Source organism: Zalophus californianus, chromosome X (assembly GCF_009762305.2).
Source record: "Zalophus californianus isolate mZalCal1 chromosome X, mZalCal1.pri.v2, whole genome shotgun sequence".
NCBI lineage: Eukaryota > Metazoa > Chordata > Mammalia > Carnivora > Otariidae > Zalophus > Zalophus californianus.
This window is the reverse complement of record NC_045612.1, coordinates 16,724,998-16,795,853: the sequence shown is the minus strand read 5'-3', so window position 1 is coordinate 16,795,853 and position 70,856 is coordinate 16,724,998. Positions and strand designations below refer to the sequence as shown.

The 70,856-nt window shown below is 47.8% G+C and overlaps 2 protein-coding genes and 1 long non-coding RNA gene across 3 annotated transcripts; 2 read left to right on the top strand and 1 right to left on the bottom strand.

The window, feature by feature from the left end:
- Positions 1-24,231: 24,231 nt before the first annotated feature.
- On the top strand, positions 24,232-25,541 carry LOC118356583. Its single transcript, XR_004819856.1, has 3 exons — positions 24,232-24,368; positions 24,490-24,645; positions 24,908-25,541. It is a non-coding gene; the product is annotated as an uncharacterized LOC118356583 (long non-coding RNA).
- Positions 25,542-29,067: 3,526 nt separating this feature from the next.
- SMIM10L2B (small integral membrane protein 10 like 2B) lies at positions 29,068-32,812 on the bottom strand. The gene is made up of 2 exons (XM_035725849.1): positions 32,010-32,812; positions 29,068-31,047 (listed from the first exon to the last, which is right to left on the bottom strand). Exon 1 carries the CDS (start codon positions 32,638-32,640, stop codon positions 32,404-32,406), a length of 237 nt encoding a protein of 78 aa, XP_035581742.1. The 5' UTR covers positions 32,641-32,812; the 3' UTR covers positions 29,068-31,047; positions 32,010-32,403.
- Positions 32,813-38,169: 5,357 nt separating this feature from the next.
- CT55 (cancer/testis antigen 55) lies at positions 38,170-54,188 on the top strand. Its single transcript, XM_035725758.1, has 5 exons — positions 38,170-38,346; positions 41,216-41,397; positions 45,673-45,817; positions 52,941-53,053; positions 53,812-54,188. The coding sequence occupies exons 1-5, from the start codon at positions 38,253-38,255 to the stop codon at positions 54,001-54,003; spliced, it is 726 nt and encodes a 241-aa protein (XP_035581651.1). The 5' UTR covers positions 38,170-38,252; the 3' UTR covers positions 54,004-54,188.
- The last annotated feature ends 16,668 nt before the right edge of the window (positions 54,189-70,856 follow it).

The window sequence follows — 70,856 nt, the reverse complement described above, 5'->3', positions numbered from 1 at the left end:
GCAACCAAATCCAAAGCAAAGCCCCAGTTTTTAAGACCCTCACCCAGATAACCTTACACAAGCCAAAATGCGTCAGTAAGTTTCTTCTAACATCTTCCTACTGAGATGCCCCATGGTTCTCTATGGTTTGTGTTCTCCCTTGCTGCAATGAGTAACAAACCCAAATTGTTCAATTACAGGTGTGTTCCTCGTGGTCTTTGGCTGAAGTATTAACTTCAAAAATATATAAAGAACTGCCACCAATCACTGAGAAGATAAACCAATTTAAAGAACAGGTGAAATTTTTGAGTGGACATTTCATAAGAAAGGGTAGTAAAGTGGCCCATAAACATAGAGGTACTCGAGGGGCGCTTGGCTGGCTCAGTCAGTACGGCGAGCGACTCTGATCTTAGGGTTGTGAATTTGAGCCCCATGTTGGGTGTAGAGATTACTTAAAAAAAAAATCTTAAAAAAAAAGAGGTACTTGGGATGCCTGGGTGGCTCAGTCGGTTAAGCGTCTGCCCTCGGCTCAGGTCATGATCCCGGGGTCCTGGGATCGAGTCCCTCATGGGGCTCGTTGCTCAGCGGGGAGCCTGCTTCTCCCTCTCCGTCTGCCTGCAGCTCCCCCTGCTTGTGCTCTCTCTCTCTCTCTGACAAACAAGATCTTCAAAAAAAGAGGTACTCAATATTATTAGTAATAACAGAAATGCCAATTAACAATTCAATGAGATATCACCATAGAACCATCAGCCTACGCTTTGATAAATAACGAAAACTTGAAATACACAGCATAGATGAATCTCACAGACACATAGGATACATGCTATATGATTTCATTTATAAGGAATTTGAAAAGAGGTACAACTTATCGATGGTGATAGAAGTCAGAAGAGTGTTGCCCTTGAGTAGCACTGCCTGAAAGGGGGCATGAGAACTCATTTTTGAATGTTGGAAATATTCTATACGTTGATCTGCGCAGTGGTTACACTGATGTGTACAAATGTAAAAATTCATCTAGCTGTACATTTAAGATTTTTATCCTTTGCTGGATATAATTTATATCTCAGTTTTCTTAAATTAATTAAATTATTTTTTATATCTCAGTTTTTAAATTCTTTTTATTTATTTATTTTTTAAATATTTTATTTATTTATGTGACAGAGAGAGAGAGAGAGCACAAGCAGGGGGAGCGGCAGGCAGAGGGAGTAGCAGGCTCCCCACTGATCAATGACCCTGATGTGGGACTCGATCCCAGGACTGACCTGAGCCAAAGGCAGACACTTCACAGACTGGGCCATCCAGGCGTCCTATCTCAGTTTTTTTTTAAATACAAGAAAAGGAATGCACATTTAGATAAATAGAAAAGCTACAGAACATTAAATACAAAGAGGATAGCTTCAAAACAACCAACTAAGAAACACAAAATTAGGCCGATAGCTGATTTATGAACAGTAAAAATGGAAGCTGGAAGACCACAGAATAATATTGTTTTCATCAATTCTATGACTCAAATTTTTCACATTTTGACCTCTCCAATAGCTGGGTGTTTCTTACACTAAATTGTAGTCTTATAAGTTGTTGTTGGCCAGGTGGCCATTGTGAGAGACTCATCGCCTGCTCGTGTACAAACCTCAAAAGCACCCATATCAGAACTTGCAGAACTGATGCCCATGAAGGAAGGAAAAAAGTCTCAGAAAACAAAGCTGAAATAGTCAGCTAAGAACCACTGCATCACTACCAGTCTTGGGCACGCAGGGGAATACTGTGTGGAAAAACAAAGACCTGGGTGATTCTGTAAATGAGAGACTCAAAAATGATTTTTAGGGGCACCTGGGTGGTGCAGTCAGTTAAGCTTCCAACTCTTGATTTCGGTGCAGGTCACGATCTCAGGGTCGTGGGCTCTGCATTGGGTGTGGAGCCTGCTTGAGATTCTCCTTCTCCAGCTCCCTCCACCCCTCCTCCCCCACCCGCCCCGTGCTCGCTCTCTGTCTCTCTCAACATAAATAAATAAATCTTTAAAAAATAGGTTTTAAAAGAGGTAAATATGTGGCTAAATATACACAAACAATAGTACAAATATTTAATTTTAAGATTAAAAACAATAGATGGGGGTGCCTGGCTCACTCAGTTGGTAGGGCATACCACTTTTGATCTTGGGGTCGTGAGATCGAGCCCCATATTGGGGGTAGAGGTGACTTTTATTTTTTTTTTAAGATTTCACTTATTTATTTGAGATAGAGAGAGAGTGCGCGAGCATGAGTGGGGGGAGCAGAGGGAGAGAGAAGCAGGGTCCCCGCTGAGCAGGAAGCCTGATGCAGGGCTTGATCCCGGGACTCTGGGATCATGACCTGAGCTGAAGACACACACTTAACCAACTGAGCCACCCAGGCGCCCCAAGAAATGTTTTGGAAAACAACTTGGCAGTGCCTTTAGACTGGATTCCCTGTAAGCTGACTTTGACCAAGAATTCATGTAAAAGTGATACATCAAGAAGTGGTCCAAAAAAATACACTGATGGGGAGTAAGGGAAGAAAGCCAAGCAATATCTTGGTATCAGTCAAAGTCCCACAGAGGGTCGCTTGACAAAAGCCAACAGGGGAACTCTACAATGTAGGTCACACCTCAGACTTGTCCCGATCAGGGACTTGAGCGCTAAGGTTTTTATAACTACACATCTGTCGGTCATTAGCTAAAGGCTGCTCTTTGGAGAATTGAAATTACTAGCTCCTGACTCTTCACGCTTGCAGACAAAGGGGATGCTGGTAGCCAGTGGGTAGACAAAGGGGATGCTGGTAGCCCGTGGGCAGACAAAGAGCTACAGATACTGGCTATTGGGCAGAAAAGCACAAGAGTTGCTGCTGTGCAGGAACATGGTTGAGAGTTCCAAGGGGGGAGAAAGACATAACATTAATAGCATCTACTTCAATGGGCATTAGTTTTAATGCTCGTAATACCATGAAAAATAATATGACAGCTAGAGCCAGGCTCTCCAGCTCTTCTTAGAGTTATTGTACTAAGTACTTAAATGTACCTGCTTGAAATACCTGGAGTATATTCTTTTATTCGCAAATGCCTGTTTCTCCTTCGGTCTGCGCTAGTCTAAAGAGTAGACAGAAACACAGACTTCATCTGAAGTTGATGATGAAATAAAGTCATGTGCACGAGGCCCATCTAACATTTCTTTATACATAGTAGGCGCTTAATACACGCAAGTCTTCATTACTTATAAGTATTAGATATGAACATGGTTTCTTGTAGGCAGAGTGGATGGGGCTGGCCCTGATGTTATGTTACACAGCAAATTCTTTGCTCCTCATCTTTATGGCCTTGATCACACAAATGGTGTGGATGGGAATTCATTAAATAGTGGGCTTAGGGGCACCTGGGTGGCTCGGTCATTAAGCATCCACCTTCGGCTCAGGTCATGATCCCAGGGTCCTGGGATCGAGCCCCACATCGGGCTCCCTGCTCAGTGGGAAGCCTGCTTCTCCTTCTCCCACTCCCCCTGCTTGCGTTCCCTCTCTCGCTGTGTCTCTCTCTGTCAAATAAATAAATAAATAAAATCTTAAAAAAAAAATAGTGGGCTTAAATGGCCCATAGTGTTCTGAGGTTCCACGGTTGCCCAAGAGCGTCCTCCTCAATGCACCCAGTAGTCTAATAACCTGCTAAAACTGGACATACACAGAAGATCTGTTACACTCATTTGGGAGACGACTTGGTGGCTGAGGTGAGATGGACCCTGGATCCAACCAGGGTGATGCACCCATCCAAGTAATGATAGTACAGGAAAGAGCTGAGAAGGATAGCAACAGTCAAGGTGTTACCTATCCAATTTTGGCTCCAAGATAGGCCGTCTGTGTGATTCTGTGAAGATAGAACAAACTGGAGTAGAGGATTATAGATAATCCTTCAATTAGAAAGTCAATTTGAATGTTCCTATCCCTTAACTTTTTTTTTTTTAAGATTTTTATTTATTTAAGAGAGAGAGTGAGAGAGAACAAGCACAAGCAGGGGGAGCGGCAGGCAGAGGGAGTGGAAGGAGCAGACTCCCCACTGAGCAGGGAGCCCTACGCGGGGCTTGATCCCAGGACCCCGGGATCATGACCTGAGCCGAAGGCAGACACTTAACCAACTGAGTCACCTAGGCGCCCCTCATATCCCTTAACCTTAACCTTATATTCTCTACAGAACCAGTTCAGAATCACTTTAGACTAAATCCCGGTTTAGGATTTCTTGGTGAATGTGAATGTGGGCTCCGAATTTGTGGGTGGTTACATATGAAGTTTTGTTTGATCCTTTTATCTTCTCTCAATATCTTACGGGCAGGTGTTCTTTCTTTTCATTCAGCATTGTACTTGGCACCTGTGCTAACTCGCTACTTGAACGTCCTTGTGTTAAAGAATCTGCACTGGATCGGCCCACGGAAGAACCAAGCGGCACCCGGAGACCTTGGAGGATAGGAGGTTTATTTAACATGCGCAGTGGGCTCAGAGGAGAGTGGTCTCCAAAGGTCTGAGCCCCGAGCCCAAAGGGGTAATTTATACACTTCTACTTCGGCATAATGGGCACTCTTGGCGCGTGCGCAAAGCAGGGCAGGGAGAAGGACCCGGATTGGTGTGCGCGGGAAGCAGAGCAGGGAGAAGAACCCGGAAGAGCCCCGGGACAGGGGCTGGGACTCTCTTTCCGGCTCGGTCGGCTATCTTAGGACACAGATTATCCTTATTACTTGTATTTCTCTTTTGGGCAGATGGGAACACCTCAGTGTTTGTAGACCTCCCTGGATTTTCAAAAGGTCTAAATTTAACTTCACCATTGTCTTCATCCCTAAAATGTCATTTAACATCCAATATCTGAAAGTGGATTGATAGGCTTTCACATTATAAGTTAAATATTGCTCCTTATAGAGACCTAAAAATGACAAAAATTCCTAGCTGAATCATTCCTGTACTTTCTAGTGTCTCCACCGGCCCCATCACAGGGGGGACGAGAGTGGGGTTGGAAAGTGGAAGGCTAAGGGTTCCAATGGTCTTGATTATGGTAGAGGAGAGGATAAGAGAGGGAGAAAGTAACTATTTTCTAAAAGCCTCATCTTGGGGCACATCAGGCTCCCTGCTTGGTGGGGAGTCCGCTTCTCCCTCTGCTGCTCCCCTGCTCGTGCTCTCTCTCACACTCTCATTCGCACACACACTCTCTCAAATAAGTAAATAAAATATTTTTAAAAAATAAAAAATAAAAGCCTCATCTTTTTGGTGACAGAGGCGAAGCAGGACAAAAGAGCATTTTGCTGTGGGAAAGACTATCTATTGTTGGGATACGGCATCTTACTTGAAAATTAAAAATTTAATAACGACAGAGGCAAAGACACATTCCTTCACCTTACTAGTGAGAACATAATTTGAAAATAATCTTTCTGGAGTGAGATTTTTGACAGGTCAAAATGGTTAATATGTTATATGGACTTTGATCTATATATTAATTTTAGGAATCTATCCTAATGATCTTACCAAGACCGTGTTTGCTTCAAGTGTAAGTAAATAGGCAGGATTCTACTTAGATTGCAAGATAGGTTTTACTGCAGTCTTTACCTGAAGGTCTAAATTAAGAGGCTTACTGTATCTGTAGGTCCAAAGGGGTGCTGAAAGTCTAAATGTTCCCCCTTTGGTCATCTGACAACAGGCTCTCAGCTGCCGTCAGACATAGAGAAGCACCAACAGCAGGAAGAGAAAAAGAGGTTCCAGAATCAGCTGGGCCCTGGTGGCAGAGCGTCTGCAATCCCAGGGCTAAGGAGGGCAGGTGACTGGAATTGGAGTTGGTGACTCGGGGCGGGAGAAAAGGGGACCCACTGAACGGATTTGGTGACTGTCTATGAGGGACCAGAGTGCAGGCATGAGGAGAACTTGGGATGAGTGGGGGATGGTGGGGTAACCAGCAAGGGGACCAAAAGATGTAAAAGGAAGGTAAGGAGCTTTGGGTCCAGGTCAGCACCACTGAATCCAGCCAAAGTGGCTTCTCTTAACCACACTCTTCATCACCATGTTCCCCCGCACACAAACAGAAACGCCAAGTCCAGGTCCTTGTAGTACGGACTTGGTGATTAACTGTAGTAAGATCAAGAGGTATTGATGCCCTCGTTAGGTTTTGACTGTTTAGTAGACTTTTTTTTCCCCTTACTGTTCAGTTGTGACCATTTCCTTAGGTCATTCAATAGTTTGAGATCATAACAGGCATTCATTTTACTTTATTTCATTGAGTGCGTTTTGATTGATCTCGGTCCTTTTCACACCTGGTCCCACGAGATGGGGCACTTCCTTTTAGACTTATTGCTGCTCAGGACAGCTTGATGAAGTACCTAGGTAGTCACAGTACCTTCATGATGGAAGATAAAGCAGTGTCTCAACCCCTGAAGAAGCAAGCAGGGTACCAGACCCCTGCAAATGCTCCTGGAGGGAGCTTCAGTGTGCTGCAGATTTCTGGAACTCTTTCAGCCTGCCCCTTAGGCTCCAAGTCTCTGGTGGACAGATAGATTGGGGGTACTCACAAAGGGTCCATTTGGGATTCCCTTCCTACTGTCTCTGCCCTAGGGCTGCCTCTGGACACGGGGGTACACTCAGCACTCTGGGGTTAAGGGAGGAGAGCCATTTCACGACTATATTCTACTATGATTCCCCTGAGACCGAGACTCAGGACACTGAACCACCCAAAGTCCACTTTGTTTCCGTTTTAAATTTTCGTGGATTTCACCATCATGAAATTTGTGTAATGTTGCCTTAATTACAGGTTTCAAGTCACTATTGGCCTCAACCACCAATAATAAATAAATAAAAGGTTAATTGCATTTCTCTCTTGTCCCTCTTCCGTTTTGTCAGTCTTTATATCGCTTCCTCCTAAGGTAAGGCTTCTTAGTGGGTATTGAGTCAAGTGCTAGAAGGAGGTTGGGGACACAGAATGACAGCTGCAAGGCAGAGGGGTTAGATCGCAAAGTAAAGAGAAAGAACCACCTTCCTTCCTTACAAATGCCATACCTTTGTCCCTTTATGGACTCTTGCTAAAGTGTACATGATGGATTCTTGTGAACTAAGACCCTCTCCGAGACATTTTCAGCACGAAAGATGACTGGGGATGATAAAACTCGAGTAAATGAAGGAATGATCCCTAACAGAACCACACTGGCAGGAGGAAGAAAACTGCAGAGTATTTTTGGTGGGAAAGGAAGGGGGGTTAATGACATTGTTCAAAGGATACCCGGAAGTCCCTGCCCATTCTACCTATCTCTCCAGCCATGTGGACACAGATCATAGGGAATATGCTAGACCAATTATATAAACTGTTTCCAAACACGTTCCAAACCATGTGAGCAGGGTCTATGTCTAAAACCAAACAGTGAATATGCTGAACACGGTCATCCTTGAAACCCATGCAGGAGAGCAGACAGCTAGCACATCGACTTGGGACCTCATAATTAGCCAGCTTCCAATTATTTTAAGAACTATGTGAACCATAACAACTTTATTTTATTAAGGGACTAAAAAATAACCTCTGACTTCAAGACTTTGATCTATTACAAGCCAAGCTGAAAGTAAATGATGCTTCCATGATTTATTGGAATAAGAACATTATCATATACATAATGCATATGTTCCTCTAGCTTCACATACAGCCTATGAACAACTGCACATGTATGGCAAAAGTTTACCTGTTCAAAAGAACAGAGGGGGCGCCTGGGTGGCTCAGTCCGTTAAGCCACTGCCTTCAGCTCAGGTCATGATCCCAGGGTCCTGGGATCGAGTCCCACATCGGGCTCCCTGCTCCTCTGGAAGCCTGCTTCTCCCTCCCCCTCTCCCCCTGCTTGTGTTCCCTCTCTTGCTGTCTCTCTGTCAAATAAATAAAATCTTAAAAAAAAAAATCCTCACAAAAGAACAGAGAGATGGAGAAAAGGGGAAAAAAAACAACAAAAAAAACCAAACCACTGGTATGATGGATTTCTTTGCCTGTTCTTGAAAAATCACCCAAATTAGAAATGAGGCAGAGATGAATGAGTGCTGCCTTATAAGCCCACCTTTTCTCTGACTCTAACGGGATACTTAACTTTTCCAGCCATAGACGAGCTAGCAGAGGCTTTTCTCAGCACTGTGGATTTCAGAGGTTAGCATGCAGAGAACAGTAAGAAGTGACAGTTTCCCTTTTCTGCAGGAAAAGAGAAACTTTCAATTTTATTGTCCTGTAGCTCATAAGCCAGGTTTGTGCTAAATTAACAATCACCCTTCTGCCTCCCCTTCTCTACCACACAATCAAGGCTCTATAAAAGCAAATGCTCTTTCTAAAGAACCTGTCATTCTGCTGATTTCCCTGAATAATGGATTAAATAAAATCTGACAGGTGTTCAGCAACAAATGTGTGGGATTCATGATTTGTCACAGAAAAGTGTTGTGCCTTCAAGCAGCTTTTTGGAAAGGACGAGATGTTTTCCAGAAGCCTCCCGGCTGCCTTTTCCTGATACCCCTTGGCCAAACTCAGATGGAGGTCCACTTCCTGAGGGGCATGGAGCTGACTGGACTGGAAGAGTCGGCATCTGGGCCCGAATGACGGCCAGTGGGGTCTCCGTCCCCAGGACCACCGCAGGACCACCTGCTCTGTCTCAGGATGCCAGATTCAACATCAGCCACAGAAGGGCAGGGGACAGGCCTGCTCTCAACGAGACACACGGACCCCGCCGACTGGCCCGGGGAGGCAGAGGTGCCACATTCACCGAGACTCAGTTTCTTTTTACTAGCGTCTGACATTTATTGAAAAGAAGGAAAAGACGTTTGTCCAGGTAGTGTAGAAGAGCTGGGCAGAGTGCAGGGCTTAATTACCGTGTGGGACAAAAGGCACACATCAGAGAGACAGCTGCGAATTGAGAAGAGAACTGGGTTCTGGGCAAAACGAACAGGTCCACAGGAGAAAGAAAACGAGTGGCTGGATTTGGCTGCCAGGCACCCCTGGGACCTGGCGGCCACCTGGCAGGAGCAGAAGAGGTCTCTGGGAGGAGGCGGGGAACGGGTCCCGCTGCAGGCGAGAGGCTGGCCGGCCCCTCCGGGGGTCGGGGGTGGCGAGCTGCTGGAGTCACCGTCCAGGGGCCGCGGCCCGCTCAGATACTTCCTGGCTGAGCCCAGATCGCCGCAGGCCGCAGGCCGTCGGTGGCGCGCGGTGGACGGCGGCGGCAGCGCGGGTCTCCGGGCAGCGCGCTGCAGGCCTGGCGGTCAGTCTGGCGGAGGCGGCCCGCGGCGGCCCGGCTGTAGGTGGTCTGCCCGGCGTGTAACGCGAGCCCGGCCCGCAGCTGGAGCGCGGGCCCGAGTCCAAGTGCGCACGGGAGGGGCCCGGCCGGCCGCAGAGGGCGGCGGCGCGCTCCGGAGCGGGGCCCAGAGGCAGCGGCGGGGACCCGGAGCGCTATTCCTGGAACAAAGGCAAGCACTACGCGGGAGGGGACAGCAGCGCGGGGGAGAGCGCGGCCACTCGAGCGCGGCGAAGGTGAGGGGGGGAGGCGCGGCGGGGCGACGCCCGCGGCCATCTGGGCGGCGGCGACGGGCGCAGCGGACCCTCCCCCGAGCACCCGCCCCCGGGCCCGGGGGGCTCCCGGCCTAGAAGTCCTCGTCCTCCACCCAGCCAAAGACCCGCTTCATCTCGGCCAGGAAGCCCCGGTAATCATTGAGGAGGGGGCTCTCCTTCCTGATGTAGGGGATCACCCACTGCAGGGCCGGCCCGGTGAGGCGGGTGATGAGGAACGTCACCTTCAGGGCATCGCTGGAGAACAGGGTCTCGTCCACTAACATGTAGGCGCCCGTCTGCACGATGAACTCCGGGAGCCGGTCGGTGTCGCCGTCAAACGTCTCGGGGAAGGGAATCGGGTTCCTCCACCGCCGGGTCTGGGGCCGCAGGGGCAGGGCCAGGAGGGCCTTGATCAGCTGCACTCGGCCGTCCATCGCGCCGCGCTCGCGCTCGCGCTCGCTGGGCTCGGCCGGGCTGGGCGGGGCTGGGCTGAGGCGGGCGGGGAGGCGTGGCGGGAAGTGCGTGTGCGCGGAGGCGGGCCCAGGCTTGGGGGCGTGGCCTGTTCAGGCTCCGCCCACGAGGCCGGGTGGTCGCTAGGGCGCAGGCGCAGCACGGGGTAGGCTCCCAAGGGCCACAGCGGACACGGGGAGGGTCAGGTCTAAGGGCCGCTCGGGGAGGCGGGGTCAGAGTAGAGGGGCGGGTCCGAAGGGGCGGGTCCGCTGGCGAGGGGCGGGGCAAGGGGCGTAGCCCAAGACATCTGGCTTTATCTGGCTCAATCTGGATATCTGTCTCTAGTTCGTGTAGGCAGGTCCTGATGCCTGTGGGTCTCAGTGGGCCCCTCTTTTCGGGGCTGAGAAGTCCTTCCCTCTCACCTTTTCTGCCCCTCAGGCCTAGCGTATATTTCTGAACTCCTGCATCTGGACACCACTTGAGGGAGGTTCTTCCAACACAATTTCCTGCTTAATCATGCATTTCTCAGCTAGAGAAGTTTTACACAAGAGGTTGTAAATGTGGTTGCCTTGCAGTATAATGGGAAAGCCCCAAATATTAGCAAACATTATCCAGAACCCCGTATTCAAAGAATGATGCTCTGTGACCAGTTAATGTAAAGAGGGTTTAATGATAAGAAATCTCTTAATTTGGGGTAGGTACCTGGGTGGCTCAGTCAGTGAAGTGTCTGCCTTCGGCTCAGGTCATGATCCCAAGGTCCTGGGATCAAGCCCAATGTTGGACTTCCTGCTCAGCGGGAGCCTGCTTCTCCCTCTCCTCCACTTGTGCTCTCACTATCTGCTTCTACTCTCCCTCTGTCGCTATCTCCGTCGCTATCTCTGTCTCTCTTTCTTTTTCTTTTTTTTTTAAAGATTTTATTTATTTGACAGAGAGGGAACACAAGCAGGGGGAGAGGGAGAAGAAGGCTCCCCACTGAGCAGGGAGCCCGATGTGGGGCTCGATCCCAGGACCCTGAGATCATGACCCGAGCCAAAGGCAGACGACTGAGCCACCCAGGCGCCCCCTGTCTCTCTTTCAAATAAATAAAGTCTTTAAAAAAAAAAATCCCTTAATTTGGTATATACGAGATCAAAAGAGGATTATCAGTGTAGAAACCAAGAGACAAAAGTGAGATGTATTGAATGCTTTCCAAGCCAAAGAATAAATGAAAGGAATAACAGAGATTAACCTATTTTTAAAAAAGATAAAAAGATATTATTTATTCATTTGAAAGAGAGAGAGCACGAGCAGGGGGGCGAGGCAGAAGGAGAAGAAGGCTCCTAGCTGAGCAGGGAGCCAGGCGTGAGGCTCAATCCCAGGACCTGGAGATCATGACCTGAGCCAAAGGCAGATGCTTAACCATCTGAGCCACCAAGGTGCCCTGAGATTAACCTATTGAAGGAGGGGAAACTGTTACGGATTATATCTGAATTCATTTGTACGGCTGAGTACAAAATTAATATAAATTCACCACTAGCTTTCATATGTGGAGAAAATAACATTTAAAATAGGTAGTGTTGTGTTAATGACTCAGTTCAAAAAAGCAATTAAAAAGAAATAATAGTACCTTGGAATATGCTTGAATAATTGTAAAGGCCACTTAAAGAACATTTTTTAAATGCTCAAGAGGGATACAAAAGAATATTCAAGCAGAAATGCATGCCTAGGTCTCATACAGAATAGCACAGCATCTTAAAGATGTTAATTTTCCCTGCATGAGGAAATTTGGACTGAGGTGGCACCACAAGAGGTACAATTGTGGCCTCAGGAGTGTTCAAGAAGGTGGAAGAATTGACCCAGCTGGAACTAGATGAGCTACAGAGCCCGCTGCTGCCCCATACCAAGAAGGGGACAGCCGATTTGCTTACACCTGCTTGAGTTACAACACTGTCTAGAGCCCCCATGACCTTTCAAGGGCAAAATATCTTTTGAGGACCTAGCTAACCCAGAATTATCCACAAGTAAAAAAAAAAAAAAGCCTTTAAAATATACAAAACGACAGTTTTCTGACATTGGATGTCAAGCAGCCAGGGTAGTGTTCCCTAAGAGTGAAACAACACCTCAGGTGAACCGTATGATTGCCTTGGTTTCCCGTTGGGAGCAAACACCCAGGCTGCCTTTTTTATCTGTTTATTTGTGTGTATATGTGTGTGTCTGGGCGGGGGGGGGGGGGCCGAGGGGGGACTGTTTGTTTATACCTGCTGATCTCAAATGGAAAGCAGATGTGAGAAATCCCCAAGTCTCCCATAGTTTTCTCTAGCTTCTTGCCCCGCTGATCTTATTTTCCTATGGAGGGCATTTAATAACACATGCCCCCCCCCCAGTGTCTCTTTCCCCAGGCCCAGACCCCCACCCCCATCCAACAGGCCAGGACCTCCTGTTGGCTCTTAGAATGTCTCTGGGGGAGTTAGGGCAGGGTGAACCAACCCTAAGCACTCCCTGGTATGTGGATGATGACAGCTCAGAGAATCTCTAACAGCTGACGGAAGACACTTGGCGGGTGTCCACACAAAATGAACAAAACTTTTTCAAAATTTTTAAAGAGAAAGGAAAAGAATTTTATTCAAGCCCAACTTAGGACAGCTGCCCTTCTTCACAAAGAACAGAGTGCTCTGGGGAAGGAACATTTGGTGCAGGGTTATATGTGGTTTTTTTGTGTAAAGAGTTACGAGTCATCAAGAGGAAGGACATTGCAGAAAGTTACAGACTTTATCTTGTTTTCAGTATGCGCAAGCTGTTTGACCTATGGGAACCAGGGAGGGGATTTTTGTTGTTGTTGTTTTTCTTATCTTTATGTTTGGAATGCTCCTTTTTGTTTTTGTTTTGTTGTTGTTTTGTTTGTTTGTTTGTTTGTTTCAATGAGGCAGACAGACGCTGTGTGCCCAGGGCAGAAATAGAGCCCATGCTCTGAGGTTTTGCCAAGTCATTTTGACCTTGGTAAATGTTAAAGTACAGCTTCCCCCGAGCCCAGGAGCAGGGCCCACATACATTAAAAGTTGCAAATTTCCTTTATCACTGGGCAGCCGGTGGAGCCAGGCATCCAAGCCACATCTGAGCTGTGACAAAGAGTCATTACTGGGTCCCCATCACAAGCTTGGAAAGGCCATCTATTGCCACCTGTGGCTGTGGCAGTGCTGAAATGGAGTCTTGTCAGTATTAATACCCTGCATGTCACCGGCCATCTGTTCACGTCACCCCTAAGTCCCTTACAAACTGCTCACCACCCAGAAGAGTTTTTCTGAGACTCTCTGGGGAGAGGGACAAGGGACGCACACTGGGGGGACAGGGTACTGTCTGCGGTGAGGCTGAGCATAGCTGGGAAGGAGTGGCTCCCAGCCCCATGGACAACCCATTCCTTAACACAGAGAGGGTAATAACGGGGATATGTAGAAATACAGTTCCAGCTGCCGTGGGAGACCGGGAGGGGAGGTGCGTTGCACTCCGCATGCTGAGGGCCCCCTCCCGCAGAACCGGAGACGTTGCAGCTGGGGCCCCTCTTGACTGGGCGGCAAGAACTGAGCCGCTCACGCCCGCAGCCCAAGATCCTTATGAAATCCCAGGGAGAGGGGCGCCTGGGTGGCTCAGTCGGTGAAGCATCTGCCTTCGGCTCAGGTCATGATCTCAGGGTCCTGGGATCGAGCCCCGCATTGGGCTCCCGGCTCGGCGGGAAGCCTCCTTCTCCCTCTGCCTCTGCCCCATCCCCCTGCTCATGTTCTGTCTCTCTCTCTCTCTCAAATAAATAAATAAAATCTTAAAGAAAAAAAAAAAGGAAATCCCAGGGAGAGACCCGTGCCCCACTGCCCCGGGGGGCGCATCTTCAGGCAGAACAGATGGCCACAGTCTTGCTCTCCCTTCCCCTGGGTGGGGGAGGGGAGGGGTTGACGACAGTGATAAGGCTATTTGAAGAATGTTTGAATCTTGGTAAGCTGTGCAGAGGACGTGCGATTTTAGTTCATTGGAAATGTTATAAAAGTAGTGGGAAATGTACTGATCTTTTTAAGGGACAATGCCACAAATAATCATCACTGACCTGCCTCTCCGAATCCAGCCCTTACTAAGGCTTTCTAAGACCAGGTAGTGTAGTACAATGAGAAATATTTCATATTTTTAAGGGACCAAGATTCTAATACAGGCTTGAGCCAGAATTAACTGCATGCTTGTTTGCTTCCAGTTTTGATTCTCATGACTTCTGGACTGTTCTTGGGCAGAACCAGGCTGGTCACGCTACCTCTGCCTTTTTTTAGCAGGAACAGAAGATGCTCCATTGCCCCCACAGTATCTGAACACGTACTTGGAATCTTCATCAAGTGGCCACTTTTCATAGGAATGAGGTGTCAGATTATCTACTACCTTTCTTACCTTAAAAGGGAAGAACTTCAGTTCTGGCCTGGAGCCCCCTCACCCTGCCACCAACATCCCCTCCCTCCCCTCAGACATCAGTGCCTCAAATTACAGAGCTCAGAGCTCTGCTCTGGTATATATCTTTGATGGCAGAACCACACGCTTCCTTGATCACATTTGCATACTTTGCAAATTATAAAAACCTACAAGTGGGAGCTTCTCCAACAACAACAAATTTTATTAGAAGAACGTGAGTATTTTACAAAATCCAAGAAATCAAACCAATGAACAAGTGTCACAAAGACAGGAACAAGGGTAGCTCAGGAGAAATCAATAGTTGGTCATCTACGTAAAACTCTCAAAAGAAATGGCATTAAGGAGGGACGCCTGGGTGGCTCAGTCGGCTAAGCGGCTGCCTTGGGCTCGGGTCATGATCCCAGGGTCCTGGGATCGAGTCCTACATCAGGCTCCCTGCTCAGCGGGGAGCCTGCTTCACCCTCTCCCTCTGCTGCTCCCCCTGCTTGTGCTCTCTCGCTCTCTCTGACAAATAAATAAAAATCTTAAAAAAATATTGTAAAAAAAGAAATGGCAATAAAGAGACTTTGCAGGAAATCACTCAGTCTTGGGGTCTAATTCAGTACTCTAAGATTCATGGGAGAAAGACTGATTGCTTCACCTAGGGTGAGGCAACCAGTGTCAAACCAAGTAGCTCTGGCCAGGGGACTCTGTCACACAAGCAAGAGAAGGGTGTGTTTGCAATGGACAGCTCTCTCCAAGAAAAGCTTCCTGCCGGATAGTCCAACCAGCCTATGACCATTGCCTTCACCCTGTAGGATACAAATATGCGACAGATAGGTTTTGACATCTTTCCATCTATAAAATTCCAAGATCCTTTGTGTAAGCACAAATGCACATACTTTTTTTTTTTTTTTAAGATTTTGTTTATTTATTTGACAGAGGGAGATAGAGATAGCGAGCGAGAGAGAGCACAAGCTGGGAGAGTGGGGGAGGGAGAAGCATGCTCCCCACGGAGCAGGGAGCCTGATGCAGGGCTCGATCCCAGGACCCCGGGATCATGACCTGAGCCGAAGGACTGAGCCACCCAGGCGCCCCACAAATGCACATCTTGTAAAGAATGAAAGCAACCGAAAGACAGAGACAAAGCCAAAGTCACGGCCCCCGCCAAAGACAAATCACATCAAACCCATGAAGAGTGTTTTAGTAGGTTTTCTTAAATAAATGTTTCTTCATTTACTGCATTCCCTTAGCACCATTTCCAGAGACTTTAAATGGCTGGTTTGGAAATAATTTCCACCGGTTTCACTCGGGGGCGGGCCCATGGAGCTCCTCACACTGCCATGCCCGAAGCGGGCCTCTGACTTCACTGTTCTGACTCTGCCCTTGCAGAGATTTGGTAAAAGCAGGCACTGTGATGTAATGGGAAGTGCTTCAGAGTTAAGGAACCAGGGTCCTGATACCAGTTTAAACAGGATTTAACTGTGTGCCCACTGTTTCCAGTTCTGGGCCTCCTGAATTCTTTTTTTTTTTTTGCATCAAAATGATCCCATAATCCTATGGCCAACTGACCAGATTTCAGTGGGAGTCTGGGTTCTGGTTCAATGCCATTGCCTGAAGTTAGATATGAATTTACATGCATCTGAAAACATCTGAGCAGGGGGAGTGTGTGTGTGTGTGTGTGTGTCCAATATATAACTTAGAATGTATACTGTCTCCTTATAAAAAAGATCAAATAGATCTGCTGAAAGCACTTGCACAGAACAACATTCCTATGAAGATCTTATAAAAAGTTATAATATCTGAAGGGAGCCACAGAGCTTACTAAATTTGGTTTCGCTTGGCAGTTTCCTGATTAGGTCTGGCTACACAGTCTGATTTACATGATTGACTTCAATACATCCTCGGAGTTGAATAACATGCACTAAATCCACTACCCACATTCATTCCATAATCAACACAAGTCTCCTCATTCCATGGTAGTGTATTTACATTAAAAAAAAAAACACCCAGTTCTTTCATGGAGGGAAGAAATTGGAAGGTGAGTTGTTTTTTAAAGATTTTATTGATTTATTTGAGAGAGAGAGAGAACATGAGCAGGGAGAGGAGCAGGGGGAGAGGAAGAAGCTGACTCCCTGCTGAGCAGGGAGCCCCATGCGGGACTCGATCTCAGGACCCTGAGATTGTTGCCTGAGCCAAAGGCAGATGCTTAATCGACTTGAACCACCCAGGCGCCCTGAGGGTGAGATTTTTTTTAAGTATAATTAACATACAACATTATATTAATTTTAGGTGTTTTCTTTTTCCAAGAATGTGGAGAACAAAGCAAAAAAAACAAGGTAGATTTGACAGTGAGTTGAGTCCAAGTAATGGCTGGGAATAGGTATGTGTGTATGTGTGTTGTGTGTGTGTGTGTGTGTGTGTGTGTTTGTTTAATGGCCCTAAGAATAGCTATATTAAAAATACAAGAAAAATAAATGAAGACTCTAGAAATTAATGATAAATCATGTGTTTCTTAAGGAGCAGTGTTTAAATTTTCAGGAAGCTGAGAGTCTGTCTGAAAATTGTCTTGATGCCAGCCAGTCTGCCTGCTTCATTCAGCCCCAAGTATACTTGTGCACGTAATATTAGTCCCAACTCTGCTGTTGGAGCTGCCAGTGTGGATGATTTTATATAGAGCCTCCAAAACAAACTGCATGGCTGCCAAACCCAAGTGAAAACCAAAGTTGTGTCTACATGACAAATTAGAGTTAGAAAAATAACAGTCGATGCACTTTTCCAAGGCTTGTCTGTGTGAGGAGAAGCAGGAATCTAAAAGGCTGACCTCACTGGTCAGAGGGCTATGGACCAACCAGGGAACTGCACTGCACCGAATTGGTAGATGTCACCTTAAGAGAGACCAAGAAAAAGGCTGCTTTGCATCAATTCAAGACAGAAAATAAAAGTCACACCCTGAAATCCAGGAATCTGTCGTAAAATTTAATAATGATAACAATGATATAAGTTTTAGCCATTCCAATATACACTGCTAATAATCATATGACTTCAAGGGGTGCCTGGGTGGCTCAGTGGGTTAAACGTCTGACTCTTGTTTTCGGCTCAGGTCGCAAGATCGAGCTGGGCTCGTGCTGGGCATGGAGCCTGCTTAAGTTTCTCTCTCTCCCTCTCCCTCTGCCCCTCCCCCTTCTCTAAATAATGATAACAATAATATGAATTCAAATTTAATTTCATCAAGAAAATAAATCTCAGTTTTGGCATTTCTAAGATTCTTTTTCTTTCTGATGAGAATTATCTAAACGCATACTTTCATGTTCATCAGCGCAGTCTTGTGTTTAATATTTTGCCCCTGGTTTATTGTGCTTTTTTCTTTTTTTAAGATTTTATTTTTAAGGCCTCTCTACATGCAATGTGGGTCTTGAACTCACAACCCCGAAATCAAGAGTCAGATGCTCCACTGACTGAGCCAGCCAGGCACCCCAATTGTGCTTATTTTTTTAATTGAAATATAATTGAGGATTGGGGCGCCTGGGTGGCTCAGTCGGTTAAGTGTCTGCCTTCGGCTCAGGTCATGATCCCGGGGTCCTGGGATCGAGCCCCACATCGGGCACCCTGCTCAGCGGGGAGTCTGCTTCTCCCTCTCCCACTCCCCCTGCTTGTGCTTTCTCTCTCTCTCTGTCAAATAAATAAATAAAATGTTTTTTTTTTTAAAGAAATATAATTGGGGTGCCTGGGTGGCTCAGTCGTTAAGCGTCTGCCTTCAGCTCAGGTCGTGATCCCAGGGTCCTGGGATTGAGCCCCACATCGGGCTCCCTGCTTCCTCTCCCACTTCCCCTGCTTGTGTTCCCTCTCTCGCTGTGTCTTTCTCTGTCAAATAAATAAATAAAACCTTAAAAAAAAAAGAAATTTAACTGACATGCATTGTAATATTAGTTTCAAATGTACAACATATTGATTTGACAATTCTATACATTACTTAAGGTTCATCCCAAGTGTAGCTACCATGTATCACCACAAAACGTTATAAAAATATTATTTTTTTAAAGATTTTTTTTTTATTTGAGAGAGAGAGAGAATGAGAGATAGAGAGCACAAGAGGGAAGAGGGTCAGAGGGAGAAGCAGACTCCCCGCTGAGCAGGGAGCCCAATGTGGGACTCGATCCTGGGACTCCAGGATCATGACCTGAGCCGAAGGCAGTCACTTAACCAACTGTGCCACCCAGGCGCCCTAAAAATATTATTAACTGTATTCCCTATGCTGTACTTTTTACCCCTGTGACTTATTTATTTTATAACTGGAAGTTTGTACTTCTTGATCCCCTTCACCTAATTTGCCTATCACCAGTTTGTTTCTGCATATAAGAGTCTGTTTGTTTGTATTGTGCTTATCTGTATGATTACTTCTCCTCTTCATGGTATTTAGTGCTGAGCAACACTGGAAAGAACTGTGTTCATCCGCATTGTAGGATGCATCAACCAACAATTCAAATTATTTGTTTATCTTTATTTGAACTCGAGAATTACAACATCCATACCTCAGGAAGTTCCTCTGACAATATAGCTGTTTTATCAAGAAACACAACTAATTAAGAGGGAAAAAACAGACAGAGATTCCCTTTGGAAACTGCTGGAATTCAAACGGTGCCGTCCCCCCACCCCCGGCTCACTAAATGTGAGGGTAAAGAAAAATATGTACGCTTAGGGCTTAAAAAAAAACCCTCTCATTCTCTTTTCTTTTCTTTCCTTTCATTAACATAATGTTCATTTTACATTTAAGACCTTAGATTTATTTATAAAAGCACCCTGTGTAATGAATTCTTATCTACCAGGAATCTGAGACAACCATCTGGAAGAGAGTGCATGAGTCAGTAGGCCCCAAGTGCTGGCACCGATGTGCGACCTTCTGTCACTCTCCTTTAAATTGTCACTGCTAAGTTACTGTATTTCTTTTCTTTTCAAGATTTTTATTTAGTTATTCATTTAGAGCATGTGTGAGCGGAGGGGAAGGGCAGAGGGAGAGGGACAGAGAATCTCAAGCAGATTCCCTGCTGAGCACAGAGCCCAGATACTTATTTATTAATTTGAGAGAGAGAGAGAGAGAGAGAGATCGCGGGGGAAGGGCAGAGAGAATCCTAAGCAGGCTCTATGCCCAGGGCAGAGCCCAATGTGGGGCTTGATCTCATGACCCTGAGATCATGACCTGAACCAAAATCAAGAGTTGGTTGCTCAACCGACTGAGCCACTCAGGCAACCCTTCAGTTATTATATTTCTAAATACCTATTGCTTCTTTTTTTTCCAATTTATGCAAACTAACAAATAACCCCCAAACAATTGACCCGTTTCTCCCACCCCTAATCCCCTGCTTTTAGCAACCAGAAATCTGTTCTCTGTATCCATGATTTAAGTTTTGTGTGTGTATATGTACAAATATATATACAACTATATATGTTATATATGTATATATATGTTATATATGTATAGTTATATATATGGATATATATTTAGATTCTGCATATAAGAGAAATCGTATGGTATTTGTCTTTTGCTATTTGACTTACTTCAGTTAGCACAATGCCCTGGAGGTACGTCCATCCATGTTTTTGCAAATGGCAAGACTTCTTTTCTTTTTTTATGGTTGAATCATATTCCATTGTGTGTGTGTGTGTGTGTGTGTGTGTGTGTGTGTGTGTGTCACAATTTCTTTATCCATTCATCCATCAGTGAACACTTAGGTTGTTTCTGTATCTTGTCTATTTTAAATAATGCTGCAATGAACATGGGGTTGCATATATTTTTCTCAAATTAGTGTTTTTGTTTTCCCAGAAGTGGAATTGCTGGATCATATGGTCATTATATTTTTAATTTTTTGAGGAACCTCCATGCTGTTTTCCATAGTGGCTGTGATTTACATTCCAACCGACAGTGCACAAGGGTCCCTTTTCTCCACATCCTGGTCAACACTTGTTATTTCTAGGCTTTTTGATACTAACCCTTCTAACAGGTGTGAAGTGATATCTAATTGTGGTTTTGATTTCCATGTCCCTGATGATTAAATGATGTATGGTATCTTTTCATGTACCTGTTGGCCATCTATATGTCTTCTTTTGCAAAAACATCTATTCAGATCTTCTGCCAATTTTTAAATCACATTGTGTTTTTTTGCTATTGAGTTGTATGAATTCCTTATATATATTTGGATATTCATCCCTTATGCGATGTATGATTTGCAAGTATCTTCTCCCATTCAGTAGGATGCCTTGTTGTTTTGTTGGTGGTTTCCTTTGCTGTGCAGCAGCTTTTTAGTTGGATGCAGTCCCACTTGTTTATTTTAGCTTTTGTTGCTTTTATTTTTGGTGTCAGGTCCTCCTGTCTTCTTATATGATCTTCTCTAGGACCGTACTAGTCACCTAACTCCATCTTACCCTGAGCAGGGTCAGGAGATTTCCCTCAACACCGAACAATCCTCAAATATGCATCTGTGGCCTTCGTGTAGTGGACCAAAGGACCCCTTCTCACAAGGGGTAATTAATTTACCTACCGCCTTCCTTTCCTTAATAAATTGGTAAACCTCAGGCATCACCAGTCAGGGAGGGCAGCTTAGGGCACCTGGTTTCCCAGGATGGGGCTCGTGAGATCGAACCCCGGGTCCAAGCTCGGCACTCAGCATGGGAGTCTGCTTGAGATTTTTTCCCCCTTCCTGACTCTCCCCTTCTACTCCTCCCCCACCCCCTCTCTTAATTAATTAATTAAAATTCAATAAAAATTGCAAAGTCAGCCACATTCCTGGTGTTGGGGATGTCTGAACTATTTCACAAGCCAATAAAATGGATGAATACAACAGATCCAAAGATAGCACACTTGGAGTTCTTCATAAGGCTTTCTGGTCCCCTTTTTGAAAGCTATTTCCTATACATACTCATATATAATGTATGAGATTCATTTAAAAATAATCCCGTGGTAGGGGCGCCTGGGTGGCTCAGATGGTTAAGCAGCTGCCCTCAGCTCAGGTCATGATCCCGGGGTCCTGGGATCGAGCCCCGCATTGGGCTCCCTGCTCAGCGAGGAGGAGGAGCCTGCTTCTCCCTCTGCCTGCCGCTCCCCCTGCTTGTGCTCTCTCTCTCTGTCAAATTAATAAATAAAATCTTTAAAAAAATAAAAAATAGAAATAAAAATAATCCCATGGTAGGAGGAAAGGGGAAGGGGCAGAGATCAAGCCTGATCGACTAGGGGGTGATACCTATTGTACATAAATGAGGGGAACATGCGGTTTCTGGTATTATTTTTCAACTTCCTCATGTTTGATCATTTCCATGACGTTTGTGAAATGCAATCTGCCTTGGAGAGCAAGCGAAAATCCAGGTCCTCCTGAACATCAAGTGCTTTACTAAGCTTGTTATTCTCTGGAGAGCCGGAAAACAAACCTCAGTGTACACTCTGTGCATTGGAAATTGGACTCAGAGAAAAGGGATCAGGGGCTCTGGAGAGGTGTGTCCCACTCCTAAACATTGAGATTTCTTGAAAGATGTTTGAGAGAAGAGTGGCAAGGCCATATTTATGTTTTCCATGAATCACATTATCAGGGATGGGGATGAATTTGGCATTGGCACAGGGTGGGGCTGAAAACCTGGGAAGAGGTAGACTGTGAAAGGAAACTTGTAGAGAAGCAACAGGGAAATAATTTGTATCTAAACCAAGGCAAGGCTGATGGGGGTTGGCAAGTGGGGATGGATTCCGGAAGCCACAGTGAGTGGAGTCTTCCTACCTGGATACTTGAGGGGCAAGGATATAGTCAACTCAGATCAGACATGACTCCTGATTTCTGGGTGGATGGTTGGTAACACCACCCGACATAGGGAGCCAAGGAAGAAAAGAAGGGTATTTTTGATTTTTAGAAAAGACAAGTTTGACTTGGAACATTTTGAATTGGAACATTCGAGTGTGCCATAAACAGATCTGTGGTCACAACCTGCTTGGTTACCACAACTAAGGCCTGGTCCTTGGCACTACAGGGTAATGTGCTCATTTTTACAAGTCAAGAGTTGAGGTAAACTCATCAGAGACTGATCTACAAACTAGCATGTCAATCCCTTTCATGACTGAGAACTACAATGGTCAGGATAAACCACCAGCATGAATTTAGAAAGCAGAAGTTATTCTTAAGGGAAGGGGTTCCCAGGACAAGTGTATTTGAACTGGGTAGTGGGAACATAAGGACCTCAGGAGCCCCAGGTCAGGCATAGTCCTCTAAAGTTATGCGAGGTTTCCAGAGAAAGGAATGTGGCAGACTTCGCAATTTTAAGCCTTCTGGAGCAAAAGAGGCTGAGGAAGTCACTGTGCTCCTTGGAAGGCCCATGTGATGGAAAAGAAGAGAGGGATGAGTGGAGGCTGAGGGCAGATCAGAGCAGGGAGGGATGTGGCCAGGCTCTTGTGCTTCGGGTCTCCCAGGGGCGCTGGCGAGACAGACAGACAGACAGACAGCACCAAGAGGCTTGCTGCTGTGGCTACTGGGGGCCACACGGCGAGGCACGCGAGGACGCACGCCGATTCCAGCAAAGCCGGGCACAGAGGAGACCCGGGAGCGTCGGGGACGTCCCTGCGGCCCGGAGCTGCAGGCCAGCCCTCGGAGTCACAGGCGGCTGTCTTTTTCGAAGCCGGACACACGCGGACGGATGGAACCCCCTCCGTTTCAGGTTCTCCTTTCCCTCCTTTTCCATCCCTGCCGCGCCCCGCCCCACCCCCGCCCCGCGGCCCCCGAGCCCTGGCGGAGGAGAGGGACCGGACAAGGCGCGGACACGGCCGAGGGAAGGAGTCGTCTCCGGGGCCCGGCGCGCGGTGGACGGTGCTCCCGGGGTGCAGGCCGCCCCGGCAGCTGTGACGTACGCGGCCCTTGCTCGGTGCCCGGCAGTCCCGCAGCGCGGCGGCGTCTGGTCCCCGGGACAGCCTGCCGGGGGCGTGCGGCACATGTCGCTTGTAGCGGCCACGAAGCTGGGACTCAGGGAGGCCCGGGGCTATTCCCACGGCCCCTGGGGAGTGGTGCGGCTGCTGGACCCATCGACAAAGTCCGTGGCCTTGACACTGACACGGGGCTGCCTTTTGGCGCCGTCCAGGAGACAGAGCAGCCTGAATGATGAGCTACGAAGGAAGGCTCGTAGCCAATAAAGACGAGTCCTCCTTTACCGGCGGCTACCACGTGTCGGGCTCCGGGCTCAGCGTCCAGTCCTAGACGTGCGTGGCTTCCCCGACTGCTCGCGGGACCTCGGAATTACTAAATCCCTGTGCACACGAAGAAAGTGAAGGGCAGACAGCAAGGATGAGGGGCCTGGCACCCACTCCTAGCCCGAACAGCCAGGGTTCCAACCCAGCTGCTTCCCGCCCCCCCCCCCCAAGCCTGCTGCAACCGCACGGCGCCTCGATCCAAGAAGGGACTGACCATGTCCCGGTACTAATGCTGTTCGGAACAGACCCCGGGGACACGGGGGCGCCCCGCTTCCCCCCGCTGTGTTTGAGCATCACGGTTGGAGCATGCGTGTCAGCCGAAGCACATCATCCGTTCACGGGTCTTCTTTGCTCAAGATCTTGCACCTCGGGTACCTCGAAAACCTGAATGTCTGATCCTCGTGGTCGACCCCTTTACAGGAAGCTAGTTCCGTCCAAGCTGGATGGAAGGCTCTTTGCTCCGCCCCAGTCTGGCCTGGGCTGTGGGAGCAGCGCCACCTGCTGGCAAATCTCTTGAACTACACCAGAAAGGCCGGCGGGGGCGTAGCTCGGGCCTTCAGCTGGAGGGCCAGTCGGCCCCGCAGGGCAGTTTTTGATAAGGGGGAGGGAAGGAGGTCTTGGGGCACAAAAAGGTGGTGGGGGGTGTGGGTGTCAAGGTGAGCGTGCAGGGCATCTGCGTTAGCCGTTTCGCTGTGACAGGGTCTGACTTTTTCTCAAATCTGACATCGGGGAGAAGCCCGCCGAGCCCCTGAGCAGAGAACTGCAGTCCCCGCAGGGGCATAGAATGTGGTTTCGTCTCTGACAGGTATGTCATGGTTTTGAGTTAATTTTTGTATATGATGTGAGCTTGGGGTCAGGTTGCATTTTTATGGGCATGCTTTTCCGATGTTTCCAGTACTGTTTCTTTCTTTCTTTTTTTTCCCCAGGACTATTTCTTGAAAATATTATCCTTTCTCTACTGGATTGCCTTGACGCTTCTGTCCAAAGTCCATCCTCCGTGTAGTTCTGAGTATATTCTGAACCCTCCGTTCTGTCCATTGATCTCTATCTTTCTGCAAGAGCACAAGGCCCGGATGATGGCTGTAAGTCCTGAAACTAGGTCGTCCAAGTCCTGAAACTCGGTTCATTTTCAAAAGTGTTGGGCTGTCCTCAGCCTCCTGCATTTATGTGTAAGCGTTGGAATCACCTTGGTAATCTCCTTAAGAAATCCTGCTGTGAGCTTATTGGGAGTGCACTGAATCCATAGGTCGGTTTTGTCGAGTTGACCCATAGCAATACCGAGTCTTCAAATCTATGAGCGTGCTATAGCTGCGCATTTACATTTGTTCTTTAATATCTTTTGAGGTTTTCACGGTGCGGGTGTTGCACATCTTTGGTCAAACGTGTCCCCAAGTACGGCTCTTTCTACAAAGACCTACAAATGGCCAACAAGCAAATGGAAAGAGGCTCAACATCCTTAGTCATTAGGGAAATGCAAATTAAAATTCCACTGAGACGCTACTTCACACCCACTAGGAGGACCATCATTTAAAAACAGGCAGATAACACGTATCGGAGAGAATGTGGAAAAGTCAGGGGCATCATACATCACTAGTGCGAAAGATACTGGTGCGGCCTCCGTGTGGAACAGTGTGGCGCGTCCTCAGTATGTTAAACAGAGGATAACCATGGGACCCAGGAATTCCACTCCTAGATATGGGTCCCAAAACTTGAAAGCAGGTGTTCAAACAAAACTTGTTCATGAATGTTTACCGTAACAGCACTATTCATAAGATCCAAAAGGTAGAAACCACCCAAATGTCCATCAACGTGTGAATGGCTGAACAAAAGTGGTCTATCCAGATGATGGAATAGAATTCACCCAACAAGGAACAAAGTACTGACACAGGCAACAATCTCTCCGAACCTCCAAAACCTTTTGCTAAATTAAAGAAACCGGACATGAAAGGTCACATATTGTATGATTCCGTTTTTATGAAACACCCAGAAGAGGCATAGAGACAGAAAGCACATTTTTGGTTGCCAGGGGCAGGGGTAGGGAAGGAATGGGGAGCGAGAGCTTAATGGGTATGGTGTTTCCACTTTGAGGTAAAGAAAATGATCTGGAACTTGATACCGGAGACAGTTGCACAATATCGTGAATGTCTTCCATGCCACTGCATTGTAACCCTTAAGTGGTTAAAATGGTAAATGTCATGTTCTGTGTATTGTGGCACAATAAAAATCAATCGATCATATATGTAGGGATTTGTTTATAATCTCTCGGTCCGTTCCACTGCTTTATACACTTATCTTCGCACCAATACCACACTGTCTTCATTACCGTGGTTTATACTAAGTTTTGAGATAGGTATGGTAAATCCTCAACTTTGTTTTTCTTTTTCAAAATGTTTTAGATATTTAAAGTCATCTACATTTCCACATACATTTTGGGATCAGCTCGTCAATTTCGACAGGAGACTAAGCTGAGATTTGGATAGACTTTGTGTTCAATCTCCAGATAAACTTGGGGAAGATTGCCATCTTGACAACATTCAGTCTTCCAAACCATGAAATGTCTCTATCTATATCCTCTTTTTAAATATATATATATATTTATATAATCGAGAGAGAGAGACCAAGTGAGCACGAGCAGGGGGAGGGGCAGAGGCAGAGGGAGAGAGAGAGTCCTCAAGCAGACTCCCTGCTGAGCGCAGACTCCCACGCAGGGCTCATCCCGGGACCCTGAGATCATGATCCGAGCCGAAATCAAGAGCCTGCCGCTAAACCAACTGAGCCACCCAGGCGCCCCTCTATCCAGAGCTTCTTTAAACCTTCCCAGCAGTGTTTTTCAAATTATTTTATTTCATTTTTGAATTTTTGTTGCTAGTACATAGAAATGCAGTTGCTATTTTAATATTGATCTTGTGTCCTGTGGCCTGTGCCAGATATACTTATAGGTCTAGTGCCTTTTTGTCTATGTGTATTTCTTGGGATTTTCTCCATATAGGATCATCGGTGAATAAAGATAGTTTTATTTCTGCCTTTCCAATCAGAATGTTTTTATTTGGGGGGATGAGGAGCTTATTCCACAGTCGAGGATCTCCTCTAATAGAAAGGGCAAAAGTGCACATCCTGCATTGTTCCCGATGTGCAGAGAAAATCTTCATTCTTTCACCATTGAGTGTTATGCACACTATAAGGTTATGTAGACACTCCTTATTAAGTTGAGAAAATTCCTTTCCATATACCAATTTTGTTGAAAATGTTTATCATGGACGGGTGTTGGATTTTGTCAAATCTCTCTCCCGCACCTACTGTAATGGTCAGGTTTCCCCCTGCTTATGTTAATATGGAGTAAAACATTGACTTCAAGATGTGAAACCAACGTTGCATTCCAGAGAGAAATCCCACTTGCTGCTGGTATGTATCTCTGGGGTGTTCTGACCAGGCCCTACCTGGTCTCCCCACTTAGCCCTCACCCAGGCTGTGGTCCCTGAGGCAGAGAAAAGAGAATGGCATTGTCGGGGGCGAGGAGCCGCCAGCATGTTCTAGGGCTGGAACCTTGCTCAAAAGCCGTCCACGACAGGCTCTTATCTTCCCAAGGACCTCACCGAGGAGCTCGCTGTCCCCCTAAAGCACACACGGGGGCACCCGCCCCGGCCCATTGCTCTATGGCCACCATATTGGCTATCTCGCCCACGGTGGGAGGAGACCGGACCTCCTTGCCTCCACCTCTTCGGGGCCGCACGAGCCTGTCCGCTGCCTCCCCGTTGGCTCGAAGGTGGCAGGGGCGGGCCCTACATGGCCCGCGCTCGGAGGTCCTGGGCCTGGGGCTCCTGCCGGCTGCTGCGATGGCAGCAACGATCCTCGGAGGGTACGGGGCCGAGGCACAGAAGCGGGAGGTGCGGGCCCTGAGAGGCTGCTGTGACCACAGAGCATCCACGAGGCCAAGGATGAGACAGGCAGGCCCTTTGCTTTGTTTTGTGTGGTGGGCCACCCAGGTGGTGGTGACTTCGGGACCTTGCTCAGCCTTGGGACCAGGGCTGTGGCCGTCTTCCAGAGGAAGGTGGACTCTGCAGAGGGGGACTGCCTGAGGCAGCTCGGTGCCCTGCCAGGGTGTCTCCGTCCCTCTGTCTCCCGCGCAAGGATCCTCTCCAGAGGGGCTCCCCCACCCCTGCTCCAGGCTGCAAGGGTGGCTCCATCTCGTGGGCATGGGAGGCCGTGTTCCCAAGTCCCCCACAGCTGGGTCTGCATCCAGCTAAGCCCCAAATTCTCCTCACCCACCGCAGTGGTGACAATGCCGGCAGAGAACCCTGGGGGGGTGGGGGGCTTCCCCTCCCCTGCGTTTCCCCAGCAGCGCCCCCCGATTCCTCCCTGAGCTCCCGTTTGCTGGATCTCCCTGATTTGAGGGTGCATTTGACTGCGTTTCCCAAACACGCGTGTATCTGAAGCCAAGTGGCCAAGTCCTGGGTCTGTCGCTGGTAGGAGGACACGGGCCACACTGAAGGCTCCCTCCTGGCGACACGAGAGTGCCCGTGGCCGGCCTGGGGCCACACGGTGGTCCGTGGAAGAGCTGGGCTCAGGAGGCCGCCCTGAGCCAGAGCAGAAGCTGCCTGCCTTCCTCGGTGGCACGGAAGGGTGGTCCTCCCTCCCCAACGTGCCTGGGGCCCCGAGCTCCGGTCTCACCCCTCCCCTCTTGGTGGCACCAGGCTGCGTGATCCCTGGGCTGGGTTTGGGACCAACAGGGACTGAACGGGACCATCTGGACAAAGCAGAGGGAAGCTCAGGGTGCTGGCAGGGACGGGGGTCCATCCCTCTGTGGTGGCAGGTGCCCGAAGGGTCTGTCTTGTCAGGGTGCTTTGACCCCTGGAAGTTCCCAGTGGGTGGAGCACACCCAAGGCCCTTACCCCAGGCTGTGCTCCTCAGGGGGACCATGACCCTGCATCCTCAGGAGCCTCCTCCCAGCGGACTGTGGGCCTTTCTTCTTCTACCCCAGCCACTGAGGTCCCCAGGTGCCCTCCACCCCCCCTCTGCCTGCCTGCCCGCCCTCAGCCCTACAGCCCTTGGAGCCCATGGCCAGGCTTCTGCGGGGAGTCACTAGGCTGGGGCTCTGAAGGGACAGTTCGGGTCTGGGGCGGGGGAAGGGCAGCAGGCTTCCTGCCCCCATGGTTTTCTCTCTTCTAAAACTGGGTGCCCACCTGGCTGGCGGGGAAGCAAGGGCGACCTCGCCACCTGCTGTTGCAGACGGGCCTCCAGGTGACCCAAAATGATGTGCGGGGAGCCTCTTTCACCGCCCCCCCACACACAGCCCACCCTCAATAGAGAAGACCCAGGTATCAGGTCGTCCAAATAAAGGTTGTGAATGGGACAAATTGCCACCTCTCTGGCCAGGCCCGTGCCGCCGCCTTCTTCTCCAGGGGCCCTGGCCCCGCAGGCCTCCACCCCTGCAGCCCTCCGCGGCCCTCCCAGGTGACTTCACCGCCGGCCCCCTCCTCTAAGGCGCCACACCAGAAGAGGAGGCCTCCAGTTTTCTTTTACTTTATTGAACTCAGGGAGGGTTTGTTTTTTTAACTTAGAGTGACAAGATTTGACAACACCAGGAACGAGACCATTTCTCTGAGCAGCCGGTGCTGACCAGTACAGTTAATCACACACGGGAAAGTGACAGTCATCTCCAGCCCGTGTCTCAGATTCTGTAGAAGCTCTGCTGCCTGGAAAACAGACTGCAAATTAAATAAAGTGCATCGAGAGCCTGTCAGGCAGCCAGGGCCCAGTGCGGGCAGAGGGAAGGTGGGGGGTGGGGAGAAGCTCGCTAACTACTCAAGGCCAAACCGGTCAGAAAAGCAGTGGCAGGACCACAGGCCGAAGAAGGGCAGCCCCTGCCCAGTCCCTCGGGGGCTGTGCAGAGACTTCCGGGCCCCCGGGGCAGGGCAGGCACCGGCTGGGGCGCCCCGCAGGGCAGGGGTCTCGGGCCAGGGCCCTGAGGCTCCCCCCACCCCTCTCCCTGTGGGCAAGAGGTGTCACAGGCCCCAAACAGCTCCAGCTGAGCCACAAGGCCGCAGCTGGGGAGCAGGTCACCCCGAGGGTGAGACGGGGCCTTGCAAGGGGCACATCTGTGGATCAGCCCCAAGGAGGCCCCGCGTGGCTCTCACACGCTGTCCCCGGACATCTGTGGATGGAGTCGGCAGGCTGGCAGGCTCCCAGAAGTGGTCCTGGGTGGAAAGGGTTGGGGTACAGGAGGCGCCACCGGGACCGGGGATCCCAGGACACTTGGCACAAGGCAGGAAGCCATCACACCCTGTCTGTGGGAAGCTGCAGGGGACACATGCGGCCTCATCTGGCCTCGGTCCCCGGGGTGAGGCGGGCAGAACTCTTCACTCAGGACTCGGCCTCCAGCGTGGTGGCTGAGGAGGGCAGGAGGTATGACACTGGGCCACCGTGTCCCTGAGGCTGGCCAGCCTGCTTGGGTTTTCAGTCCCAGGAATTCAGAGCCTGGGAGCCGAGAGCAACCAGTGACAGAGCGGCTGTGGGACCGGGGTCCTTCCTGGCCCCCCTCGGGAACCACGCCTGGCCATCCTGGTGCGCCAGGCAGCCGCACACCTGGGCCTCCAGGGCCGATTCAAGCCCATGCAGAGGAGGTTCTCCTGTGGGATCCTGGGCTCGGGGCCGGGGCGGGGGGCAAGCCCGGGGACCGACAGATGGGGTCGTGCATGGGTCCCAGCCCCGTCCCAGGTTTATGCCTTCACCCTCCTGGGTCCGTCTTGTCCCCAGCAGCCACGCCACCACCCCACCCCCACCCCGCCACCCAAACTGAGAGGCTCGTGCCACTCAACTGCCGAGGAGCCCTTGGTCCAGCCTGGGGTGGGGCGGCAGGGGAGGCCAGGCTCTGTGGGTAAAGACCTCCACTCCGCAAGGCGTTCTAGGACTCTCTCCTGTGTCCATCTCAGTGCTCACAGTCTTCCCTGTGACCTCCCACACCACTCCAAGAAAAGCCAGTTCCCCACGTTCCCTACCCTGCACCTCCCTCTCTCTCTCTCTCCTCTCTCTCTCTCTCCTCTCTCTCTCTCTCTCTCTCTCTCCTCCTCCTCCTCCTAGATCCCCCAGGGGGGGCCTTGAGCTCCCCTTCCCCACCCCACCTGTGCCAGGTTTTCTCAGATTCAGCCCCACCCCTTCTTATCTGTAGGACAAGGACACATCTCTCCCTGTCCTGGAGCCAGCTTTTCCAAACACCAGGTGGGGAGAACAGAAGGCCCTCAAAGTGTTGCTAGGAGATGCAGAGCTGAGGTGACAGGGTGGCGTCCTTCCCCATGCCAGAAGGGGACCACTGGCTACCCCAGCCCTCGGGGCCTCTGCCTGGAAGGTCCTTTCTCTCCTCCTCAGCCAGGCCCTTTGCCCAGCTGCTCCCCAGGCAGCCCCCGGGCCAGGGGCGGCCCCTGGGCACGGATTTGAGTCTCTTGACAAGGCCACGGAAGGGGTGGGTCACCACCTACAAACTCCGGTTCCTGAAAGACAGAAAGAGATGGGGACTTCACAGTGGCCTCCCCACGGAGAGTGGGGCCCCTTTGCCCAAGGGCTGCCTCCTCGCAAGCCGCTTCTCCACCCGCTCTCCCCACCCCAGCCTGAGAGCTGCCCTGGGCTCCAGGAGATCCCCATTTCCCCGGCTCCTCTGGATGCACAGGGGCTGCCGCAGGCGACATTCAGTGGCACCGGCAGGGCAGACGTAGGGTCCGGAGGGAGGGTGGCTGCGATGGCGCAACAGCGAGACTGTGCGGGGCAGGGACAGGGCCGAGCGGCCTTCCCCCTCCCCGGGGTCTCCAAACGTCCAAGCGCCCAGCGCCAGAGGGCGCCCCCAGAGCCGGAGGGGGGCAGTGGGCACAGCCGGAGCAGGTCCAGAGCAGTCCCGCGGCCCCCGACACAGGGCGGGAGGCAGTTCTGCCACGGGCCGGGAGGGAGCTGCCCAGAGCCCAGGGGCCTGAGGGCTTAGGAGGGGCCCGAGGGCTTAGGAGGGGCCCGACCAGGGCTTTGGCCAAGAACACAACCACCCTCCCTGTCTGGCCCCCCAAAGGGGTGAAGGGTGGCAGCATCTTTTCCTTCTAGAGCCTTCCCCGGCGCCTCCGCCAGCCCATTCCCCTCCACTCCCTGGGGTTCAGGTGGCAGCACCAGGGCCTCTGGGGAAAGCGGGGCGGGGACCGGCTGACCCTCCGAGATGCCCGGGCCGCCGCCGCCCCTCACCCCCGTCTGGGAATGAGGACCGGGGAGTCTGGGGCGCCTGCGGCCCCCCGCCTGGGCAGCTCAGGGGCTGGCTTCCAGGGGTCCCGTCCACAGTTCCCCCTGTCACCGAGATGTCCTGGCAAGCGCCGCCGCCAGCCCGCCAGGGGTCCCGTCCACAGTTCCCCCTGTCACCGAGATGTCCTGGCAAGCGCCGCCGCCAGCCCGCACGCAGGTCCAGCCTCCGGCCTCTTACCTTGCGGACCCGGGCCAGTCAAGTCCCTGCTGCGGAATTTTTCCTTGCGGCTTCCCGGGCTCTGGCTGACGTGAGGCAACAGGTCGGCCGCACTCGAATCGGGTTTTTTTCTTTTTTCTTTCTTCTCGAGCCCCACGGAAAGGGCCCGTTGGCAGAGTTTCCGTGCAATAGGTCACCGGGCGCGCCGCGGGCGGGCGGCTCGTGGCCGGGGCCGGGCCGGGTGACTCGGCGGCCGGGTGGCCGGCGTCCTCCCGCGCAGGTCTAGGGCCCGGAGGCCCGGGCCGCCCCGCCTCCTGCCCCCGCCGCGTCCCGCCGGCCGTCCTCCATGCCGACGACCCTGCCCGTCGCGGCCCGGCGCGCGGGACCCTCCGGCCGGGGCTGCGGCGGCGCCCGCTCACTCGATCCGCACCTGCAGGCGGACGTTGAGCATCACCGAGGCCACCACGTAGAAGTAGGGGAAGTTCATGCGCAGCCGCCAGGCCAGGTCGAAGAAGGTGATCAGCGTGCGCGTGAGCCCCTTGCAGAAGGCGCCGTACGAGCCGCGGGCCGCCGCCGAGCGCGACAGCCGCACCACCAGGCCCGATAGGGCCGCCGCCGCCGCCGCCGCCGACAGAGCCGCCGACGCCGCCATGGGCGCGGGCCGGCGCAGGCCCCGCCGACCCAGGGGAGCGCGAGCGGCCGGGCAGGTGGACGCGAGGCTTGAGGCGACCCGCCGGCCGCCGGTGCCCTCCCGCCCCGCCCCGCCCTCGGTCACCCCTTCCCTGGCCGGGCCGGGGATGCAGCCTCCGCGGCCGCCGCCACCGCCGCCGCCGCCGCCGCCGCCGCCGCCGCCGCCCCCGCCCCTCCGGAGCAGCCTATGGAGAGCTCCGCCCCTCGCCGGCTGCCGGGGCGGCCGCCGCTAGCGTAACCCCGCCCCGAGTGTGGCCACGCCCCCTCCCGGGCGCCACGGAGCGGCCCCGCCGACACGGGACCGCCCACGGGACCGCCTCGCCAGCAAGCCCCGCCTCCTCCGGGGCGCCCAAGGGCAGAGCCCGAGGGAAGAAGGGATTGGAAGGCGGTATCCCCAGGGATCGCTTTGGGGGCGTGTCCTTGAGCGGAGCGGGCGGCCCGAGTGTCTGGACCGCTCTCCGGATTCCGTGCAGACGGCCTACCGGGAAGGCTCCGTCTGTTTACCTCATCCCCCTTCCCCGCAGTCTCCACAGTAAACCCGGCCAGGCGACCCACTGTACCTTTCTTTAATTCGCATTTCTCTGCTAACTCGGCAGCCCTGTAGAGTTTCACCAAACGCACAGGAGCGTTTTTTTTTCTTTTTGGTATAGTTGCTGGTCATGTGTATTTCTTTATTGAATTGCCCCATTGTCTTTCTTTTACCTGTAAGGGAGGAAAACTTTCCCTCTATAATATTCTATTTGTACACACCTCCTAGGTTATGAAATAGATCGACAACAGGCAGATTAACTCTAGGAAAGGTATACACATTTATTAATTTTTAATATTACCTGCACAGGGACATCACAGAAAAAAAATGTGAGTGAGATTTGAGAGCTTATATACCATCTTAATAGGGGAAGGGGAACGGAGATGTAGGCAATTTAGGGGAGACTACATGATTTTTAGGAAACACGAGTGGGTTCTTAGAATAGACAGGAGATATGACAGAGTTTGGTTGTGGTGTGGACTTCTCATTCCTCCCCGCTCCGCCTCCCCCCCCGTAGTAAGAATCAATTTCCCTGTTTTTTTTAAAAGGTTTTATTTATTTGACAGAGAGAGAGAGCACAAGCAGGGAGAGCGGCAGGGGTAGGGAGAAGCTGACTCCCTGGTGAGCACGGAGTCTGACATGAGGCTCCATTCTAGGACCCCAGCATCACCAACCGGTCCGAAGGCCGCTGAACAGGGAGCCCTACTCGGGCAGGATCCCAGGATCCTGGGATCATGACCTGAGCCGAAGGAAGATGCTTAACAGACTGAACCACCCAGGCGCCCCAGGAAGGCTTTTCTATAGAGGAAAGGGGGAGGCTGGGATGGCTTTTGGAAACAAAAAGTCCATTAGAGTAAATTCGGGGTTCCAAGTATAGTAGCTTTTCATTGGCTTGCGTTATGACTATCTGTCATTGGCTGGGCTGAAACACCTTTTGTTTTTCCTCCTGGGGTAGTAATAGCTAATGTAATGTCTTATTTGGAAGATATGTCTCTTCCTGTTGGGGTCTGCAATTTATAAGGAATGGTAGGACCTAAGAGCTCCCCCTTCTGGTCTACTGACTCCACTTTATTTTTATTTTAAAATTTTTTTAAAGATTCTATTTATTCAGAGTGAGACACATTGTGTCTCACATGTGAGAGAGTGACAGAGTGAGAGAGAGTGAGACACATTGACAGAGGGAACACAAGCCGAAGACAGAGGCTTAACGACTAAGCCTCCCAGGCACGCCTACATATAACTTTTAAAAAGCTGTCTGCAGGGGAGCCTGGGTGGTTCGGTCCTTAAGCGTCTGCCTTGGGCTCAGGTCATGATTCCAGGGTCCTGGGATCGAGCCCCTCATCCGGCTCCCTGCTCTCTGGAAGCCTGCTTCTTCCTCTCCCACTCCCACTGCTTGTGTTCCTGCTCTCGCCGTCTCTCTCTGTCAAATAAATAAATAAAATCTTTAAAAAATATAAAATAAAAAAATAAAAAGCTGTCTGCAAGGGGCGCCTGGGTGGCTCAGTTGGTTAAGCAGCTGTCTTTGGCTCAGGCCATGATCTCAGGGTCCTGGGATCCATTCCCATTGGGAATGGATCCCTGCTCAGCAGGGAGCCTGCTTCTCCCTCTCCCTTCGCCTGCCATTCTGCCTACTTGCGCTCTCTCTCAAATAAATAAACTCTTTAAAAGAAAAGAAAAAAGGGGCGCCTGGGTGGCTCAGTCATTAAGCGTCTGCCTTCGGCTCAGGTCATGATCCCGGGGTCCTGAGATCGAGCCCCGCAGCGGGCTCCCTGCTCCACGGGAAGCCTGCTTCTCTCTCTCCCACTCCCCCTGCTTGTGTTCCCTCTCTCGATGTGTGTGTCTGTGAAATAAATAAATAAAATCTTTAAAAAAAATAAAAAGGTGCACATGTTTAAAAAAAAACTGAAAATGTTCAATAGACCTAAATAGAAGTAAGATTTCTACACCTCACTGGAAGTGGTTTAAATTGTCAGTGCCAGTAGGCTATGCTCAGTTATTATGCATAAAGCATACCATTTTCTTACAGCTGCTTTTTACCTTATTTTCTCCCTCTCAGTCTTGGGAAAATAATGCTCTTATCCAATCTATTGCAAAAGGGGCAAAACTTTCACACTGCTGGATCTGTTCATGGTGTCAGAGACCCCTTGGTCTTACACATCACCAATGTGTCCTTAGTCCTAAATGCCACTTTCAATTATACCCACAAGCTTATGGATGTTATCTCTCAAGTGACACTCGTATGGCCCACTATCCCCATACCTTGTCTCTGTCTTTCTTCAGCCATAACTGTACTGGCTCAGTTAAATCACTCCAACTTTGCCAATTGTATAATCTTCACCACCTCATGCTTTTTTCCTTGTCTAAGTGTGTCCTGTCTCCCTGCGCCCAGGGGAAATACAAATTGGCTAATTCCTCTTTGCGGGATTTTTAGAAAGGACTCTTTGAGGATGGATGGCCTCTCACAGGATGTCATCCCAACTCCTCTGATTCCTGACTTGAAAGCGTCAATCAGGAAATTCTGGCTCATAGATCTATCAATAACAGACCCCAGCTAGAGTACTCAGAGCTCCGCCTGGTTTCATTGTTGTCTGGCGCTGGACGGCTTTTGCCATGGGCATATGACTAGGTAGCTGGCGAATTGGAGGTCAGTGTTTATTGGGTTGGTTAGCCATCTGTGTCAAGATCCAAAATAAAGCAGAAGCTTCCCAGTAGCCCATCCCATTAAACCTCCACAGTTGCCTTAAATGGGAACTTCCAGGAGATGTACGTGTCTCTGGGTTTGCCTCTGTAGGGAGAGCCTTTCTTCCTTGGGTCAGAGTAAATGCCAGTGAACACACGGTCAGAAATCTCTCCCTTACATTAGGAGAGGTAGCTGACTCCACAGCTAAAGTAGTAGCAGCTCAACAGCAATCACTTGACTCACTGGCTAAAGTAGTTTGGGATAATCATGCAGCCCTTGATCATCTACTTGTTGAACAACAAGGTGCTTGTGCCATAGCCAATACCACCTGCTACACTTGCAGAAATTCCTCTGGAGAAGTAGAAACCCAATTGCATAAAATGAGAGAACAAGCACATCGGCTACAGTGAATTTCATCTGACAATCCATGGTCCTTTGATCTCTTTAGCTGGTTACTTTCAGGTTGGGGCTCCAGGTTCAGAACCATTGCTCAACCTGGATTTCTCATACTACTTTTAATTCTGCTTTGTTTTTAAGCTTTGTATATAAGCCTGATAACCTTTGTAGAAACAATCTACCTAATAGGGTGATACTAGCCCAGCACTTTGAGACAATCTCCGATGCCTACAAACCTGATAAGATATACACTTTATTTTTTTTAAGATTTTATTTATTTGTTTGAGAGAGAGACAGAGATAGCAGCAGAGAGCACAAGCCAGGGAGGAGATGGAGAGAAGCAGGCTTGCAGGCTTTCTGCTGATCAGGGAGCCCTACCCAGGGTTCCAGCCCAGGACCCTGGGATCATGACCTGAGCCAAAGGCAGCCACCCAACCGACTGAGCCACCCAAGTGCCCCAAGATATACACTTTAGATGTGAATGCCTGAGAGCTCTCCCTCCTACCCTTTCTTATTACTAAGCGTGATCTCAACGGTTGCCCTCCGATGTGAGATATGGCAACCAGGGAAGGTCGTCCATGGTACTAAGGGACAGCACCACTAAATGTAGAAAACCTGACTCTTGATCGGTGATGCTTTTGAGGGAAGATCTTGATCAAAAGGGGAAAATGTGAAAATGAATAAAGGCAACCTCACTTAAGACAGAGTGTGGAAGCCCTAAAAGGGGAGCTCTCACATACTACCACTTGTCAACAGCATTTTTGGCCCCCAACAGGCAGGAGCCTACTTTACTACCGCAGCAGGAGGAAGGAAGATTTCCTCCTGGCTCAGCAACAGCCCCACCAATGAGAAACTGCCACAACTCAGCCAATGAAAGGCCATCAAAACCCTGGACTCTCACTCTCCTCTAATGACTTTTCTTCAAAACCACCTGTCCCAGCTTCCTCTCCTCTATCAAAGAAAGCTTTTTGTTGTACTCTGTACTCGCTTACAAGTTCACCATGGTTCATGTGTCCTGAATTGCAATTGGTCGGCTATCCCCAAATCAACTCATTTTGCTGTTAAAATATTCAATATTCTTTTTTTTTCATTTAATATTCATAATGTGACGTCTGCCTGATCCCCAAAATAAAAGTGATGCAATCCAAACTCCCTGCATCATGCTCCATCACCCGGCCCTCCTTACCTAGCCATCCTCATCTCCAGATCGTACTTAAAAGTGGCTCTCGGGCCCCATAGTGAGTGCTTTGGCACAGTCGGCTGCCTTCCAAGAAGAGCAAGACACAGCCTATGGTTTGAGACCCATGTAGACGTGCAAGTTCGGCTTCTCCACAGCATCTAAGGTATCATTTAACACCAGACAGAAAGCCGCTGCTTAGAGCTGACCATTGATCTCCCCATGGAGTGGGTGTAGGGGTGAGGAGGTGGGGCTGATGGGGGCTGGTGGTGGAGGGCACTTAGAGGCGAAGGAAGAGAAAAGAATTCACGCAGCGAGGACTGGGGGCTGCACACCTGGGAGCCAGAGCCTGGGGGCCTGCCTCCAACCTCGGGGCAAGTTGCTGTGCCACCTTCCAAGACAGGCATCAGAAGCGCACAGAGACCCTCTAAGAGGTGCCAAACGAGGTCGTATTGGAAGTGATTTCTGCAGGGCCACCACATTTCCGCCCTCGCCGTGGTGGGAGGAGCCACGAAGCCCCGCCCTTCAGCTCCCAGCCTCTGGGCGGCTTGCACTGAGAGCACTACGGCGCCATTGGCTGGATGGTGGGCACGCGGCCCGTTAAGGCCCCTCGGGCGGCAGCCTGCGCCAAGGCGCGTGTAGGTACGTGGCTAGACGCCCAGCGGTGCAGCGGGGCAGGCGCAGTGTTTGAACAGCCGCTGTGGTCGGAGTGCGGCTGGGTGGCAGAGACTTGGACAGAAGCGAGCTTGGTGCTGTTGTCTGGGGGGCCCAGGCTGCCCTAACGACGGGACCATGCTTTGGTTTATTTCCAGGGCTCTTGCCTTCTTCCGGAGGAGGGTGGACTCGTCCGAGGCCGAGAGGGAGCAGCATATGAGGCTCTTGGAAGGTATTCATTTCGTCTTCTCCCCCACAGGGGCCTGCACCTAAGGGTGCTCCCCTCTCCTGGTTCAGAGCCTCGGGGGCTCAGAAGGGGGCTGCATGGCCATGGCAGCGCCTCCTTGTGGGAAGAGGCATCCCAGAGTCCCTGAGCATACCCAGAACCCTCCTCCTGTCCAAAGGGATGGTGGTGTAGACAGAGAAGGCCCCGGGGTGGGGTGGGGGGCTTGCATTTCCCCCAATGCCTTTGGAACTTACATTGTGCATATGTTATGTAAATGTACAACAGATTCCTTCTCATATTTCCAGTAGTAGTGGATCCCCCTGATTTGAGGGTGCATTTGATTGCGTTTCCTAAACACGCGTGTATCCGAAGCCAAGTGGTCAAGTCCTGGATCTGTCGCTGGTAGGAAAACATGGGCCACACTAAAGTGGCTCACCTTTGTGTCCTGAAATCCTGCCCCAGAGTCTGGCACTGAGGGGGTGACGCGGGACAGCAGGGCAGGCATCGCTGTGTCGGGGGCACCGTGAACACTGAGAAGGTTCGCTGGGGTGGACGGTGGACCTGCTCTGAAGCATGGATCTAAGGAGCCCTTGTCTGTGCCGAGCACTGGGCTCAGGGCCGACCGGGCATTCCTGCCACGTGGTCCTGAGAAAACCCCGCAGGGAGGCGGGAGCTTCGTCGGGTTCCCGTTACAGCCGGGGCAGGGGGACACGTGCAGGGGAGAGCGGGCACCCGGCTGGTGTCCCCCAGACCCCGAGGCCCGGTAGCCATTCCCTACCGTGGGGCCCCCGCCTCTGGGGCGCCTCCTTACGCAGGGTGAGCGCGCGGGGGGCTCCGGAGCAGAGAAGGGTCCCGTCTGTGGTTGGCATCATCCTCCCAGCAGCGCCCCGGCCTTCCTGGTGCCCGGATCGGTCCGCAGCTCCTCTGTCCCCGAGAGTGAGGCCCGCAGGGGAGGCCGAGTCTCAGCGGGGTGGGCTGCGGAGAGCTGCTGCTTAGCTTGAGCGGGAAGCTCACGCTGCTGCGTCCGTCAGCCGTATTTATTTTAAAGATTTTATTTTTCTTTTGACAGAGAGAGAGAGAGCGAGCACAAGCAAGGGGAGGGGCAGAGACAGAGGGAGAAGCAGGGTCCCCGCCGAGCAGGGAGCCCGGCGCGGGGCTCAATCCCAGGACCCGGGGATCACGACCCTAGCGGAAGGCAGACGCCCAACCGACTGAGCCGCCCAGGCGCCCCTCTTAGCTGTATTTTTGCCAATGGGACAATACAGAAGAGTTTCTGACTTATTTTCATGAGCCTAGGTGGGTCAGTTGTCACCCTTGTCCCTTCTATTTTCTTGCGTTTTATGATTTCACTTGACGAATTTGTCCCATTTTTAAAAAAGGTCTCAGGGGGCGTCTGGGTGGCTCAGTCGGTTAAGCGGCTGACTTCACCTCAGGTCGTGATCTCCGGGTCCTGGGATCGAGCCCCCAGTCGGGCCCCCTGCTCAGCAGAGTCTGCTTCTCCCTCTGCCTCTGCCCTTATCCACCACTCCTGGGCACACTCTGTCTCAAATAAATCAAATCTTTATTTTATTTTTTTAAAGATTTTATTTGACAGAGAGAGAGCATAAAGCAGAGGGGGACACAGAGGGAAAGGGAGAAGCAGACTCCCCGCTGATCAGGTAGCCAGACATGGGGCTGGCTAGGCAGATCCCCAGACCCTGGGATCAGGACCTGAGCCGAAGGCAGATGCTTAGCCGACTGAGCCACCCAGGCGCCCCTCAAATAAATCAAATCTTTAAATAAAAGTTTTCAGGATTTTTTTGGCTTCTGAAACCATAATCAATCATAATCAATGTTTCTCCCAGCCTCCCTGTCCATTTCTCCCAGCCTCATTTTGGGGAGGCACCTAAGGCGTTGTGGTTCATAATGGGCTCTGCAGGCTTACGCTCTAGGTTCAGATCCCAAATTATGGCTTAGTAGCTGTGTTTGTTCAGAAAAAAAAATAAACCGGAGTGGTTTGGATGCACATTTGGGCTGGATTTAAAGCCCCAAATCTCTTTATGTGCTTTTCTCTGGTGAGATGTTTGAGTAATCTCCAGGCGTTGCTGCCACTCTCGTTGATAATGATAAAATTCTGTAACAATAATGGCTGTTTAAAGTCTCTCTAGATGCAGAAACCATGTCAACAACTACCGAGTTAGCTCTAACCTGTGCGAGGCATTCACAGTTTTAAGCAGTTGACATGTATGTGTCAGTTCATAATTATAACAACCCTTTCCCCCACCTTATTGAGACATAATTACGTATAACACTGTAAGTTTAAGGTGTGTATGATGACTTGTTATATGTATATATTGTGAAATGATTGCACAATAAGGTTCATTAACACATCTATCACCTTATATAATTATCCTCTGCGTCTGTGTGTGTGTGTGTGTGTGTGTGTGTGTGTGTGTGTGTGTGTGGTGAGAACATTTAAGATCTACTCTCCTAGGCAGACATTAGTAATACCCTGGTTTTACAGATGGAAACACATTCTGGGAGGTTAAGAAATGTGCCCAGGGTTACATAGATGGTAAAGGGAAGAGCGCTGTTCACAGACAGGCAGTCTGGTTCCAGACTCTGCCTTCTCCAGGGGAGTGCCACTACCAAGGGCATTGGGCCACTGTGCCTTACAGAGAAATGGTGACATCAACCTTTCAACGGGAGCATTCTGCCTCCCAAACACGTAATCACTATGCTCCTCTGTCACGGTCATCTGTATCTCAAACAAAGTCCAATTTCTTTCTTGATTTAGATCGTTGTCTACCATCTCTTCCTGCGGTAGGGCTTATTTCTCATGTGTAATTTGCTTGGGATATTAACTAATGAAACATTTTCTTTACTCATCTCTTAGGTGGCACCAGGTTAAAAACTGTACAAGGAGTTGTGACGAAGATCTGTAGTGATTACGGCTTGATTGATGAGTTGATCTATTTCAGTAGTGATGCTGTGACTGGCAATGTCTCTCTGAAAGTTGGACAAGAAGTCAGTGTCATTGTGGGAGAAGATAAAACATACGGATTGAAAGCGATCAAAGTAAGATCAGTATGAGTTTGGGGACCGGCTTTATTCCTGGGGGGCTTTCAGCCTTGCTTCTGTTTATTCGGCCTCTCTGAGATGACCTGGTATGCAGATGTAGAGTGGAATTTGAAGTCCAATTCACTGCTTTGTGTGGGACACTTGTTCTTAGCTTTGTAGTGGTTTCTGTTCATAAAAGTATAAATTGTATATCTGTTCTTCAGCTTTTCAAAATATGGTTAGTGACAATAATTATTAGAGTCTATATTATTCTGCAACTTCTTTTTTTCACCCAAGTAAAGGATTTTTGATTTTGTTGAAATGTAATTGGTAGGTTAAAGATTTTATTTTATTTATTTGAGACAGAGACAGAGAATGAGCGGGGGGGGTGGAGGAGGCAGAGGGAGAGGGAGAAGCAGACTCCCCACTGAGCAGGAAGCCCGATGTGGGGCTCGATCCCAGGACCCTGAGATCATGACCTGAGCCGAAGGCAGATGCTTAACGACTGAGCCACTCAGGTGCCCCCATTTTTAGTAAATTTTACAGTCATGCAGCCATCACCTCAGTGAAAATATTTACCATTTTATTTATTTATTTATTTTAAGATTTTATTTATTTATTTGACAGAGGGAGACACAGTGAGAGCAGGAACACAAGCAGGGGGAGTGGGAGAGGGAGAAGCAGGCTTCCCGACAAGCAGGGAGCCCGATGCGGGGCTCGATTCCAGGACCCGGGGATCATGACCTGAGCCGAAGGCAGCCACTTAACGACTGAGCCCCCCAGGTGCCCTGATATTTACCATTTTAATAGATACCATCAAATTATGCTTCAGCTTTATTGTACCAATTGGCACTGTCAACAGCAGGCTGTGGAAACTGCCCGTTTGCCAATATTGACAAGGATGGAAATATTTCAGTCTTTGAAATCTTTGCCAATCTGAAAGCAAAGCAGTCTCACAATTTTATTTTGCATTTATTTAAGTGTTGAGGAGAGTACAGCAACATTTCTCTTCTTTGAGCTATTTCTACAGTAGGAACATTAGTGCTGTTTGTGTGTTGTGGAAATGAGAGCTTTGCTAGGAAATTCCTCATATGAACTTTATATTTAAAGATTTTATTTATTTATCTGACAAAGAGACAGAGCATAGCAGAGGGGGACACAGAGGGAAAGGGAGATGCGGGCTCCCCGCTGAGCAGGGACCTTCCCCCAACATGGAGCTCAATCCCAGGACCCCGGGATCATGACCTGACCTGAAGGCAGATGCTTAACCGACTGAGCCACCCAGGCGCCCCTCATATGCATGTTTTGCCAATATTTCCTCCAAGGCTGTCTTTTGACTTTGTGCAGTTTAATTTTTATATATTAGAATGTGTCCATCTTGTCCAGGTGAGCTGACTTGCCATTTTCTGAGATGTAGATGGTGGGGGGAATGCAGTTTTTTTTTCTGGGAAGTTCAGGATATGTTCAGTTTTGTCCATGCCAAGCTTGAGATACTGATGGGACACCATGTCTGTAACATGGTGTATTGAGTTCAAGGACAGGAAACAGGAAGAGAGTGTTAACAGAGGAGGTTGAGATGGAGCCTCTCCAGGAGAGGGTGGTCACACAGAAGCCAGGCAAAGGTTTTCAACTGAGTCAAATGCTAAGAGGTTGAGTGATGGGAGCAGAGAAAATTGACCATTGGATTTGACAGCCTGGAGGTTGCTGGTGATTTTAAGAGCAGTTTCAGAGGCATATCGGGGCTATAAGTCCTGATTGGAGAGCAGTGAGGAGCGCATGAGAGATGGGGGGGTGAGTATAGATGATTCTTTAAATATCTTTTGCTGGGAGGAGGAGCAAAGAAACGAGACTGAAGGAGAAATAAGATCAAGGGAGGTTTGTGTGTTGTGTGTGTGTTTTTTTAAAGATAGGACTAAGAGTACACGTACGATGAGCAGTGAGTAATGCATAGAATTGAATCACTATATTGTATGCCTGAAACTCATATAACACTGTATATTAACTATACTGGAATTAAAAAACTAAAATAAAAATGAAGACAGCTACAAAACATTCCTGATGGCAATAAGAAGAGAATTGATTGAATGGAAAGCCAGACTGTGCTTCTGGATGGAAAGGATATTTAAAAACTTTTAGTTCTTGGGGCGCCTGGGTGGCTCAGTCGTTAAGCGTCTGCCTTCGGCTCAGGTCATGGTCCCAGGGTCCTGGGATCGAGCCCCACATCGGGCTCCCTGCTCAGCGGGAAGCCTGCTTCTCCCTCTACCACTCCCCCTGCTTGTGTTCCCTCTCTCGCTGTCTCTCTCTGTCAAATAAATAAATAAAATCTTTAAATAAATAAATAAAATAAAATCTTTAAAAAAAAACCTTTCTTTTAGTTCTTAAGTTGGTCCATAAATTTAAGGTAAACTCAATAAAATTCGCAAAGATAGTTATCAGAAAAAAAGATAGGAGAGTTTAGAGAATGTATGTTGATTCATTAGAAAGAAGAATTGTCAATGTAGGGGGAAGAGAAACAATAATATAGGGGCAAAGTCTACACAGAGGCAAGAGGGAATAGTACCATGTGCCCAGTTGGGGGGGTCGGCCTTGGGTAAGCGGCTTGGTTGACCCTCCGTTATTGTAGGAGGGAAGGCAGAGAAAGCCAGGATAGGTGCCAGGAAGTTGACACAGGCGGTCTTGTCCAGTGGCCTTTATTTGCTCAGAGAAAATATCTGTGTTGACTACTTCTGCATTAATGAACATAAAATATTTCTGTAATTTAAAAAATAACATGCTGATGTTATAGTTGTGAGGTGTGGATAGATAGTTTCAGATTGTGAGAAGGCATGTTTACTCGGTATGGTGGTTAGTAGAGAGTCGGGGAACAGAGAGGTCAGGGGGTCTTATAGATCATCATTTGGATATTGACAGAAGTGGTGGTGGATACATAGTTGGAAGCCTGGTGCTTGATTCCTCACTGAAAATGAATGAGGGGGAAATGACCGTGAGATTGGCATTGTCAGCTGGAAATGCATAGAGAAATGGAAATAGGCCGTGAATTAGGCTATTAAAAAGAAACAACACATGAAAATGAATTGACACCTCCATGGATCAAGTTCCCATTAGAAACTTTTGAACATGAAATTCCACTCCTAGGAGGTTATCCTACAGAAAGAAATCGGGCAAGTAGCAGTGTTTTAGGATATAAGCCAAATGTTCAACTATGTGGAGTTGAGTCAATAAATACGGCACTCCCATTTAATGGGATGCCCTACGAACCTTGAAAATAATGTTTCGGGGCCCCTGGGTGGCTCAGTCATTAAGCGTCTGCCTTCGGCTCAGGTCATGAACCCAGGGTCCTGGGATCGAGCCCCACATCGGGCTCCTTGCTCAGCGGGAAGCCTGCTTCTCCCTTTCCCTCTCCCCCTGCTTGTGTCCTCTCTCGCTGTCTCTCTGTCAAGTAAATAAAAATCTTAAAAAAAAAAATGTTTCAACAGGGACACCTGGGTGGCTCAGTCAGTTAAGCATCTGCCTTTGGCTCAGGTCATTGTCCCAGGGTCCTGGGATTGAGCTCTGCATTGGGCTCCTTGCTTGGTGGGGAGCCTGCTTCTCCCCCTGCCTGCCGCCCCCTGCTTGTGCTCACCACCCTCTCTGACAAATAAATAAATAAAATCTTTTTTTATAAATAAAATCTTTTTTTTCAAAGATTCTATTTATTTATTTGAGAGAGAGAGAGAATGAGAGATAGAGAGCACGAGAGGGAAGAGGGTCAGAGGGAGAAGCAGACTCCCTGCTGAGCAGGGAGCCCGATGTGGGACTCGATCCCAGGACTCCAGGATCATGACCTGAGCCGAAGGCAGCCGCTTAACCCACTGAGCCACCCAGGTGCCCCAAAATAAATAAAATCTTAAAAAACTATATATGACAGAAAAACACAAAGAGTGAACCTTCATTTAAACTATGGATTTTAGTTAAAGATACTGTATCAATATCGGTTCATCACTTGAACAGATATACCAGTCCAACAAATGCAAGGTGCTAGTAATAGGGCAAACTAAGCATAGAGGGAAGGAATGTATGGGAAACTTCAGCTCAGTATTCCTAAACTGCTCTAAAAAATAAAGTAATAAAATATATAAAGCTCATTCATTATTGTTATCATCGTCTCATGCCTATATGTTCATCAGGTGAAACCTATTCAGCATTGTTTATTATAGTCGTTTAAACCACTTCTGGAACGACAATGATTTGAGCATGTTTCTGCTTTTTAAACTTGTGTTATGGGTTTGCTGTAATGGTCTCCTTTTCTCACAGGTGGATGCGCTCTGTGATAGTTGCCATGGCAATGGACCCTCAAACTCCTATGCTAGAGTTTCATTTGGCAGTATTTCATCTGTAGTGGAAGGTGCTAACTACATTGATCACGCAACTTACTTCTCCCTAGATGTCATTTGTAAAGGTACAGTTTACACATTTTAAAATTTAAAACTAGGTTTTACCTATCTTTTAATTTTATCGATTGGCGTTGGAGATGGTTACAGGCACCATTTCCAGGGTCAAATTTGGAACATGCTATTTGGCAAGAGGATTTTCGGATTAGAACTACTTCTAGTGTCCTTGGCTCCAATCAGAGGCTCTCTGATACTTGAGGTGGGCCTTTGGAATTGAAAATAATGTGCAGCAAGGGACAGATACATAATGTTCTTAAAAACTCAGGCTATCATTTGTTGACGTTTCATTTATTGGATGTAGCTGCTAGTATTTATGTAATTTTTCCATTCATATAGGCACTGAATTTCTAATCTAACTGAAAAACATTACAGGTATACAGGGATATTCTTTTTATTTTTATTTTATTTTAATTTTTTAAAGATTTATTTATTTATTTGAGAGGGAGAGCAAGTGGGGAGTGGGGGAGAGGGAGAGAAAGAATCCTGAAGCAGACTCCCCGCTGAGGGCGGAGCCCCATGTGGGGCTCGTTCCCAGGACCACGAGATCACGACCTGAGCCGAAACCAAGAGTCGGATGCCCAACCAAATGAGCCACCCAGGTGCCGCACAGGCATACTCTTTAAAAAATATATATATCTCAAATGCCTTAAAATAAGGTTTGGAGATAGCCTTGTACCTTTCTGTTGGTTTGCAAACTGGCCCCCATACATGGAGGGCAAGGAGAGACCAAAGAAAGAGGCAGGCCACTCCTAATCGGTAGGTGGCCGGTGTAATAAACAAGGGAACTTACATACGAGGCTTGTCTGTGGGGGGACCCAAAAGGAGTAGATCTCTGGACCCACCTGCCAGAATGTTAAAAGTTTACATAGATGCCTTAATTGGGTTCAGTCACATACACTGTCCAGATGGTCTCGGCCACACCTTACTCTCTAAAGGCTGCGACCTCCAGCTGTGGGAATATATTCCCAGGACAGGGCAGGGGGTGAGGAGCCTCCAAGCCCCAGGGTCCCGCTGGTAGGTCAACTGATGGTCACGTCCTCTTGATGACCTCCTCCAGCACTTTCTGTGCGTGTGTGTGTGTACTGTTGTTGAATTCCACTTGTAATTATCAGGTCTATCATTTTGTTTTATGCCTACAGCAATAATTTGTTAGTTTGTTTATGCTATTTGAGTTTAACTCAGCTCGTGATGGAGTGCTAGGTATTGGCAAGACAAGACAAATAAGACGTTATTATTAAACCCTGCCTGTAAAGAGCTCATAGTCTAATTGGGAGAGGTGGGCACGTGAAAAGAACGTGATGAAAACAACACTACTGAGCAGAGAAGACAGAATGACTACCCACCATGGGGAGACTTGGGGAAGGCTACCTGGGTAAGATGCTTTCCCAGCTGGACTCTATACCTTCCCAGCCTCTGCCAGGCTGGCTTTGGAAAGATGAATAGAAGTAAAACTTTTGTACCTGTTTAAGCGCAACCAGCCACCATGTAGCTTGAATATAAAAGGGGGAAGTTAGTTCAGCCCCACCAGGCAGCTTCCCACTGAATTTTTCTGGGTTTTAAAAGCCAGGACTTGACCGTAGTTGGTGACCGTGGAAGTCCCCAAAGATGATTATCTAGTGGCAGCTGGGCTTTTAAGACACGTTTAGCTAGAAATAGCCAATTCAAGGAGAAAAGGCCCCTGGGATGGCTAAGCTCCAAAGTCAATTTCCTGGTCCCTCTAACCGTGCCAACAGGAGGCACCACCAACCATAGCCTTGCTAGGAGAATTCTTCTCAAGTTGGTAAACACTTGAACATGTTTGTAATGCCAAAGGTAGTGACTGAAGGTGCAGGAGAGAGCAGGAAGGACCGACAGAACCAGGGCCCTGAGGCATAAAGAGAGGCCGGGCCCAAAGCGCAGGTGAAGGGACTTTCTGCTGCAAAATAAATTGAGCGAATCAGAGTAATAGACCTCTCAAGGGTGAAAAAGAGAGTGTATTAAAAAAGACCTGAGCACCTAATCAGTCATAATTAGCATTGTCAAAATAGCTGCTGTTAATCTGATTATGAAACCTAATGAAAATGACAAAAGACAAGTTCCAAATTTAAAACTTAACGGGAGGGTGCCTGGGTGGCTCAGTTGGTTAAGCGACTGCCTTCGGCTCAGGTCATGATCCTGGAGTCCCGGGATCGAGTCCCGCATCGGGCTCCCTGCTCAGCAGGGAGTCTGCTTCTCCCTCTGACCCTCCCCCCTCTCATGTGCTCTCTCTCTCTCTCTCATTCTCGCCCTCTCAAATAAATAAATAAAATCTTTAAAAAATAAATAAATAAATAAAACTTAACGGGAGGGAGGGGGGCACCTGAGTGGCTCAGTCGTTAGGCGCCTGCCTTCGGCTCAGGTCATGATGCCAGGGTCCTGAGATCGGGCCCCGCATCGGGCTCCCTGCTCCTCGGGAAGCCTGCTTCTCCCTCTCCCACTCCCCCTGCTTGTGTTCCTGCTCTCACTATCTCTCTGTCAAATAAATAAATAAAATCTTTAAAAATAATAATAAAACATAATGGGAGGGGCTCAGTCGGTTAAGGGAATGACGTCCAGCTCTTGATTTCGGCTCAGGTCATGATCGCAGGGTCATGAGATCAAGCCCGTGTTGGGCTCCACGCTCATTGAGGAGTCTGCTTCAGATTCCCTCCCTCTCCCTCTGCCCCCCCCACCCCACCACACACACACACTCCCTCCCTCTCTCTCTAAAATAAATAAGTAAATCTTAAACCAAGAACATAATTGGAATTGGGGCGCCTGGGTGGCTCAGTCGGTTACGTGTCCAACTCATGATTTCAGCTCAGGTCATGATCTCATGGGTCCTGAGATTGAGCCCCACCGCCAGCTCTGCCCTCAGTGGGAAGTCTGCTTGGGATCCCCTCCCTCTGCCCCTCCCCCCATCTCTCTCTCTCTCTCTCTCTCTCTGAAATAAATAAATAAATATTTTTAAAAAACATAATGGGAATCTAAAAGAGGGAAAAATTGCATTAAATTTTCTTGTCCCACACAATGGGGAGCCAGCGTATATTCTTGTTGATGTTCATGCAACGGAATATTTGAGTGCCTGGCTCTGTTCCAGGTACTGTTTTTTCCTAATATTTGCATTCTAATGAGGTAGATCTCAGATGGGCAACCAGTAAGTGTGCCCCCCGCCCCCTGCCCAAAGAGAGTTCCAGATTGTTCTACTCTCCAGGACTTGAACCAGGTGCTGTGATAGTACCACTGGGAGTGGGATGGGGTGGGGTTTGCTATTGATAGCAGATTAAGGAAAGCCTCGCTGAGGAAGAGACTTGGACCTGAAGGAGAAGAAGGAGTTAGCTGGGGAGTATATTCTAAATCAGGGAAGAGTCGCTGTAAAAGTCCTAAGTAGGGAAAATCGTGGCCTGTCGTAGGAACTGAAGGGAGGACAGGGTTGTGTGGTGAGTATGTGCGGTATGACCTGAATGAGGGATGGTATGAGATGGGGTTCTAAGTGCCAGTAAGATCCAGATGGAGTACAGTCTGGTCCTGTGTGAAGGGCATAATTTTTTTTAAAGATTTTATTTACTTATTTGATAGAGATAGAGAGAGGGAGAGCACAAGCAGGGGGAGAGGCAGAGGCAGAGGGAGAAGCGGGCTTCCCGCCGAGCAGGGAGCCCGACATGGGGCTCGATCCCAGGACCCTGGGACCATGACCTGAGCCGAAGGCAGCCGCTTAACCATCTGAGCCCCCCAGGCGCCCCTGAAGTGCATAATTTACACTAGATTTAATCCTATCGAGAACCTTCTGAGGTAACCTTGATGCAGTCAGTTCTAGTAGGATGGGATAGAGACAGAAACGATCGTAAGTAGGTTGAGGAAGGAGTGGGAAGTGAATATATGGAGACCACGTGGGACAGGAGCACGGGAGAGGGGGTGGGTGAGCGTACGTGTTACTCTGCGCACGGCGTGGAAGTGTTTCTATGTCAGTGCTTCGGGGCCCGAGATCCCATTTGTTTTGACCTGCTTCACAGGATGGATGGTGGCGATCAGCCCCATTTTGCAGGCAAAATGTGAGAGTTTAGGTCCATGAGTATTTGCTTGTGGGAAATGGTTAACATCAATAATGGGTCCAAGATTGTGTTTTTTATGTGAATAAACAATAAATCTTAACCATTTAGGTGAAGGATGCTAAAATGGAAGTGAGCGTTCAGCCTCAGGGCAGGGGTGGGGAGTCTACCAAGTACACAATGTTGGTATTTCATTCCCCTTTATTTTTCAGGTTATGCACGAATACAGTCCTATAACATCCTACATATCCTTATTTAACCGGTACGACCTGAGTTAGAAGCCTGGGGTCATAAATAAGGTTATTTCTTTATTTTTCAGAATATATTGGCTTGAGGGGCACCTGGGTGGCTCAGTTGGTTAAGCACCTACCTTTGGCACAGGTCGTGATCTCAGGGTCCTGGGGTTGAGCCCGAGTCGGGCTCCCTGCTCAGCGGGCAGTCTGCTTCAGATTCTTTCTCCCTCTCTCTCCTACTTAGTCTCTCTCTCTCAGATAAATAAATAACATTTTCTTTTATAAAAAAATAAAAAACAAAAATAAGAGTGCCCACTTGAAAGATTAAAAGGAAATTCCGGGGTGCCTGGGTGGCTCAGTCATTAAGCGTCTGCCTTCGGCTCAGGTCATGATCCCGGGGTCCTGGGATCGAGCCCCGCATCGGGCTCCCTGCTCCGTGGGAAGTCTGCTTCTCCCTCTCCCACTCCCCCTGCTTGTGTTCCCTCTCTCGCTGTGTCTCTCTCTGTCAAATAAATAAGTAAAATCTTAAAAAAAAAAAAAGAAATTCCATGTAACCTTTTTTTTTAAGATTTTATTTTTATTTATTTGTCAAAGAGAGAGCGAGAGCGAGCACAAGCAGGGGGTGGGCGGCGGCAGGCAGAGGGAGAAGCAGGCTCCTCAGTGAGCAAGGAGCCCAGTGCGGGACTCGATCCCAGGACCCTGAGGTCCCGACCAGAGCCGAAGGCAGGTGCTTAACCGACTGAGCCACCCAGGCATCCCTCCATGTAACCTTCTTATCCCTTTTTGGACTTTCCCTTATGCCTTGAATTACCCAATTGTACAGCATCTTAACTCAGTTCAGAGGTAGCTTCCCCGTTTCAATATGCCTCTGCAGTGACCAACAGTCACTAAAAGACCCTGTTCTTCAGCTGCTGACATTCTTAGGATTGGATTCAGGAGACTGGAGTGGGCAGGGAGATGTTGGAATATTTATTCCCCTAGATAATCTCATTTCCAGGCCTCACATTGGCAATGACTTGATACATCTACCAAAGGCTATAGCTTGTGTAGGGCACCCCTCTCCTACATCTGTAGCTATAGGGGGTGGCCGTATCCTCTGTTGTCCAATCTGAGTCATTTTGGGAACTAAAAAAGGGTGTTAGAGTTGATTAAAGTTAAATTGGCTTTTGAAGTTTTTACATATGACTAACAAATTGGTTTTAGGTTTGGACATTTAAAATAGTATTAATATATTTTTCTTAAGTTTTATTTATTTGAGAGAGAGAGACAGAGAGAGCACAAGCAGGGGGAAGTGCAGACTCCCTGCAGAGTAGGGAGCCCAACATGGGGCTCGATCCCAGGACCCTGGGATCATGACTTGAGCTGAAGGCAGATGCTTAACCAGCTTACGGAGTCCTCACGTGACCTTTCTTTGGTGTGTGTGAGGGGGAGAGAGAGCACAAAGCTCTCAGTGACCCTTCTTACAAGGACACTAATCCTATCAGATTGGTCCCTTCCTTATGAGCTCATTTATTTATTTTTTTATTTATCTCTACACCCAACATGGGACTTGAACTCATGACCCCAGGATCAAGAGTCACAGGTTCTATTGACTGGACCAGCCAGGTACCCCTCCTTAGGAGCTCATTTAATCTTAGTTACTTCCTTAGAGGCCCCATCTCCAAATACAGTCACCCTGGAGGTCAGGGCTTTGACATACGAATTTTAGGGGGACACATTCAGTCCATAGCCCAGATGAATGACATAATTCACGTATGAATTAACTTTCTTGGAAAATTAATTCATTACTCATTTTCCCTAAACATGCATCTGTTCTTTTGCTCATTGCTGCCAAAAGGGTTTATTGAAAACTAAAAAAGGGGTTACCAAATTATTAAACAAATAAGTAGTTATTAGGTTTATAGCAAGAACATTCAGACTAATCTCTACCCTGCATGACAAGACATCGGAGTTAAGTTTTCCTATAAATGTTTCACGTAAACATAACCTAGAGTACCTCACATTTCCCGGCGATCCCCCCAACTTGATAGCCTGGCAGAATCTTGCCATTTTTAGGCTGTGGTGTGTATTTGGGGCTGACTATGTGCCAGGCACTGTTCTATGAGTTTTATAGGTACTGATTAATTCTCCCTTCAACTTTCTGTGGTAAGTCCTACAATTATGCTCTCATTTTATAGATGAAGAAATTAAGGCACAGAGAGGGTAAGTCACTTGCCCAAGGTTGCAAGTTGAGTAAATGGCAGCATCAAGGTTTGAACCCAGGCAGCCAGATTCACACTTGTGCCCCGACTTATGTACTTCCCTGTGTCTCCAGAGGGACTTGTGAACATGACCAATGGTTTAATGAATCCCGTGCTGCTCTCAAAGAGCTTGGCCTGTGAGGCCCCGTTGAGGCTTTTCCCCAACAGACTTTGGGAAACCAGTGAGAGAATCAATGCCTAGAGGATTACAAACGTCCTTTCTGACAGGAAGACTTCCAGGTTACCTGTTTTAAAAGGTTCAAAACATACTTTCGATGTAATAGAAATTATTTTAGTGGGCGCCTGGGTGGCTCAGTTGGTTAAGCAACTGCCTTCGGCTCAGGTCATGATCCTGGAGTCCCGGGATCGAGTCCCGCATCGGGCTCCCTGCTCAGCAGGGAGTCTGCTTCTCCCTCTGACCCTCTTCCCTCTCATGCTCTCTCTATCTCATTCTCTCTCTCAAATAAATAAATAAAATCTTTAAAAAAAAAAAAAAAAAAAAAAAAAAAAGAAATTATTTTAGGATCTTACAACATCAGAGTAACTGTGAAACTGAACATTACCAAGACTAAGAAATCATTCCAACTCAGTTTCTCTCTGTGGCTGTTTTAGGTTTCGAGCCTTACCAGGGGGACCGAGTAGAAGTTGAGTTTTGCACCCAGTCGGACATGTTGAGCAGAAAGGCCCTCTCGGTGAAGCCTCTGAGACATAAGCATGTGCATGAGGTAGTCCGTCTGCATGTAGCTCTTGTTATTTGGTTCTGCTTCTCCTTCCTCTAGTGATCCTTGCTGCTGCTCGGGATTCCATGGGGTGTGTTGGCAAAACCATTCTTTGCCAAAGAGGAGTCTCTTTCCTTATTGAACAGGCTGTGCTTCTAAACGGACATAACCTGAGAATAATATACAACACACATATAATTAAGATCTCAATTAGGTAGTCTACTTGGGAGGTATTAAAATGCCCCGAGAGCAACCAGAACAGAAAACAGATCGTGTTGAGGGAATTGTGGGGGAAGAATGAATGGCATGGTGGGGGGGACCAGCGCCTGCAGTAAATGCTGGGTGTGACTTGGGGAACGGAGACTGGAAATAAATTGGAAAGTCGGTCTGCACAAAGGGACAGATGGCGCTTGGGATGTGACCCAGGAAGTGGAGAAATGGCATTCTGTTGGCCACCACGTTCCTTTCTCGCTCTACCCCTTTCACTCCCTCAACTATTGCCAGAGAGGTTAATGGACATTGTGTGGTGTGTTTAGTGCAGAGTTTCTAATCCTCGACCAGGGCCAGGTCTGCAGGGCTTCTGACTTAGCGTCTTGAGGTAGGGGTCACCATGGGTCGTTGTACAGAGCGCTCCCGGTGTTTCAAACATGGCGGCCAGGCTGGGAATGGAGCGACCTACAGATTAAAGCGAGAGCGAGGAGGTGCAGGCCGGGTTACAGCGGACCGTGCTTTTACATCAACATTTCTATTATCTGTAATTACAGGTCTGCATTACTAGCCTACATGGAAGAAATGGGGTGATAGATGATAGCATCTTTTTCACCTTGGAATCTCTGAAGCTGCCTGATGGTTACACACCTCAGATATCTGACATTGTTAACGCTGTCGTGGTGGAGAGCAGTCAGTCCTGCTACACTTGGAGAGCGATTTCTATGACTCCAGTGAAAAGGCGGTAATAAGAAAACAGCATTTGTATTCCCTGTGCCACTTTCCTTCTCTTGTCAGCAAAGGGCCTGGTTTAAATGCTTTTTGTGAAAAATAGCTTAGTAAGCCTCAACAGTTAATGCAGGCACAACCTTTCAAGTTCTGTGTAGGTTGGCTAAATGGAGTGTGCCTTCTGGAGAGTGGCCAGCATTTTCCATTATTGATTAAAGACATTTTCATCGTAATCCTTTGTAATAATCTTATATTTGATTTTCTCTTTTTAGTGGATTTGTTTTTTTTTTTAAAGACTATTTATTTATTTGAGAGAGAGAGAGAGAGAGAGAACATGAGCGGGGTGGGGGGAGGGACGGAGAGGGATAAGTAGACTCCCCGCTAAGCGCAGAGCCTGATGCAGAGTTCGATCCCACAACCCTGAGATGATCTGAGCTGACGTCAGATTTATTTGAGAGAGTGAGCGAGAGAGCACTAGCCGGCAGGTGGGAGAGGGGCAGAGGGAGAAGGAGAAGCAGGCTCCCCACCGAGCAAGGAGGCTGACACAGGACTCGATCCCAGGACCCTGGGATCACAACCTGAGCCGAAGGCGGATGCTTAATCCACTGAGACACCCAGGCGCCCCTAAGAACCTTTATTTTTTTTATTTTTTATTTTTTTAAAGATTTTATTTATTTATTTGACAGAGAGCGAGAGAGGGAACACAAGCAGGGGGAGTGGCAGAGGGAGAAGCCGGCTTCCCGCCGAGCAGGGAGCCCGATGCGGGGCTCGATCCCAGGACCCCGGGACCATGACCTGAGCCGAAGGCAGACGCTTAATGACGGAGCCACCCAGGCGCCCCTAAGAACCTTTATTTTTAAAACACAATGTGCACCATAAGTTGTTGTTGTTTTTTAATCTGAATTTGCATTACAGGTCGATGAGATCCCCCAACCCTGTAGTGGTTAGTTAGTTCCCCCACATTATGGTCGGTAGGTGGAGTTAGTATCTTCTAGATTTTAGGTATTCACTCATTGATTCACTCTGGAAATAGTGATTGCCTTCTGTGTGCCAGCTCCTGGGGTTATAGCCTTGAACGCAAAGGCCCAAATTCTCTGCCCCGAGGGAACTTGCCTTCTGTTCATGCCCACCTGGCTTCCTGAGCCCATGCAGTCCCGGGACAGGACGGGGCAAGTGGGAGCAGCGTCGGCTCCGGGTCCCCATGAAAGTCATCCTGCTAAGCAGTAGCACCCCCGTGGGAACCAGCGAGAAGCCCCGCGTGGCACAGGAGAGACGCAGGGGCCATGGATTCTCCCACCTCCCCGCCGCCCCGCACTCTCCCCCCGGGTTCACGTGGGGGAGCGTGTCCTTGCGATGGACAGGGGCTCACCATGCTCCTTGGCCAACTATCTCGCCCCCATCAGGGCATCGCCCTGGCCTCCCTGAATGGATGATGTCATGGCACCAGGACCAGGGAGCAGGAAGTACCCGTCTGGGCTGTGGTAGCAACGAGGTTTTAATAAATTGCATGAAAACCCAGGGACCTGGCACCTCATGTTTCCAGGCCCCGGTGTTCTGCAGTAGAGCTTGCCAACTGGTGTGCTGGGAGCGAGTAGCAGATGGGCTGATGTACAAGTACCCCCCCCCCCCACCCCAGCTCCCTTAGGGATCAGTGCAGTGAAGGAAAGGAACTAAGACAGTCCTCTTGAGCAGCATCGGCCAACTACAGCCCTTGTACCAAATCTGATCTATGTCTGTATTAGTCCAAACAGCTTTACTGAGAGGCAATTCACATAACCTACAATTCACCCATTTAAAGTATTCGAGTCAATGGTTTTTAGTCTATCTGCCATGGTATGCAACCACTACCACAATCTTAATTTTAGTACATTTTCACTCCCTCTTGAAAACACACTATGTCAGGAAGAAACATTGGATTGCACATTTCACCTTTAAAAAAAAAAAGATTTTATTTATTTGAGAGAGAGAGAGAGAGAGCACAAGCGGGGGGTAGTGGCAGAGGGGGAGGAAGAAGCAGGGCTCAATCCCAGAACCCTGGGATCATGACCTGAGCCGAAGGCAGACGCTCATTTCACCTTTTTGATAGAGTCACATACACATTTTAAAGTCAGCTCTTCAAGTGGTTCTGAAGCCCGACAAACATTGAGACCCAACTGCATCCAGTTGGTCACTCATGGCATCAGATGCCGCTTGCGATCTGAATTTCAAATTGCCATTCACTACGCAGGTGTGCTGCTTAAGCTGTTAAAATGTGTAACCATTCGCCTACTGCGATCCGTCTTGAGCCCAAACTCAAGGGTCATAAGACTATTGTTCATCCATGTCTGGAACTACACCTTGGACTCACTATATTCCACGTCCTAGTGACTAGGACCAGCTAACTTCATCCAAAGGGGACATGAACTGCTCTTGAAACGTGCCTTCTGCTTTACGTGTGCTTTACTCTTGTTGGTGCTGTTCACTCTTTTCGTGAATTTCATCTCTATATTCTTTACAATTCCACCGTTGCCTGTAAAAATCCCATCTATTTCAGGCCAGAGGCAAGCCTAAATGTGAAATAGGGGCTTAACCAGAATATCAGTTAGGGAAGTAAGGGTTCATTAGTTCCAAGCTCCATACCTCATACTGCCTTCCTATAGTATCTAAGAGCACTATGTGTACTACGTCAACCAGAAAGTAGATGAAGGCTCTAAAAATGATATTTGCTATGAGAATGGTACTGGGGCTCTGTTCTCAGGGAGGACGGAGAACAAAATGGTCATGAATTTTGACTGCCTAGTGTCCTCACAACACTGGACTAGCAACTTACATCCACTCTCTCATTTAATCCTCAAAAGCATGGTCAAGGTTAGGGAGTCCCGTCACTGTTTTTTAAAGATTTTGTTTATTTATTTGACAGCGAGAGAGCATGAGCAGAGGGGAGGGGTAGAGGGAGAAGCAGACTCCCCGCTGAGCAGGGACCCAGGACCCTGGGACTCCATCCCAGGACCCAGGATCATGACCTGAGCCGGAGGCAGACGCTTAACGACTGAGCCACCCAGGTGCCCCTCATTTGTTAACTTTTTAAAGTAATATTGTTACATGCTCAGCTAATGCTGGTGAAAAAGATGGAAAGGCACAGTTCTTGTTCTCACCGGGCTCACTTCTTCAAATCCCTTGTCAACCCATTCCTGAGAGCTGAGGGGAAGCTGAAGTAGGAGCCCCCCAAGACTGACTGTGCAGAGGTCTGCTCTGCCCCAAGACAGTGAGGAGGACGCCCAAGAACTCCGGATGTTCCTAGCAAGCCTTACACCCAACACTCCCTGCCTCACCACCACAGTCTGTCTTGAGACCTTCACATCAGTCGCCACACAAAGCCCGGGAATTCTGGGACCACACCAACCCCTGGCCCATCATCCTCACAGGACTCTATATAGTCTCTTTTCTAAATCCGTCTTCTAAACATCTCAACTCCTATGACCCTTCCACTGTGTTCTCTTCCGCTGTGTTTACAGAAAGGCTGAGAAAGATTCCAAAGATGTTTATTAAGGAAAACATGAAAGAAAGGACCTTGAAATACAGGTAGGAGTTTCATGGTGGGACATGGAGGCAAAGTGTATTCCACACAATGGGAATACAGTGACTGTGTACTGGGGAAGTGAATGCATACATCCAAGTGTCTGATTTGTATTTTAACATCAAGGATGGACTCAAATAACAGTTTTAATAATATTCAAAGTATATGAACAGTTAATTGACATGTGGATTGTTATACCCACCTCAGAAATAGTGTCAGTGAGTGAAACCGTGTAAGGCAACAGAAAGAAGCCTACAAATGCCGGCACGAGAGCATTTCTGAGCATTCACGGAGGGCAGTTAGAAGATCTCAGTGCGGCTTACTTGTGCCCCTTCTGCGCTCACCCAAGACAGACTGCAGATGCTGTGTAGGTGGGGAGAGCACACCTGGTCACGACTCCTTCAAATCAAGTGTATGAACAAGGTAAGGATATACTTACATGCTTAATGCAAGCTGCAAGTCTGCGTGTCTTTGCATATTCTGCTCTGTCAAAACCAAATTATGATTATAAACCCTTTACTTCTACAATATCATCTTTGGTTTAGCAATAGTACCTTCAATTGAAAGATCAGTTGCGTCTGTCCCCAAATGTCACAGGTGACTTCTGTTTTTGTTGTTTTTAAATGGTTTTATTTGGGGCGCCTGGGTGGCTCAGTTGGTTAAACGTCTGCCTTCGGCTCAGGTCATGATCCTGGGGTCCTGGGATCGAGCGCCGCATCTGGCTCTCTGCTCAGCGGGGAGCCTGCTTCTCCCTCTGCTGCTCCCCTTGCTTGTGCTCCTTCTCTCTCTCTCTCTCTCTCTCTGTCAAATAAATAAATAAAATATATTTTTAAATTATTTTATTTGGGGGCGCCTATGTGGCCCAGTTGTTAGGCTTCTGCTTTAGGCTCAGGTCATGATCCCGGGGTCCTGGATCGAGTCCCGCATTGGGCTCCCTGCTCAGCGGGGAGCCTGCTTCTCCCCCTCCCCTTCTGCCTGTTGCTTCCCCTGCTCTCCCTCTCTCCCCACCCCATCAAATAAATAAATAAAATCTTAAAAAAAATAAAAAATAAAATCATTTTATTAATTATGACAGCATCTACACAACGTAAAAAAAGGTCCATATATATGCAAGCCATGTTAAGTTTTCATTCTATATACAATGCTTGGTGCGAGTGCAGATTTGTCTGCACAGATGAATTTATTGAGGTTTCCATATACTGCTTTACAGTCTTGCTTTCCGCTTTTATTTTGGACAAATTTCACGAACTGTCAGCCAGGTGGTAATAAGCTTTCAAAAAAAAAAATAAATGAATCTTTGTTAGGGATTCGAATGGCACAAATGGGGACCCTCTGATATTGTTTTATTCAAAGGACACAGTTCTTGCAGCTTTAACTGCACACAAAGACAGAATCAGGCCTAACAGTGCGAACACAATGAGCATCCACTTAAGCTCTAGGCAAACCAGGGAGTGCTGAGGAGCACAACAGGTTTTACAATTAGACCGGGCATTATGTCTCTTTCTGTTAATACATGCCTGTGCTCTCCTCAAGGCCTTGGTAAGTACCTTGTGATGATCATTGATGAAATGAATAAGGATATTATAATACGTAGGAGATAGGAAAAAAGCTAAAACTAGAGTAAAACCTCTATTTCCGATCCCTGATATTGGGAGAGGAAGCCATTCAGAGGGTAGTACAAGAAGGGAAATCATTCAGAAAGGAAAACCATGCATGAATTATATCAAATCAATGTTTATTTTTTAAGATTTTATTTTATTCAGAGGTTTTTTTTTAGATTTTATTTATTTGTCAGAGAGAGAACACAAGCAGGGAGGAGGGGCACAGGGAGAGGGAGCAGACAACACCCCCCGCCCCCGCGCTGAACAGGGAGCCCGATGCGGGGCTCCATCCATCCCAGGACCCTGGGATCATGACCTGAGCTGAAGGCAGATGCTTAACCGACTGAACCACCCAGGTGCCCCAAGATTTTTTTTTTTTTAAGTAAGCTGTACATCCAACATGGGGCTTGAACTTGCAACCCTGAGATCAAGAGTCACCCGCTCTACCGATGACCCAGCCAGGATCCCCCTTAATGTTTACATTTTTTAAAACAGATTTATTTATTTTAGAGTGAGGGAGAAAGAGAGACCAGGGGAAGGGGCAGAGGGAGAGAGAATATCCAAGCTGACTCCTGCTGAGCATGGAGTCCAAAAGGGGGCTTGAACTGAGAAACCATGAGATCAGGACCTGAGCCAAAACCGAGTATGAGGCTCGACCAAATTAGCCACCCAGGCGCCCCGTTGTTTACATTTAAATGACTGTACTATTTAAATGACTATACTACATCCTGAAGCATGATGTGAAAATCAATAAAGGGAAACCTCACTACAATGGAGTGGGGAGGTTGGGCAGGGGCAGCTCTCAGTCCCTACCACTCATAGTCAATTGCAGAACTCGGCACGAAGAGAAGGACCTTGCAGGTGGATACTGCTTTACTACTCCAGCCGGAGGAAGGAAGGCTTCCTCTTCCCCCTGGCAACAGCCCAGCCAATGAGAGATGGCCACAGCTCAGCCAATGAGAAGCCACTATACTTGGAACTCCCAGTTTATTAAGATTTTATTTATTCATGAGAGACAGAGAGAGAGAGGCAGAGGGAGAAGCAGGCTCCCCGCTGAGCAGGGAGCCCGATGCGGGACTCGATCCCAGGACGCTGGTATCATGACCTGAGCCGAAGGCAGACACTTAACCACCTGAGCCACGCAGGCACCCTGTCATATTTATTTTTAAGTTTAATAATGGTTATCATAGTACAAAAGATAAAGGCAAAAGTAACATTCAGTTTATAATCAACATACTTTGGAAGTTAAAGCACGTTTTTGATCGCTATTTGTACATTTTGCATGAGAATAGGATAACTATATAGGAGACAACCAGAGAACTTGATTCTCCCTTCCTGCACTTCACCTCCAAATTTCCTTAAACCTTCTGTGGGTCCAAACTGGGTCTCCACTCCTTAGGTGATGATGACGATTACTATTACTATTTTGAAAACTTTTAGATAGTAAAAAGTTCTAAGGTCACAATTTATCATAAGAATAAGATAATTTCAGGGCGCCTGGGTGGTGCAGTTGGTTAAGCGACTGCCTTCGGATCGGGTCGTGATCCTGGAGTCCCGGGATCGAGTCCCGCATCGGGCTCCCTGCTCGGCAGGGGGTCTGCTTCTCCCTCTGACCCTCTTCCCTCTCGTGCTCTCTGTCTCTCATTCTCTCTCTCTCTCTCTCAAATAAATAAATAAAATCTTAAAAAAAAAAAAGAATAAGATAATTTCAGTAATTAAAATGTCCAGTCTCAGAAAGCCTGGGTGGCTCAGTCAGTTAAGCGTCTGCCTTCAACTCAGGACATGATCTCAGGGTCCTGGGGTCGAGTCCTGCATCGGGCTCCCTGCTCAGCGGGGAGCCTGCTTCTCCCTCTCCCTCTGCCCCTCTCTCCACTCATGCTCGCTGTCTCTCTCAAATAAATAAAATCATTTTTTTTAAGATTTTATTTATTTATTGACAGAGAGAGAGAGCGAGAAACAGAGTACAAGCAGGGGGAGCTGCAGGCAGAGGGAGAGGGAGAAGCAGGCTTCCCGCTGAGCAGGGAGCCCGATGCGGGGCTCGATCCCAGGACCCTGGGACCACGAACTGAGCCACCCAGGCCCCTTCAAATAAATAAAATCTTAAAGAGAAAAAAGAACTATTGGGACACCAGGGTGGGTCAGTTAGTTAAGTGGCTGCCTTCAGCTCAGATCATGATCCTGAAGTCCTGGGATCGAGTCCTGCATCGGGTTCTCCCTCTCCCTCTGCCTGCCGCTCCCCCTGCTTGTGCTCTCTCTCTCTTTCTCTCCCTGACAAATAAATGAATGAATGAATAAATAAATAAATAAAATCTTTAGAATAAAATAAAATATCCAGTCTCTTTTAAAAACAGTCAAAATCCCAAACTATTGTAGGGGCCAAAGGTGGGCTTCCCCAAAATGTGCCACTTTGGCATATTATTTAAAACAAAAGTTGCTTAAGAAACAGCCTATGAGGGCGCCTGGGTGGCTCAGTCAGTTAAGCGACTGCCTTCAGCTCAGGTCATGATCCTGGAGTCCCGGGATCGAGTCCCGCATCAGGCTCCCCGCTCGGTGGGGAGTCCGCTTCTCCCTCCGACCCTCACCCCTCTCATGTGCTCTCTCTCTCTCTCATTCTCACTCTCTCAAATAAATAAATAAAAATCTTTAAAAAAAAAGAAAAAGAAAAGAAAGAAACAGCCTATGAAAGAAGGACACCCAGAACCTCCTGTGTCCCCCTAAAAGCAAGAAATAAATTTCCCATGTGAAAGGTGCCCTTCCTGGACCAAGAGGTAAAGAGACATCCTTATCACCAGAGGTGGGAAATTCAGAGCAGAGAAGACTGTAATAACAACCCTTAACTGAGGGTTGCTGGAGTGGTGGGGGGTGGGAGGGAGGGGGTGGCTGGGTGATAGACATTGGGTAGGGTATGTGCTATGGTGAGCGCTGTGAATTGTGCAAGACTGTTGAATCACAGATCTGCACCTCTGAAACAAATAATGCAACATATGTTAAGAAAAAAGAAAAAGAAGAAGATAGCAGGAGGGGAAGAATGAAGGGGAGTAAGTCGGACGGGGAGACGAACCGTGAGAGACGATGGACTCTGAAAAACAAACTGAGGGTTCTAGAGGGGAGGGGGGTGGGGGGATGGGTTAGCCTGGTGATGGGTATTAAAGAGGGCACGTTCTGCGTGGAGCACTGGGTGTTATGCACAAACAATGAATCATGGAACACTACATCACAAACTAATGATGTATGGTGATTAACATAACAATAAAAAATTAAAAAAAAAAAAAACAACCCTTGTTACTTTGTACTAATGTACAACCCTGGCCCAAATTCTGCTTAGAATTCCTTACTAGTTGAAGCTCCCAAAGTTAAGTTTTTTTTGTTCTGTCAGTTCCTCACAGATTTATTATTTCCTTGTCTAAAAGGAAAACTGCCTGCCATGGTCATTTTTTGTGGTCTCAATTTCAATATTGGGCCTCCGTGTGCACATAAGAAAACTTTGGTTTTTTTTCTTTGTTAATCTGTCTCATACAAATTTAATTCTTTTTTTAAAAAGTTTTATTTATTTGGGACGCCTGGGTGGCTCAGTCGTTAAGTGTCTGCCTTCAGCTCGGGTCATGATCCCAGGGTCCTGGGATCAAGTCCCACATCAGGCTCCTTGCTTAGCGGGGAGCCTGCTTTTCCCTCTGTCTGCCCCTTCCCCTGCTTGTGCTCTCTCTCTCTCTCTCTCTCTCTGGCAAATAAAAAAAAAAAAAGTTTTATTTATTTAAGTAATCTCTATACCAGACGTGGGGCTTGAACTCATGACCCTGAGATCAAGAGTCACATGCTCTTTTGACTGAGCCAGCCAGGCACTCCTAAATTTAATTCTTAATCCAGCGGGCAGGTCTGGAGGGTAGAAAAGAATTTTTCTTTCCTTCACTGTATATAAAATTTTGTCATGTTTCTGTCCCAGTTCAGACCTACTTAAGTTGGAAACTCTCTAGTAGTAAAGTGGAGACATGGTTGGCTTCTAGTTTCCTACCATGGAAACTTTTTCTTTATACCTGTGCTTGCTGAATGGGGTCACACATCTCCAGGGTCAAGGTGGAATGAAGTATGAATGTTGAGGATGGGAGAGTCTTATTTGAAGAGTAGTGTCATGACTTGGCCTTATACTATCTGGTCTGGATATGGCTGACGAGAGTTGATTCTTTCCTTTGTGGGATGCGTTTCACGGATTTCCTTGAGATTCTTCCACTAGGAACATCTGATGGCCACTCCTTCAACATGGAACCTGGCTCCGTTCTTCCCATAAGACACACCCCCACTCCCTGCCCCTTTTACTAAGCTTTTCCTGCTCCTGGCAGTTCTCTTGGGTGGGGTCCTTTCCCAAAAGACCCAGTAAGGCTTTCACTCAGAGTCCGCGTTTGGCCCAGGCAGGGAAACATCCCTCTTTTCACCCTGTAGTCCTAAAGGCAGGACAATTTTTTCTTCTCAGTGCCCCCTACTCTGCTACCATGGACCCTTTTCCCCAATTGCTTGCCTGGAGGCCTGGTAGAGGCTTGAGTCAGTGTATAAACAGGTGAAACATTGATGTGAAAAGAGAGTTGATCCTTTTATGAAGACTAGATTGAAGGCCTTTGGAAAGTCTATGCTGGAATTGAAATTTAAAAAAAATTAATAACAAAAGAAAGTCTCTGGAAATTCATTATCTAAACTAGAGAAAGTCTTTGGAAATTCATTATCTAAAATCATTGAATTATTACAACGAAGAAAATGGCAAAAGATTGAAAGGATCTTAAAGGGGCGCCTGGGTGGCGCAGTCGTTAAGCATCTGCCTTCGGCTCAGGTCATGGTCCCGGGGTCCTGGGATCGAGCCCCGCATCGGGCTCCCTGCTCCGCGGGAAGCCTGCTTCTCCCTCTCTCACTCCCCCTGCTTGTGTTCCCTCTCTCGCTGTCTCTCTCTCTCTCTCTGTCAAATAAATAAATAAAATCTTAAAAAAAAAAGAAAGGATCCTAAGAAAATCAAGAAGGTCTCTGTATTTGAGCTGCTTCACAGGGGACTCAGGTCCGCTTCTCTTTAAAGAGACTCAAACCCGGGGCACCCGGCTGGCTCAGTCGGTAGAGCATGAGACTCTGGGTCTCAGGGTTGCGAGTCAGGCCCCACGGTGTACAGATTACATAAAAATGAAATCTTTCCAAAAATTAAAAAAAATAAAATAAAGAGACCATACTGGAACAGGGCGGGCCGAGGCTGCACATGAATGTGGTGATAGGGAAGACTGACGAGGAAGTGCAACTGGCAGGCCTTTGTGCAAGAAAAGGCCTTGGCTGGGCGCCTGGGTGGCTCAGATGGTTAAGCGTCTGCCTTCGGCTCAGGTCATGATCCCAGGGTCCTGGGATTGAGTCCCGCATCGGGCTCCCTGCTCCTTGGGAGCCTGCTTCTCCCTCTGCCTCTCTCTCTCTGTCTTTCAAGAATAAATAAATAAAATCTTAAAAAAAAAAAAAAAAAAAAGAAAAGGCCTTGGCCGCATAGCAAAAAGTTGGTCAGTAAATGAATATTTACAGGTTTCACATTAAAATACGATGCTTAATGTATGCAGGTATCATTATCTATATGATTTTGCATTTGAATCTGCATTTTCAATTGCCTAATCATCTACGCATCAGTTCTGATTTTGTAAGAACAAAGTGCTTCTATTTTGCATAGAATACGCTTCCCTCAGGCTCTAGAATCAGGGGAACACCTGTGCGGCAGAAAGCAGCCGACAGAGCCTTCTCTTCAATTTTGGCCTCCCCCCTTAAGCCAACCTCTTGTATCCGGTTTTTCTTTTCAGGCTCAAAATGATGAAGTATAGTTGAGCCTTGAACAACCTGGGTTGTTCAAGGTCCACTTATAGGTGGATTTTTTTTTTCAATAACTGCAGTGCAGTATTGTAAATGTATCTTCTCTTTCTTGTGGTTTCCTTAATAACACGTTCTTTTCTCTAGCTTACTTTATTGTAAGAACACAGTATATAATACATACAACACACAAAATATGTGTTGACTGTTTATGTTATCCGTAAGTCAACACTAAGCTATTTGTTGTTAAGCTTTGGGGGAGCCAAAAGTTATACATGGATTGTCCACTTAACAGAGGGGTGGCCGTCCCTAACCCCCATGTTGCTCAGGGCTCACCTGTATATTGGTTTACATATATCTTCACATTTGTCCTTCACATTCTCTTAAAAAGCCATGATAGGCCAGTGGCTGGGAAGATAATTACACCAAAAATTATAAAACTTAACAGCTCCTCTCAATCTTTAAGTATTTTCTGGAGCACTTGACAGAGTTGGTCACTCTTTCCTTAGTTCACTTGCCACCTGGATCGAGTTTTCTTCCAATTTCTCCGACTACTTATTTTTCCTCTTCTGTTTTTTTTTTTTATAATGTTTCTTTTTAAAAAGATTTCATTTATTTTAAGAGAGAGATGGGGGGAAGCAGAAGGAGGAGCAGAGGGAGAGGGACAAGCCGACTCTGAGCTGAGTGTGGAGCCTGACGCAGAGCTCGAACTCAGGACCCCGGGATTATGACCCGAGCAGTAACCAAGAGTCAGTTGCTTAACCAACTGAGCCACCCAGGAGCCCCTATTTTTCCTCTTTTTGAGTGTGGTCTACTCATGTGCCCACCCCAGGATTCTTAACTTTAGCTTCTTCTCTTCCTATTGCTCACACTCCTTAATTCAAATCCATTATTTTAATTTTCACTTTTAGGACCATGCCAATGGCTTTTGTGTGCTTGAAACGCAGAGCACTGTTACTTGAAGCTTGGCAGGAGTTCAATAGAGGCTTCTGGAATAAACTTCCAAATGTACTTTCCTAGCCCTGATTTCTCTCCCAAGCTCCAAATCTTACATATTAGGGAGCTAATACAGGGTGGTAGCCAATAGGGTGGACCATACGGTAAGATTGCTTCAGTTTCGACCTTGGTTCAGTTACTATTAAGTATGTGGCTTAGAGAAAGTTACTTAACTTTTCTGAGGCTCATTTTCTTGATCTCTAAGAGAGAGATGTTAAGAAAACCTTTTCGGGCGCCTGGGTGGCTCAGTTGGTTAAGCGACTGCCTTCGGCTCAGGTCATGATCCTAGAGTCCTGGGATCGAGTCCCACATCGGGCTCCCTGCTCAGCGGGGAGTCTGCTTCTCCCTCTGACCCTCTTCCTTCTTGTGCTCTCTATCTCTCATTCTCTCTCTCAAATAAATACCATCTTTAAAAAAAAAAAGAAAACCTTTCTCATAAAGCTAACAAAAGTTTTAAGCAATGCAATGCATGTCAAGGGCTTAGGAAAGTACTTGACACATAGCAAACCCTCTATAAATAATAGCTTTTGTTTAACTGCTTGGTAAATATTGCCTCACTGATGTTTCTCAAACACCTTATCTGTCCAAAACTTAATCCATTACCTTAAATTCAAAAATCATTTCTCCTTTTCTATGCCTTACTTCAGTTAACAAAATTTCTACTGTTTTATTTTTTTTTTAATTTTATTTATTTATTTATTTGAGAGAGAGAATGAGATAGAGAGAGTACATGAGAGGGGGGAGGGTCAGAGGGAGAAGCAGACTCCCTGCTCAGCAGGGAGCCCGATGCGGGACTCGATCCCGGGACTCCAGGATCATGACCTGAGCCGAAGGCAGTTGCTTAACCCACTGAGCCACCCAGGCACCCGGAAATTTCTACTGTTTTAGCCAGTGAGGCCCATAATTGATTTTTAAGTCTTTATCTACTTCCTTCTCAAACTTCACATCTAATGAATTGCTAAGGCTTGTCAAAAAAGTCGAAAAATTAAACCTTGAAACTGAGCTGTGCTCTTCTTTCTTTTCACACAGTCATCAACCTAATTTGGGCCCTCATCGTTTCATCTGGACCATTCTGATAGGCTCCAAACTGGGATACTTGGGAAACTTGGATTTCTTCATAGAATGCTAGCCCATAACAGTTTCTCTTTGCCTCTAAGATATCCTTTGTTAACCTTAAAAATAAAACTGCCAATTACTTTACTGGCAAAAATGGGTTTATTCAAGAGTAGCAGAGAAATGCAATCTGGGACAAGTCAGCTGCTGGAAAACCATAGGCAAGTCTAGATAACAAAGGAGAGGAAGGCTCTTTTAGAGGAGAGGGGGCAGTTGTAAACGAGAAGCCCATTGGAGTAAACTGGGAGTTGGAAGTATAGTGGCTTCTCATTGGCTGAGCTGTGATGGTCTCACAGTTGTCCGCCTGTACTTAAGAAGCCTAGACAGTGAGACAGGAGACTAAAAAGGTGGGTTGAGGTCAGGTCATTGAGTGTTTAGAATCCTGGACTTGATTCTTTAGGCAGTAACGAGTCATTGAAAGTTTCTGAGTCATTTAAAAATAATATATAGGAACATTATTCGTAACAGTTTGAAGGTGTGAAAATCAATAAAGGGAAACTTCACTACAATGGAGTTGGGAGGTTGGGCAGGGGCAGCTCTCACTCCCTACCACTCATAGTCAATTGCAGAACCCAGCACGAAGAGAAGGACCTTGCAGGTGGATACCGCTTTACTACCCCCGCAGGAGGAAGGAAGGCTTCCTCTTCCCCCTGGCAACAGCCCAGCCAATGAGAGACGGTTACAACTCAGTCAGTGAGAAGCCACTATACTTGGAACTCCCAGTTTACTCCAATGGACTTCTTGTTTACAACAGCCCTTCCCACTGCCCCGCTTCCCTCGATAAAAGAGCCTTCCTCTCTTTCTTTGTCTAGATTTCCCTATCGTTTTGGTGTAACTTCCTTATCCCAGATTGTAATTCTCTGCTATTCCCAAATAAACCCATTTTGCTGGTAAAGTAACTGGCACTTTTATTTTTTGAGGTTACCAGGACAAAACTAAGAATCTGTTTTGATATGTTAAAGGTTCTCTCACACATGCGTTTGAGTACAAGTTTCAGGCTGCTGTGGGACCTGATTTACTTGCACTTACATTGATGTTCTGCCAAGCAATTAACCATGTCTGTGAGATTTCCTGTTGAAACAATAGGTGTACAGCAGGGAAGAAAGGTGCTTTTTCTGCTTCTGATATGATAATGTAGAAGATAAAATTGATTTTCTTTAATGTGGCCCCAAATATATAACAAAATACTATCAGATTAAATACAGACACTGGTTGGATGACTTCATCCTGAGTTATAAATTTCTATGTAATCATGGATAATTGGAACTTTCATAAAATCTAGAGTATGTATTTACAGCACAACACTTTTTACTGGAAACAGTTATTAAATGGTGACAATGGTTCTTTCACAAACCTGGCACATGGAAATGGCACATCAATTTTTTTTTAAGATTTATTTATTTGAGAGAGAGAGAGAGTGCGCACGCATGAGCCAGAGGGGCAGACAGAGAGGCAGAGAAAATCTCCAGCGGACTTCACGCTGAGCACAGAGCCCAACACTGAGCTTGATCTAACCCTGAGATCATGACCTGAGCCAAAACCAAGAGTCAGAGGCTCAACCGACTGAGCCACCCAGGCACCCTGGCACATCAATTCTTAAAACTGCTTTTTGTTTAATTTGGCGATTTGGCTCTAACTTATATCAATAGTTGAGTCTCTGAATAGAGTGAACTGACACCTGTGGGGCTAGAAATAAATTATTACTTTGTTTCCTACACAAAACTCTCAAATTGTTAAAATTTTAGCTAAAATCATCATAAAAGACAACATTAATAATGAAAGCATTTAAAGAATAAATACATTTAGTTTTCATTTTTTAAAATTTGACCCTTTCTATATTGTCTGCAAAGGAATGGTTTTTATTTTTTATTTATTTATTTTTTTTAAAAAGCCAAGTATCTTTTTTTTTAAAGATTTTATTTATTTATTCATGAGAGACAGAGGAGGAGAGAAAGAGAGGGAGAGAGAGAAGCAGAGGGAGAAGCAGGCTCCCAAGGAGCAGGGAGCTTGATGCGGGACTCGATCCCAGGACCCTGGGATCATGACCTGAGCCGAAGGCAGACGCTTAACCATCTGAGCCACCCAGGCGCCCAGGAATGGTTTTTAAATACTTACGAACTATTGTCTAGGCAAACAAAGATGAGAGGTCACATTTCTCATTCCCAGGCAACAGGGCAGGAAGTTCCAGACGTTCTACTCATCTTCTCCCTCCCCGTACCATGGCTAAAATGAATGATAGATGAACTTTAAAAAAATCACAAATGTAGTGGAGAATCAGTGGCAAAGAGGCAGGACAATGAATTAATACAGTTTCATTTCTGCATTCCTATGCAAGCAGTTTAAGAGAATGCAAAGCAGGATGCATCAGAGACATCACAAGCCAAGTGGTTGCCATCTTAATAAAGAAAAGACTAGATTTCAGCCAGGCACAAAAGTCTCCACCACAACCGTGGGATTTAGATCCCTATTAGCATTATTGGGGCAATATTCATCACAAAAGATCCAGCCCACGAGCCTGCCTAGTAAATTCTAGTTTTCTAATCTTCCATTTCTTTGCCACAAATTTGTATCTGGATCCTCAGTCATCTGTATCTTATTTAAAAAAAAACCCAGACAATTGTATAATAATTTAAAAACTGAATTTATGGCTTCATGTTCTTGGTTATTCAAAGGTAAGAGATAGAATCAAGATTGTCTAGAGTTCATATTTAAAGCCAGTTTGTTTTTATTTCAAAGATGGACAGCTGTTTAACAAACATGTTTATTCAAATTATTTCATTTTTTGAAATGAGATTGCAGTTCAACAGAAGTAAAAAATGTAAAATCTAATCAAGCAAAAGGCTCACGGAAAAGAGAATTTATTTGGATGCTGATATAAAGCTAAATTTTATATACTGATGTCCACCCACAGCCACATCTAGCATTATTATATACCTCAAAGAACTCCTTTTGAGTGTTCTTTTCAACGAAGACTAGCTCTATTTTAGCCAAGACTTTCACAATCATTATTCAGCAAAATATTTTAAACACATTTCAGTGAACTGTGTACTAAATGGATTCCAGATTCAAATTTAAAGCTAAATGATCTGAGGCAAGATATTTAAAACAGAGTTAACATACATGCACCAATGTAATTAGGTGGCTGTGAATATTAACATGATATTGTAAAATTACCTTGAAAATTCTATAGCAATATACAAATATGAATTGTTAGGATGATAACTGATGTTGTTCAAAGGACACAGGTCATGATCTCAGGGTTAGATCAAGCTCAGTGTTGGGCTCTGTGCTCAGCGTGAAGTCCGCTGGTGCTCATTTGAAAAGACTTGTGTTTAGTATTATTAGCTCAAATAGAACTAAACAAAGTGGCTTTAAAAACCAGGTTTTGATGACAAATTAATACAAGCTTAATATAAAAATACTGGAATTGTGTATACTTTCATAAAGTAAAAGGTAGTTCTCATTCCACACACTTCCAACCACAATGCTGCTCTCCTTTTAACGTAACTGTTCATCCAGTCCTAAATCATTTTCCTTGATTTAGGTCATGACTGATTCTACTTTGCCTTAAAGACAGTTTTGCAAGACGGGTTCATGGGTGCCTAGAGACTGCTTTTAGGCAGACAGGTTTGAGAGATGGAGCGTAGAAATGGCCCACAGCGACCCCCTGGCTGAATCCAGGCAGGAGCACTGGGCGACCCACCTCAAGATATCCATAGGCCCTAAGTGACCAGTGGGCTGCAAAAATGGGAGAATTCCATAGGTCACCATACCCCCTTTAAAAACGACCCCCACC

Excerpts from the sequence above, each read along its gene's own strand:
- SMIM10L2B (XM_035725849.1), bottom strand. The coding sequence starts at position 32,640 with ATGGCGGCGTCGGCGGCTCTGTCGGCGGCGGCGGCGGCGGCGGCCCTA.
- CT55 (XM_035725758.1), top strand. The coding sequence starts at position 38,253 with ATGCTTTGGTTTATTTCCAGGGCTCTTGCCTTCTTCCGGAGGAGGGTG. Across the intron at positions 38,347-41,215 it reads GCATATGAGGCTCTTGGAAG|GTGGCACCAGGTTAAAAACT; the intron begins GTATTCATTTCG and ends CTCATCTCTTAG. Across the intron at positions 45,818-52,940 it reads CCTAGATGTCATTTGTAAAG|GTTTCGAGCCTTACCAGGGG; the intron begins GTACAGTTTACA and ends TGGCTGTTTTAG.